The 72089-nt window shown below is 40.3% G+C and overlaps 1 protein-coding gene across 1 annotated transcript; it reads left to right on the plus strand.

Annotated features, from left to right (window-relative positions):
- The first annotated feature begins 11594 nt into the window (after positions 1 to 11594).
- Positions 11595 to 47419, plus strand: Ahr (aryl hydrocarbon receptor). Its single transcript, XM_052185933.1, has 11 exons — positions 11595 to 12086; positions 19808 to 19995; positions 30284 to 30387; positions 32449 to 32538; positions 34215 to 34338; positions 35327 to 35457; positions 37257 to 37459; positions 38078 to 38187; positions 39239 to 39380; positions 40593 to 41895; positions 46020 to 47419. The coding sequence occupies exons 1-11, from the start codon at positions 12025 to 12027 to the stop codon at positions 46155 to 46157; spliced, it is 2595 nt and encodes an 864-aa protein (XP_052041893.1). The 5' UTR covers positions 11595 to 12024; the 3' UTR covers positions 46158 to 47419.
- Positions 47420 to 72089: the final 24670 nt, after the last annotated feature.

Consider the following 72089-nt stretch of genomic DNA (forward strand, 5'->3'; position numbering starts at 1 on the left):
TACATGAATATTATTTGTACTGGCCTCAAACAGAAACTACCCTAATGTCTATCAACTGTTGAATAAGCAGACAAAATGTGTGATATGCACACAACTAAACATTATTATTTGCATATCCCACAATTTTTGTATTTATGAAAAGGTACTGCTACATGCCATAGCGTGGATGAACTTTGAAGCATTAAAGTAAGCAAAAATGCCCTGTCTGTCTGTCTGTCTGTCTGTCTCTGTCTCTGTCTCTGTCTCTGTCTCTGTCTCTGTCTCTCTCTCTCTCTCTAACACACACACACACACCCTGTAAATGTTGTTTTACATATTGTGCTATCACATGAAAATCTTGTGTAACCACAATAACTGTGACAGTTTTTCATATTACCAATAGAGCTTTAACTTACAGCAAAAAACCAAAAGCTTTAAACTGCAAGAATTAAATCATATTGTCCTATAACATCCTGCAGACATAATATGTAGCAAAGAGCCTTTAATTTTAAACAGAACTACAATATGTAGTAAAGATAGCTTATATGTAAGGAGCGTCCCTGACTGTTAATGGTTCTGTGTTCCTGAAAATTGCACACACTGCACTAAGTGTTTAAGTGCCCTTGTCCAAAAGCAAATGCAGTGCTAATTTGTTTTGTGACAAACTGACACCATAATCACATCTGTGACTTGGTGACTCACAGCAGCTCTAGGAAATTCTGCTCTTCAGGTTATGGGATTTCTGAGGAATACATACGTGTCTAGAATATCACTTCAGAAACCATCCATTTCACTCATCCAGAGAAAGGCACAACCGTGAATGGTTTCCAAAGCTTTAACTGAGCAGTCTCCTGATAACCACTCTCTTCTTCATTTAACTTTAGTTCAGCATGCTCAGAAAGTGAGGAGAAGGAGGGCTGCAGGGAGAGAGCAAAGACTCTCGCCTCACACCTCGAGCACAACAACAAATGGATCAACAAACTGATGGAAGAGAACAAGGATGCTTTCATTTCTTCAGAAGAGGCAGAGGTGAAGAACACAGAACAGAGTGTTTCTGCATCTTCTCAATCTCTCTACACATACGTAAGGTGTCAGCTCGCTCCCCACATGCAGTTAGCGACCGTGCTTCTGACTGCCATCATCACAGAAAAGTAGTACAGAAATAGAAAACTATAGCTCTGAGGTAATCTCTCCATTTCAGCTATTAGAAATATGTCAGAGAAGCTCATGACTGTTCTTGGCAAGTGAAGCTTTGTAACATCTGGACACTTTTAAATATGCAATCATTAGCTTTGAACTATTTGTCTAAGAGAAACAATATTCTATGAAATATGTTGATATCTATATTATCTTGTTAAAATTAGTAATAGAAGAATACAATGAGGTATCTGACAGCTGCTGATTGACAGGTGTGACCAGGTTTTCAAGAGTGCATACTTTTTTGGTCTTCTCAAAGACCTTGAATAAGAATAAATTTTTACCTGTCTGTCCATTAGAGTTCAATGGGAAACAGGATAATCTCTGGGCATTTTAAGTAGACAGAGATTATCTATAAGGAATTAAAAGCTTACAAAATAATTAGAAAGGCTAAAGATAGCAACTCTAGGCTGGGCATCAAGAAATGTTTCTAGAATATTCTATAGTTGACTAAAATGATGACTACTGTTTCTGCCTCAATGAGGAAGGTGACAAATTAAGAAATTACTATAAATCATAGTAAAAGGTGCTTCCACAATTAGAATGAAAGGACCACGTGCCACTAGAGCTGTAACTCCACAGCCTCTCAGACTAGTGCATCTCTAACTCAGATGCAGGAGCCTATCTTCTACTAGATCACTTAGAGAGCAAAGATCGTGGCAGGATAATGAGCCCTACCTCTAAATGCCTCCGAATCTGCTGCAATGGCATGGACATCTGGGGAATTCCATTTTCAGCTGTTTGGTCTCCGTAGTGTAGACATGTACTTTACGAAGAAGCAAGAATAGTTAGACTTGGCCACAGCCACCAACCAGAGATTCAAGGACTTGGGAAATTTCTTTTCTGAGGACACAAAGCTGGCGAATGTTACAGCAGCAAGCTTGAACTCTGCGTCTCTGGCCCTTTGCCCAGCACTCTTTCCACTCCATCAGTCTGCGGCTCTGATTACTCTGGAGACATTTGCCAAAGGAGACATATTTTCAAATCTTGTGCTAATTATATTTTTCATTGAAGCATTAATTCAGGCTTCTATGAATATTGTTACCTTTTAGTCTTCTGTCAAATCTAGTTCTGCTTCCAAACTTGGACTTAATCTCATTCTACAGTACTTACAGTTAAACCAACACTGCTAGGGTTTAATACCTCTGAGCATTTTTCTCAGCAGGCTTGCTGTTTAATCCTTTTAATGTCAGCACTACACAAGCCTCCTTATTAAAAGGGGGAAAGGACATTATCACAGGCTGCATCAGTGGCTTTTTTTTCTGCCAGTGAAAGTTACCAAATGGCAATTGTTTTAGCTTTCTCTTTATTTTAATGTGTGCCATCTGCTGACCATACACAGAAAAAAAATGCTCACAAAAGAGCTGAGATATTAAATTCTCTTATATTTTAATCATTTATAATAGGAAAATAATCTGAAAGGTTTCAAACTTAAATTATCTTAGTGTGGTGATTTGAATATGCTTGGCCCAAGAAGTGGCACTATTAGTAGGTGTAGCCTTGTTGGAGTAGGTGTGGCCTTGTTAGAAGAAGTGTGTCACTATGGGGATGGGCTTTAAGTCCCTCCTCCTAACTGCCTGAGCAGTAGGTTTTCTCTGTTTGTCTTTGGAACCAAATGTAGAATTCTCAGCTCCTTCTGTGTCATGCTTGCCGGGAGGCTGTCATATTCCTGCCTTGATGATAATCGGCTGAAGCTCTGAACCTATAATCCAGTTCCAATAAAATACTGTCCTCTTAAGAGTTGCCTTGGTCATGGTGTCTGTTGACAGTAGTAAAAGCCTAACTAAGACACTTAGGTTTACAACAATGTTAAGTATTATGCAATCTACAAATAAAACACCCAGATAAAATGAAAAAAATGAATAGAACTATAAGATTTAACTCATTTTCAATTACAATATTTTCTTTTCAAACATGTCTTAATTTCAGATGTGTGTATATATATTTGCATAAATATACACACATACATGTTTGTGTGTGTGTTTACACTCAATGATGTAAACATTTCCTAATCTACACCTTGAAAGAAAATGTAAATTTATAGTACACTTCTATTTACAGTTATAATCAAGCTGTTTTTGTATAGACAGTTTGATATATCTATAGTTCTTTCTTTTATTAATATTTCATGGAGGCCATGTTCATTTGTAATTGGGAAAGATTCTATTTACACTGAAGTGAAATATTAGATTAAAATTCAAGAGATGATGAAATTTATATAAAGATTCAGCCACTCAAGTTAGTTATAATGTATCAGTTTTCTTTCAAAAATCAAATGGATATTATTGGCTTAAAATCATTGGCAGAAGTTTATCTATTTATTACCTTTGTACTATGGAAACATAGAAGAAGGAATACTCAACTTTTAAAAAAATGTATGTGCCGTTGATGAAATGGCAAGCATCAAGTCATCTTTGTCTAAAGTAGACGAGGTCATTCACTAAATTGGAGTCCCCCCCTCCAAAATAAGCAAATTGTGACTTAGAGATGTGACACTTTGTATATGACAGATTATTAATTTAAAAGTATTTCACTTTCAGCAGTGGTAGATTTTTCTATCTTCTTTTTGAGAATTCTAAAAGACAAGGAGACAGCTATTAGGCAGTAGCTATTACATAATGTTTCCATGTTGCCCTGAGGCTTGCTTCTTTAGAATGATTTATAATGAGGGCTTTGACAATAATGATAGCTTTGTGTCAGTAAAGCACAGCCTACTTCTAATCAATTAGTATACTGAACAAACTGTCTCATATATTACCTGTTTCATTTGAGGCTATTTCCTTTACTGATATAATGTGCAGAACACGTTTATACCTAATTCTATAGGAATGTCAACTTTTTTATACCAACCTCAAAAGACAAATTTGATAAGTGAATCCAAACGGTTAGGGCAATGTGCTGTCTGACACTGACTTCCATTTGCTATGTAGTTCTGTTAGTGCCATTTTCACTAAAGTCAGCCTTTTACTCGAAAGTCTTCCAGAGCACCCCAAAAGAGTCACAGGTTTCACTTTATATCATCCTACAATCAAAGTATTCCAGTGGAATTCAGGAATTCAGGTCAGGTTTTTATAAAAGAGTGTATAGTGACTTTTTCTCCCAGTAGTGATATGCTTTTTAAAAACTGCTGTGAATATTTGGCATAATATAGCCACTAGAAAAATATACTTATATAAGTAAATTTTATACTTATACTTTACTTTAAGTAAATGGGAAAATGGCATACAAATGTTTTAAAGTTAATGTTCAGAAACCTTGATTTCTAGAGTTTAAATATCTTTACATTTCCAAACAATTGGTTTAATGTTTTTTTAATTTATTTTTATTATGAATGTATTGTTACTTAACTATTTGATTTGTATGATTTTCTCTGTAGCACATTTGCTTAACATGAATCTGATTATTTGCTCATCCATTTCTTTTCTGTGGTAGTGGAGTTGAAACCCAAGGTTTGGTGACAAGCGTTCTACTGGGATGAGCCCAAGCTTCTTTAGCATACTCAAGTAGATTCAACTCAAAGCAGAGATGGCTGGGGTCTTAGATTTACCTATGGATTCAGAATGAATTGACTCCTATAAATGATTTCTATTAGAGCTCCTCTATACTTCTGGGAATTCCATCTATGTTTAGGCAGGGAAGTCATTCAGTTCAAATTTAGAGTTTTACAGGGGGAATTTTTACAGCCTTATTTGGAGGAGGGCTGAGAACATGCTGCTCTACATTTGATTAAATGCGTAACTGGATCTTCTTTATTGTTAGACTTACCAATCAGGCAAAGGCAGATTTTTTTGGATACCTTATAGCACCTTCCTAGCATAGCACTCTTCCCAAGAAAATAATTAAACTCTGATTGCATGTATATTATAAAGTCTTGCTAACACATAAGGAAAGCACATAAAAGAGAAATCATCAATAGTTAAGGGCTAATGAGAAAGCATTTCTATGAAATACTATCAGTACTTTAGGATATGTAGGTACACATATATGAGTAATTTGTGCTCAGCCTATTCTTGAATTACACAATCAGCCAGGCATAAGCTCTTTGGCTCTTTCAGGTAAGCACACTACTTAAAACAGAGTATGGATCACTGTCACCAAGACTGATCAGATGCAAGTTAATATATTTCTCAAGAATATATTGCTATGTGATTTACTATGCATAAAAATGTGTTAGCCTTTTTCACTTAGCAAACTTAAAATATATATTTCTAGATATCTTTATTTACATTGCAAAAACTAATATGATATTTTTTTGGATAAATTTACCACATTTTAAGTTTCTTCTATATTCTGTCTTAAATTCCAAAGCATCCATATCATTATTTCAACTTCAGATATAATTATCTCTAAAGTTGAATATCTTTACTGAAGTTTATCTTTATACATGTATTTTAGTAAAATGTTTATTAAATAAGATATGAATCTTAGTATGTGAAACACAAGCTTCTTCATTAACTTTCCCATGACTGAATTTCATATATATATATGAAAATAAGAGGATCAGAATATAAGAGATTAGCATTTAGACTCACAGCATGTTGGGCTAGTGGTTTTGCTGGTGGATAAAGGGTCTCAACACCAAGGCTGATTACCTGAGTCCAGTCCCCAGAACTTGCATGGCAAAAGAAAAGCATTCACTCCCACATGTTAAGCTTTGACCTACACATGTGCTCATATACATAGAGTACCCCTTCTTACATAAATAATCAATAAATAACTGTGAATGAACACCTCTTGATTATTCCTATGGAAAGGAAAATAATTTTGACTGATAACAAATCATCCTTACATTTTTTTTTCACTGTTCAATGTTTATTTGGGTGTTTTCCTTGGCATGACAATTGAGTGGTTAGTTCCATCATCCTTATGAGGATCTTACATTTCACATAAGATTTCAATGTACATCACAAACACATATAATACATAAAGCATCCTGTAGACCATTTATGCACAAGATATGCATAATGGACTTACACGCTGGAGCCAGGTTATCACTCACTGGGAACTCGTTGGCCTGGGCCTGTTTGGTGAGGGTGCTCAGGGCAGCAATGCAGCAGGCTCACAGGGTAATAGAAGCCTGCACACAGTTGGCAGTGTGTCTTGGAGACAGTGGGACTGTCACACTGACCAGGTTACCACAACAAAAGTACTGCATGGCAGCAGGGCAGAGTTGTAGGAACTGATATTTTTTCTCCCAGACCACCAACCACAGCTCAGATGAGAAGTGTGTGGTCTCCATAGAAACCCTGCTGCAGCCTGGACAGTGAGGTGCTAGGATACTGGGAAGGCTTTAGAACTGCAGCTCCTTCTGGATTCCTCAGAGGATATATGCACTCTTCTTCAGGCGGGTCATTTTTCAAGAATAATACCAATTATTGTTGTCAGTCTAACCTATACTCATGAAATCCTTTAACCTCTGTTAATTCTTTGTTTGTTCTTCTGACTATGACATTGTAGTAAAATAGCCAAGCCAGTAGAGAAGAAATTAAGCACTTAGAAATAGCTGGGATCTACAACTGTGTGTTAGAGTCTTCTGTGTTGACAAGTAATGTATAAACTGATTATATTTTGAAATAAATTTAAGCATATTAGAGACAAATAAACTTACATGTTGAGCTGAAATAGGATTGACAAGGCTAGAATCTAAATTTGGCTCCTTGGGACTGATGTTCCTCCTTCTGACTTACTAAGTAAAGAATTTCACTATGTCAGGAACCCCACACCTTCTCTTTCTTGACTTTTTTTTTAATGTATGTGTAAGTTTTCTATGCTTTTCAGGCAAAAGAAATAGCAGTTTCATTTATTAAGTAGTTAGGCTCAAACTTTTATATGGTTAACAACTTGAAGCCTAACACCTTAGAAGCTATTTAAAAATTAATAGGCATACACTATATGCTGTTTCGTTCTTAATGGGACATTCATATATGTGGTGCTTAGCTTATAATCAGCCAGGAAACTTTTTTGTTCCACAATAATTTCCTCATCTTTGCATTTTATGACAGCAAATTATAGAAACTTAGCCTCATAACAATATTGCAAAGGGAATGGAACAGTGAAATGTAGAAATTCGGACTATCTCAAATTAGCAGTGTGCCTGGTTTCCAAGTGATTTGACTCCATTGGGCTTCAAGTTTTGAATAGTCATCACAGTTGATCTTTGTGTTAGTCACTTAGGCCTCCTCAGTACAGTTTGGAAGGCAAGGACTATGATCCCTTTAAAAAAGAGAAGTGTGATGTCAGTAGTTTTGAGGGCAGGTGGTTTATAGCTGCAGAGGTGAAGAAGAGGAAAAAGTAAATATCACAAATGTTGGTCTGTTTGAAATGGCCTGCCTTCCACTCTACACCCACAGAAGCCCATTCCTGTTGCAAGGCTCAGCTAGGCTGCCTCAGAGTGACCTCCCCCACCAGATCCAGCACACCTGGGACACGGCCCACAACACTCATGACAGCAGGAATCCAAGGCTCAGCTAGGCTGCCTCAGAGTGACCTCCCCCACCAGATCCAGCACACCTGGGGCACGGCCCACAACACTCATGACAGCAGGAATCACAAATGCAATTACACATTTACCTATGCAACTGCCTGATTAACTGTTCTCTCTTCTATTGCAATGTAGGCTCTATTAAGGAACCGGTCTGTATCATGACATGTCTGGCTTCTTGTAGAAATTAGATATCTCAGTAAAGGGGATGGATACAAATATAGAGACATAATCAGTTTAGACTTATTTTAATTATTTTTCATTCTATTGAATTTCTATATAGTATTCACAAAACATACTGTTTTCATACTGGGTAAAGTAGTTGAGTGTTAGTGGACTGTTACAAACAAGTTATTGCAAGAAAAAAAATAGCATGTTATTTGATCCCAGAAAACAAAATGTCTTTGTGGATGGTCGTAAGTGACAAGCTGCGGGGTCATGTTCTGCAGTGGTAATTAGAAGCATTGTTTTGTACAAAGTGTCAGCTGTGTCATGTTGTTGTTTGTAATAGTTCACATTAGAGACTGGTTTTATTAATACACTAACTCTTAAGTGAAGTTCTTGCTGCCCTTACTGAAATGAAATGAATTTCTGAAATTTCTTTGTGAACATTAGACTGTTAGTCTTGGGTACATAAAATTTTATTGCCTAAGAATGAATATGAGAATGTAAACGATATGACTCCTAAACAATATTTTACCCAGACACAGAAATTATGATAGAAAAATAGCCATGAATTCACAAAAAAAGATGACTTAAAAAAACAAACCAAACAGCAACCCTCCAAAGTTTAGTTCATTTAGTACACCCTTTACTGTGGAGGAGCTAGGACTTATTCAGTTTGTTCTGATGGACTATTTTGATGTGTATTTTACATTTCTGGTTGCTATGCTAAGAGGAAATTATTCTTTTCCACTTAATGCGTGTTGGGACAGAATGATCATGTGTTCCATCCATCCCGTCTATGCAGAAAAAGAAGTGGAAGAGAAAGAAACATGGAGATGTTTGGCTTGTACACTTGGATTTGCTGATCAGTGTAAATGGTCTTTTTTAGAAATTTACTTTTATTTATTTATTCCTTTAATGTATTTATTTACTGCCTTAAGCAAAAAGGCAACTCTCAGCAGGATTCTAACTTCCTGTAAATTCATCCCATAGTTCTTGGTTACTCTTCAGGGGCTTATATGTTGGAAACAAAGCACTGATGCCCACTTTCCTGTTGCCATTTCCAAGATCACTTCTAATGCATGCATTTCTAAAGTGAAATTAAAGTGAAAACTACCGACCACTGGGCATATGCATTCTTTTACAGCTAAGGCCAGAATGCTCTTTCATTTTATTTCCATTGTAAATTTTGCTAGTCTGCTCAATGTCACTCATTTATCCTTTCTGCCCCCACCTTACAACAACACTCAACCTCAAATTGTTGGATCACCAGGAAGATCTTATTAAAATCAGATTCTGACTCAATAAAGACACGCGATGCAAGTCCCCAGTTAAGAAAAAAAAATCATTAGACTGGACAAAGAAGAGAGCGTGGTAGGTTCTGAAAATCAAAAGACTTCTTAGACTGGCCTTGAACCTGTAGCTGCTTTCCTGCCTCGGCACACTATGTGCTGAGATTACAGCTGTGAACCATGACACCCTATGGAAGCTCTGGAGGACTTCACAGAGCAAAGCACCTCAAGAAGTGAGTGCTCCTGCCGTTAGCAAGGCCATCACAGCCCCGTCTCAACCTCATTTCTGCTTGGGCACTTTCTCTGCTTTCCTATATTGCTCTTTATTGCTTTTGTCTTCATTCACAGAGTTAACATCCCCTTCCTCTTCTGTAAAGCAGAAGCCACTCTCCACCCCCATTAAACTACCGCTACATTATTACTAATTTATAACAGGGCCTCGCAATAGAGTTCAGACTGGCCGTCCAGTCTCTGCTCACTAGTCTCAGCCTTCCATGGCTGAGGTGGGAAATTACAGGGCCATTTTGCATCTTCCACTCCACCAGTGGACCCAGAGCTCATGGGAAGGGCTCTTCAGCGTTTCCGGTTTCAGTCCTGACAGTTCTTCTGCAGAACCTACCACGCTCTCATTTTTGTCCACTAGCAAATGACATCTGCATCGTGGCTTCAACGTCTACCTCTCTGGTTGCCCCATTCACCATTCTTCCCCTCAGATGTCCTAAATCTATTTCAAACCTAAGAAGTATGAGGTCAGATTTATAATTTCTCTCTGGTAGTGCATGCCATTGTTACTCAGCTAGAAACAGTTGAGAAAACTGTTAATTTTAACTCTTAAATGTGTTTCTAATATTAGCATACAAAGCGATGGGCTTAATGGAATGTATGCATTATCAGGCTCCATTCTGCTGAATCCTCCCAATAACTTACCCCACTCCTGCTGCTCCCCACAGGATCCCCTAATCCTTTTGAGTCACTTGTATTCTCTTGCCCTTTCTCTTCTCACCTTCAACCCAAGAGCTCCTTTTTCCACTCTCCTGATCGCCTTCCTAGTTTCAACATGTGTAAAAACCAAAGTCTAGAGCATACACGAGAGAAAACACAAGGTATTTGCCATCTGTGTCTCCCACGTTAACACAGCAATCTCCAGTTCCACTCATTTACCTGCAAATGTCATGATTTTGGTTTTCTTTAGGGTCCCATAAAAATGCCACTGGGTATATGCACCACATTTCATTTATCCATCCATAGGTCGATGTGCATCTAGTCTCGCTCCTCTTGCCACCTGTTACGAATGAAGGGCTATCAGGTATGTGCACAGAAGCAGTATAGCAGGTCATCCTGTGGATCTGTTTTTAGTTTGTTGAGAAACTGCATACAGAGTTCCACAGTGGCTGGACCAGTTTACACAACCGCCCACAGTGATGAAGCGTTCCTCTTTCTCCACAGTCTGGGCACCATTTGTTGTCCTTAGCTTTCTGGATATCCTTTTCCTTGCTGGTGTATAGCCTCTTCTAATCAGACTTTATCTCCATCTCCACCACGTCCAGCAACACCTGACACCCGAAATGCACTTCCTGACTCCCAAAATGCACTTCTCTGCCTCAATTCTTTTTGGCTAACAGCTACCTTCTCCCCTCCTCTATCACCTCTGCTCTCTCTCTCATCCCCACTGCTGTGCCATCGGACATGGATGGCACCTGGACAACTTCTTCAATTTCCCAATGACTCTCTCTTCCATCCGTTTTGCTCCTAAGTAACAGAATTGCCACCTTTGCCCACCGTGTCTTTCCCAAGAAAGCAGGAACATCATCTTCCAAATTAAGCCTTTAAAAGCTTTCTGTTGCCTACAGAATGTGACCCAACTTCTTTATTAAATTTTTATGATTTGTTCTTAGATTTTCTGAATATCCATTCCTTTTTATTTTCCCCCACCATCTCTTCCGGACTACCAACAAAAACTCAGCTCTTTGTTCAAACTCTTAGAACCTACCCTCCAATTTCTCACCTCCTCAGTACTCCTATGCTTGTTTCCTTCTCTTGATAGAGAAAAAGTTATTTTATTGTCTTCTGTAGACATACAGTAAATGTGGGAGGATAAAAAGATTATAAAACTCCTAGCCTTCAAGGCTCAACTTTGCAGGGCATTTCTGAAGCTTTCTCTCTGGAATGCTCTCCAGCGGCAGTATTTATCTTCCAGCTCAATGTAAAATCTTTGTCAAAACTAGATGACTCAATTCTAGGAGGAGCTAAGCTCTTTGCCTGGTAAATCTTGATGTCTGGGTACAAGGAATTTGCCTAGGCATAATGTGGCCTCACACCCTCTTCTAGGCTGGGAAACAGGTACTGGGCAAACACCACCCCACCCCACCCCCAGGACCTCTGGCTGGAAGGACACTACGTCCTGCGTCATCACGTGCTGCGAAGAGGGTGGGGCCCTCCTGGGAACCGTGAGGGGCGGGGCCGAGCAGGTGGGGCGGGGCTGGAGCCCGAGGCGGAGCTTTGCAGGGTCGCAGCTGCAGAGAGCGGTCTCACGGCGGGTAGCAGCGCGTGTGTGCGGTCCTTTCGACGCTCGGTGCCCCACGCGTGTCCCGGAGAGGCTCAGCCCGGAGCGACCCGGAGGAAAGGACTGGTGAACGGATTCGGGGTTGGCAGCCCGACTGGGCTGTAAGCGGCGCGGCGACACATCCCCTGAGCCGGGAAGCCCTTGGGCACCGCGGCTCCTCCTGACCCTCGGGACCGGGCGCGGCTGGCGTGCGGGTTTCTCCAGCCCCGGCAGTCCCGCGTCCCCTCTGTCGCCCGCACCTGCGCGTCGCAGTCGGTCCCGCCCTCGGCGGCGGCAGCTCACCTGGGCGCAGCGCGGGCAGGGCGCCGCCTCCGGGACGCAGGTGGAGCGGGCAGGGCGCGGGCACCATGAGCAGCGGCGCCAACATCACCTATGCCAGCCGCAAGCGGCGCAAGCCGGTGCAGAAAACGTGAGTGACGGAGGGGCAGGCGCGCTCTGCGGGTGCGGGAGGTCCCCACGCGTGCCGCCATCCAGGAGCTGGGTCTCAACCAATGCATTAAAACAAAACAAAACAAAAAGACATCCCTGCTTTCCGGCGCCTGCACCTTGGCAGCTAGGCGACCTCCCCCGGCCCTGATTCGTTGACAGCTCTGACCTACCTAGTGCCGCCCTGGTTTAGTTAGTTAAGCTTACCTGGAAATCCTCCACTTTAGATCTCCACTACTGTGAGCTTTAGGGGACACAGAGGATGAGTAGACAGCTCACCAAGGTGAGACATTGGGCAGAACTAAACACGTGCTGACTTGAAGGAGGGGACCTGTGCCTTTGAAGGAATTTCTTTCTGTTCTTAGCACCTAGTTTCTGTTTTGCTCTCTCCTTTACTTCCAAGGCAGCAATTTTGCAAGGCTCAGTATAGGCGCAGAACTGGTAGCAGGTTGGAGTGTGCATTGCACAGGTGCCCTGGCAGCTTGGTGGCATTCTTAGCCACTCTTTGGTGAAGTTTTCTTCCCCCTTTTGGAGTGCTTTTAGGATGATCTATAACACTTTAAAAAATTACGAAGAGAAAAAGAACTGGACTGACTTATAAGTTATTTTTACTTTCTACCTGTAATTCATTTCCCCTAGCTTAACAAATTTTGCCAATTTTAACAGTGATTACAGACTTTGGTTTTTTTCCATGGGCTATTTGTATGAGATGGGAGATATTTATTTTTTTTCTCAGAAAAGATATCCATGCTTGCGGCAGGATATTGATGCATTCATTCTTAATTATCTTGGAGTTTCCACAACTTACCATTTTTTTTTAATTATTTTAGGAACACTTTCAGGCAATCAGAAGTGTGCATTTTGCTTGAAACCTGACAGCTATCACCAAGTGAACAAAAAAAAAAATAACATCTTAAGATTTATAGACTGTTTACAACTAGATACTAGCTTAGAAGTTGTGCTATTTGTGGATTTTAATTCCCCTTAAGATTTTCAACTGTCCTAGTTCCTTAAATCTTGACTTACAAATTAATATTGAGATGTTCGTGTGTAAATGGTCTGATGAGAATTTGGAAGTTTTATGGTACCCTTTAAAAGACTCAAATATCGTTGACCCAGCAGTTTTCTGCCCCGGCAGAAACTTTGGACCCTGGCTTTTAGTGCTTTGCTACTTTGTAGAATGGTTTCTTTTGATTAAAACATGTTTGCTCAATTTGACTTTGTTCCTGATGGTTAAGGTTTCAGAGGCTTTCAAGTGCTTGTTCCCTGTTTTTATTAAGAGTAATACTCACTCAGTATGAGATGAAAAATCTCAGATGTTATATGTACATGGGCATAAAATCTGACTCTCTGCTTGAGTTTTTAAGTAACTGATTTTCATTGTGTTATTTAAGAACATAAACTACTTTCTATATAAAGTTCACCATCTTAGATGTTATTATGCATTGAATGTTTTTAGTTTCTAGTTAATATAGAGAGCTTCCCTTTTAACACTACAATACTTCCCTTTAGATTAAGATACTCCTTTTAGTATATCGTCTCACTATTTTTATTTGATAATTTCTTACAACTAAATTGTTGTTCCCACTAACTTATATTTTATTTTATTTGGTTCTTGACTTCTGTTTATCAGATCTGTACTGCGCACCCTTAATCAACTCTAACCCTTCAAATGCCTTAAAGGTCACCAATTTGCATTGTCAAAGACTAGTGCTGGCGCTTAGATCCTCTAGTAAAAGGACTTATGTTTCCCCCCCTGAATAGAAAATAGTGAACTTTATAATCACATAATCAAAGTTCACCCTTAACAATTAGGTCATTAAGGCTTCATGAGTCTTTAAGTTAAACTACTTAGCTTGTGTGCAGTGAGGCCCCAAAAACCTCAATTTTAGAAAAAACACAAAGGTATGTTGACTGTGCTTTCTAATTTAATTAACTTGTACCCTTTCAGGTATAGCTCTTTTATAACGGAGCATACACACTGTAATTCTACAGTGTAGAAAAATGTCATATTTAAATATACAGTTCCATGAAAATTTGGAGTAAAGTAGGTGATATGATTTTAACCTGAAGCTTTCAGTCTTCAAATGAGGATCTAGATGCTAAATAGGCTCCCTCTAGTGGCTGGTCTCACCATGACAGTTATCTGTAGTAGGAAGTCGGTTTGAAATGCCTTCAATTCCATCCCAGTACAGTGTTTTGAATACACTGCACTGTGAATAACTGTCTCCGTCTTCTTCAGTGCAATGAAAGTTAGGAGATTAAGAGATCTGAAGCAGCCTTGCATCCAGCCCATATCCTCATCCTCAAAGACAGAATTTCAAAGACCAACCTGGGAATCGAATCTTCTGAGATGTATCTTAGCTAGTGGTCCCACACTTAGTGTCTGTTTTCACTTAAATCTTGTTCTTGCTTACTCTCTTTGGGAAGGAAAATGTTGTGTGTAATTGTTTAGTTATTCTGTCTCATGAAGATGTCTGAGCGAAGTAGAAGATGGAATGATCTATTCTGGTGATGAAAACTTTAAATATATTTTTGAAGCTTTATTAAGACAGAAGAGGTCTTGCTGCAACTGTCGCTTAGGATTGTTAGTAAATAATAGATGTTCAGTCAAAAAAACCTGCAGCTGTGGTGGTATTCAAGGCAGCCATGGCGAGGGTCTCAGGGTCTGGTGCTAAGGTACACACCGATAACAACTCTTACCTTATTAGTATTCTGGAATGCTGAAGAAATATAGAAGTCTTTCATTCTATTAAAACATTGTGAGCCCCTTCTGCATAATAAAACTTACTAAACATTCTGTCACAGTACACAATACTAAGTTTTCTGCAGAGATATAACATGGTACCCCTTGCTAGACAGCACCTGGAATTAAAGGACTTTCAAGATAGGTAGTATTTTTCGATTTCTCTCAAATAGCATTATTGAGAGGGCGTTTCTGCTGCGGCTGTGAATGCGCCTCACATTAACGTATGGATGGGTCTAACACAAGGGCTCACGTCAAACCGAACAAACGAACAAAGCAACAGATCCAAACTGAAGGACGAGGCCTAGTTTCTGCCTGCTGTTAGTCAGGTCTCATATGTTGTTGTCTGTCTGTGTTAAAATGTATTAAAATCCTTTTTTTCCCCATTTTGATCCTATTCTTTCCTCTCCTTCAACTCATCCCAGACCCTTCCCACTTCCCTCACACGCCATTTCCTGTTCTTTTTCCCTTTCCTGGTCAAGTATTTTTTTTTTTTACTAGCAGGACAGTCTCCTCCACTGCTGTTCTTACAACTAAACTAGAAAATCAGAAGGTCAAGTAAGCTGGAAGGCTCTGGAGCCCCAGTGGAGGCCTCCTCTTTAAGTACTGCCGCTATGAGTCCACGCATACAGACTCTTCAGAGTCTTATTTTCCACAGCAGCGAACAGTACAGTCTCCTTCCTACGTTTAGTTAACACCATTACTTAGAAGTGAGCACTATGTGAATCTTTAGCAGTGTTCTTCTACTTCTAAACTTTAAAAAAAAAAAAACTATTTCTTTGGTTTTGCGGTGTCATGTAGCAAAATTTGCTATTTCCCCCCCATATGTTCTGATAGGAGCACTGAACACAGAATTTTTCATACAGAGTTTAATCTCCTTTTCATAGTAGTACTATGGAAATAATGTTATCATTTTTGTCTTATGCCACTGAGACCTAAGGGTCACGTTCAAAGTTGACCCAGATAGTAAGGGAAAAACAAGACTTTGGTTATTGCATCTCTAGTTGTTGGCCCCAAAGCCTAATGTTCTAAATAGTGCAAGGCTGTCTAGATGGAACGGGTTAATCAGAGTGCATGATGGCCCCTGTCCTGGCCATTGTCAGTTGTCCACTGCGTCTTTTTTAATAGCACTGAGGCCGAAAGAGTGGCTCTACCTGCTCATCTCTTGCTTTTGTTCTGATAGGAGCAGTGAACACAGAATTTTCTATACAAAGTATGCATTCATGTCTTTTTTCTCAGAGTCCCCCCACCCCCATTTTCCTGTGCCAGTGCACACATCTCCCTGTGAAGCACTTTGAATAACTGCATGTTATTATATTAAGTAGCTTCAGTATTTTCATTTATAGGGCACATTCTTTCACTTCTAACATTCCATTAATTTAACCGGTGTTTCAGAGAATATGCTGGAGGTTTGTAAACTCTTATATATATGTGTGTGTGTGTGTGTGTGTGTGTGTGTGTGTGTGTGTGTGTGTGTGTGCTGTTTGCATAGGACAAACCTGATTAGGTGGAATTTGGAGGGAGAAGGGTTTATTCACTTCTAAGGATGAATCAAGTGTTACACCCAGATATAGTGCCAAATTAGATTAAAATTTTTTGGTGAATTACATTCCCATTGTTCATCACAGAGGCGTGTCTGTATCCATGTATTTGATTTAAATATATGACCAGTTTTGCAAGCAAGTGATGGAGGTGGTTGAGCATGTGTGTTGGGACTGTGCTTGTGTGATAGTAGGATTTTATGCTTCCTGTATTGACTGACTTTGTCTAAAGTTTTTCAGTGTCTTAGTTTGTTCTTTTTCTAGTTCAGAGATAAATTCCTCTAAAATGTGTACACATTCTAAAAGTCAGTAACATGCACACAGTGCCAGTTTGCACTCAGTGTGCTGGGCATTGTCTTTGGCGCCTTCCATAAGTACATCAGCTTTCCTTTCCATCTCTCCTGAGTTTGCTACATTACTTCCTGGCCTCACCTCAGAGTTTTGGATTAAATATGCTTTCAGCCTGCCTTTCATTGTTTTTGACTGTGTCAAATTCTTTGATGCTGAGCTAAGTAATGCTCTGGGATTGCGTCTTCCTCCCACTCACAGGCATTGGTAGTTTACACCATATTCCATCTTCATAGTCTTTTCGATGTGGGTCTAATGTCTTATGCATGTTAGAGACAGGATTTCTGCCCTTGTTTGTCTTTTTTGTCTTTATTTCTGAGGGAGAATGGTAGCTACAGAAAGAATTATATTGTCATTATGAATCCAGGATGTCTTGCTTATATTTAACACCTGATTTAGAGACCTGCATCTCTAGGAACTCTTGAGTGTTGCTGCTAAACCATCTACATCACTGAGCAATGGATTATACTTGTTTGTCCGTGTTTGCTCCTGGTGAGAGAATCAGAACTTTTATATTTGTCTTTGCAGTGACCAGAGCTTCCTGCATAGTAAGTATTTGAGGCTTACTAAATTACTAGTTGATCATCCCTTAACATTTTTCCGGTCTCATCCTGGTTATTGTGGTATGTTGGATCTGTTATGTGGGCTCAAAGAGTAATACTAAAAAAGAACATGCACATGCTTAAGAAAGAGGAAGAGAAAACATTCATCCTAATATTTTCAGGGCCAGCTACAGAATCATTATTTCTATACCTATTTAATTTTCCTGGCCTTTTAAATATGTGTTTCTTGTGTAAGCACCTGCTATTTACATATCATCTTTCCCTGACTAAAGCCATCAGGACAGTAAAGAATCCATCACAGCTGGAGAGCAGCAACAGGACACTGGCAAGAGAGTCTGACTCAGTGGGGCTTCCAGGTAGAAGTCTCAGAAGGTTCTGCCTTTTGTCTCATATAAGGAAATAAAACATCAAGCTGAACTTAGCTTAGTAATGGGATTCACCTTTATGACATATATCACCCTTATCATTTTAAATCAAGCACATAGTTTATGGTGATTAACATTTGAAATCCTCATTCGGAGATCAATGCCCTTACACCAGAGCTGAGGGAACAAAATGAACACACAGAATTAAGAGTTGGGTGTGCTCTCTGTTCTCTTCATCTTGAAATTATTCCTCCAGGGTGTGTGTGTGTGTGTGTGTGTGTGTGTTATATGTGTTTGCAGATGCATGTGGATGGAGGCCAAGTCAGGTATCTTCTCCACTTGCTTCCCATTTTTAAAAAAGTAATGTTTTTATTCTTTGATTCCCTCCAGATCTTCCTCACCTTTACTCATCCAACACCCCCATTCCTCCCCCTCTCCGTAGGTATATGTTTGTGTGTATACTCAATTTTAATATTTGTAATTTACATCCCAAACACAATTTCCTCTACCTCCACTCCTCCCAACCCCTCCCCACCCCCCTCTTCTCTAGACTCACTCCTCTATTTCCCTACCAAGAAAAAAAGAAAAAAGTAGACCTCCCAAGGATATCAACCCAGTGTGGTGTAAGAAATTGCAATAGGATTAAGCACAAACCATCGTTCATATTAAGACTGAACAAGACAACCCACTAGGAAGAAAAGGATCCCAAGTGCAGACAAAAGAGTCAGAGACAGCCCCTACTCCCACTCTTAGGAGACCCACGAGAACATCAAGGTACACAGCTATAAAGTGTATGCAATGGCCCTATCTCAGACCCATATAGGGAAGATGCTTGTTGCTTCAACCCCTGTGAGCCCTTAATTGATTCTGTGGTAAGCATTCTCATGGTATCTTTGACCCTTCTGACTTCTCCAATCCTCTCAGTTTTCTTCAGGGTCGCCCTGGCTTTATCTAGTGTTTGGCTCATCTAGCTCTTTTGGCCAAGACTCCTGGGTGTGTGCCTTTCCATTGTAGAGAACTCGATTTTCTTTCTCCCAGAAGCAATCAAGTAACAATAGCTTCTGAGCTAGAGGTGGGATTTCATGTTGACCTCCTCTCCTCCCTGCTAGGTAGGGCTCTGTCTGCCTTGATCTTTCATAGGACTTGTACATGTTGTCACAGTCTCTGGGGGTTGATATGTCCTCTGCCTTGTTATGTCTGAAGCCATCCACTGCCTTTGGCTCTTAGGATGTGTCCCGTCTTTCACATAGATCCCTAAGCAATGAGATGAAGGATGTGTTATAAACATCCCAATTAGAGTTGAGCACACTTTTTATTCTTTGTCTTTTTGCCACATGTTTGCCACTTGTGGTGGGTGTGCTTGTTCATGGCTATCTACTACGAAAAGAAGCTTCTGTGGCGAGAGTTGGGCAATCCACTTATCTATGGGTGTAGCTATAAGTCATTAGGAGTCATTTTATTGCAGTGTCCATTTAAGAGCATAATAGTAATACATTTTCCCCTAGGATCCTAGCTAGCCACAGGTTCTCGGGCTTATTCATGGTGTCAGGTACAGGCCATCTCATAGAGCAGGCCTGAAATCCAATCAAAAAGAGATTATCAGTAGTTCTGTATTGAGGTCATAAAATTAACTGTGATAACAGCGTAGTTAATCTTACTCAGTCTGCGTGAGAAGACTAACTAAAATCTTAAAGGAGAATTAAGGAAGTAGAAATTTGAGAATCTGTGCTTACCAATATGTAAATGATTAACTAGGCAAGCCATTAAACATTATACTTTCTAGAGCTAAATGCATGCTTACTAGTAGTTTTTGTAGGTAAAATTTGCTGTAAAAATAATTTTTTACTTAAAGGGTCTTTCAGTATGAAAACACTTCTGTTTTATTTGCACAACTCGGTGGTTTTAGTATATTTTTGCACAAATGCTATGAATTTCTTTGTATTTTTGGCAGTGTTTGGTATTATCTGACACTTATTTCATAATTGTGCTAGTGAGAAAAGTTGGGTAGCAGTATAGTAGAGGGGTTTATTGGGAATTACTTCATGTTTTATGGGTAGAGAAGTCCCTGAGGAGATTTTTTTTTATGTGATAGACATTTTTGCTCTGTTTTCTAAAGGCTTTTCTTCTTCTTTGTTTTTCAGAGTAAAGCCCGTTCCTGCTGAAGGAATTAAGTCAAATCCTTCTAAACGACACAGAGACAGGCTGAACACAGAGTTAGACCGCCTGGCCAGCCTGCTGCCCTTCCCACAAGATGTTATCAATAAGCTGGACAAACTCTCCGTTCTTCGGCTCAGTGTCAGCTACCTGAGGGCCAAGAGCTTCTTTGATGGTATGTCAGCATGGCTGACTGTTACAGCAATAACTCACAGAATACTAATATTGAATATGGTCCTTTTAATTTATTGTCATAGAAAATAATGAAGTGACAAAGCTAAATGTAACTGTTACTACCTCTCCTGTCTCATTCACCAGACAAATAGAGCCTTTTGGATGATACAAGGTATCATTCTTTGAAAGTCATATGTTTAGAAATTGTACTCAGGTTTCACTTTTAAAAAGAAGTAATAAAGTACTTTAAGACTGTGATTGGGACTGGGGCTGAGGCTAGCTAGCTCAGTGGACAAGAGAGGATTTGGTATGTAAACATGGAGATCTAAGTTCAAATCTCCCATACCCACTGAGTGTGTTTGACTTGTATGACTTTAACCTTAGCATTATGGCGAACAGAGACAGAACTCTGGGCATGCTGGCTGCCAGCTTATTTGTAGGTTCAGTGGGAATCTTCCTGTGGCCTGTGCATACAGGCATGCGTGCTTACACCCTTCTCTCTCTCTCTCTCTCTCTCTCTCTCTCTCTCTCTCTCTCTCTCTCTCTCTCTCTCTCTCTCTCTTCCCTCTCCCCGCTCTCCCCCCACCCCCCCGTCTCACACGCACACACACAAATGTACACATACAGTTTCTCTGACACACATACTTTCCTTCTCTCTCCTCCTGTCTCTCTCTCACACATACATACACATACTTCATCTCCCTCTAACACACACACACACACACACACATTTTATGTGACACACACACACTCTCTGACACACATGCACACATACATATATCTACTCTCTCTTTGACATTCTCTCTTCTCTCTCTCTCTCTCTCTCTCTCTCCCCCCCTCTCTCCCTCTCTCTCTCTCTTTCACACACACACACACACACACACACACAAATTAACACACACTCTCTCCTCCACACATACACACACAGCAGATATTAATATATTATTTCTATACTTTTGGATGTGAAATCATTTAGCCTTTCAAAATTATATAGACTTCTATGGCTTTAAATTACTGTATGTTAGCATCAAGAAAATGTAGTTAAAATGGTTTATGGTCAGAAGGAATACTTAAATATGGAATCAGCAGTGTCAGGTTTCATTCTTCACAGTGCCATTGGCCAACTATTTGACTTTAACTGTGCCAGGGAGCACCCTGTTCTTCACCCATGAACTCAGCTGTGAGGGTGGCAGTGGGGGCCCTGGGGGCCGTGGGGGCCGTGGGGGCTGCATGCATGTCAATCATCCGGCATTTCAACACTACAGAAATTCTAAAATGGAGTTCCTATTTGAAATTAACCTTCTAACATATTTTGTCATGCAAAATATTTCCTTATTTATCTTTTACATGCATTCTTGGGATTTGAACTCAAGACATCATGCTTAAATAACAAGGAGTCTTTCTTGCTACGCCATTCCCCAAGAGCCTTATCTTTTTTCTTTTTATGTTCATAAATCAAAAATTAATTTACTAAGGCATATGCTTTTTACAGGATCATATTCTTTTAGCAATTGTAGTGAATGGGTTAATAGGAAGATCTCAGACTGAGGTGTGCTTATCCATCACTAGGCATCATGATGAGACGCAAAAGTTTCCCCCTCTGCAAACTCAGATGATGCTAGTGGCGGCCATCCAGGTCACCAGGCAGCATCTACTCACATCTGTGATGTGCCTTAGAGGACTGCAAAGAAAGTCATTTTACTTCAGATTTATGTTTCTGTGATTTGATGTATTTGATTTAAGCAACTTTTGCTTGCATGGTTATGTATTATAATTTTTTAACAATCGAATTGTCAGTGCACACAGACACCTAGAACAGTGATTTCATGTGGTCTGCAGTGTACATCACACCTCACGGCACTATTTCATTTAGTCTGTAGTGTACTCTGAGCCCTACAGTAGCGATTCCATGTGGTCTGTAATGTACAGAGTCTGACAACAATGATTCCATGTGATCTACAGTATATACAGACTTCTATAGTAGTGACTTCGTGTAGCCTGTAATGTACAGAGTCACACAGTAGTGATTGGCGTGGCCTATACTGTACAGAGTTACATAACAGTGATTCCACATGGCCTGTAGTGTACAGAGTCACACAGTAGTGATTCTGTGTAGTCTGTAGTGTACAGAGTCACACAGTAGTGATTCCATGCGGCCTGTAGTGTACAGAGTCACACAGTAGTGATTCCACATGGCCTGTAGTGTACAGAGTCACACAGTAGTGATATCAGGCATAGTTTAATAGGAGATGATCTGTTTAAAAGGATTCTTATCTTTCTGTTCCATCACACTGAGCCCTTCTTTTGCACCACTGTGCACCATCAGTGCTGTGCCTGGGTATCCTGCTAGAGTCTCCTCCTGGGAGAGTTGTCCCTGAGCCCAGGTTTCGTGATTCCGTTTATTGTTTCTAACTCTGTCTCTTTCCCCCACAAAGGCCTGAGCACTTGCCGAGTGCTGGGATGAAAGGCCTGCTTCACTACCACCCACATTCTCTGGATAAGCAGCTCGGCACTAAGGAGAGCCTGTTAAAGATCCTGGCCCTGCAGGATTGTTCACTGCCTTGCAACTGTGAGCCTCTGCTGGGGACTGCAAACTTGAGCTTGTACCAGCCTTGTAACCTGAAGTTTGCATACAAGCTGTGCTCCCTGCTGTACCAGATCCACTTCACTCTTCCCTGACACAGGAGCTTTCTCTGCCCTAGTGAAAGAATTTCATGTACAGGGCCGGGGCCCTCAGGCTCAACGATGCCAGAGTTTATTGACTTGAATCACCATACATTTCAATTTCTTGTGCCTTTAGGATGAAGGATGTTGATATGTTTGAGGGTATGAAATAGAGTTTATGATGTGTGTGAAAGTAAATACACTGTTCCCTGTTTAGAGGCAGGAGGATGGCACTAAAGCTGCTTAGAATAACTGCTTTGCCATGCAATCACTACATAATTGCTGTATTTAAAACAGATGTGTGTGTGTGTGTGTGTGTGTGTGTGTATACACAGGTTCACACACATGCATGATCAGACATGTGTTATGCGTGTGTGTGTGTGTGTGTGTGTGTGTGTGTAAGGTAGTATGTGTGTGTGTGTATATATATATATATATACAGATTCACACACATGCATGATCAGACATGTGTTATGCATGTGTGTGTGTGTGTAAGGTAGTGTGCGTGTATACACAGGTTCACACACATGCATGATCAGACGTATGTTATACGTGTGAGTGTGTGTGTATGTGTATGTGTGTGTGTGTGTAGTTTAAGACTATATATACACTTTGAGCAGTGCCTCAAGCTGTTCAATATATAAACATGGGGTTTAATGGAAAGTACAGAGGATAAAAATCAGTTAAAACCTAAATGACCACATGTCTTCTCTGGACCATCCGTTGTTCCTGCAGTGTGTCCGAGGACTTAGAAAGAAACTGTCAAGCAGAGTACCTTTATGGACAGAAGCAGGGTGTACAACCCAGGTGACATGGAGGAGCCCTCGCAGTCTCGAGGTGCCTCTCCACACTCCTCACCGTCCCTCTCTTAGGCAAACAGTGTAGTGAAGCGAAGGGAAGCTCACAATGAATAACAGGATGCAAACAGGGGGTGTGAGAATTCCTGCGGAAAGAACAATATAAACGAGTAATCATACAATCTTGCTAGAAAGGAAACTCGAGTTTTACTATAACAATAGATATTTTTCCAAGAAAATACATCTATTTATTGCAAGTTCAAATAATACGGCATGAATCGATCTTTTTAAACTTGGAGCCATGACTGAACTGTCTGAGAAGCAGAAGATGAATGTTAGGTACTACACTGATATTTATACTTTTCTAGTTAACTGAGACATCCCAGAATTTAACTTTTAAGTACTTAATACCCGCTTCATTGTGCTTTAGGGACTGTGAAGTTGGAAGCAGTCTATTTGAAACTATTATCTATTATGTCTGATGTAGAAAGTAGTCAAGAAGTTCAATGACTGTGATCGGTAGGACTGTATTTTGGATACATGGATTTTGGTGGCTGCATCCAGGTCTGGGATTGGCTTATGTTAACAGAAAGGTGGTTTCTCTTGTATCATGTCTGTTGCACAATGGTCAAACTACCTCACATGGGATAAAAAGATAAACCATGTGATTTTAATTAGTTGTTATTTAGTTAGTTTTTTCAAGACATGGTTTCTCTTTGTAGCCCTGCTGTCCTAAAAATCACTCTGTATACCAGACCAGACTTGAACTCAGAGATTCTACCTCTGCCTCTCTTCCTCTGCCTCTGCCTCCTCTGCCCTCTGCCCTCTTCCTTCTGCCTTCTGCCTTCTGCCCTCTGCCTCTGCCCTCTGCCTCAGTGCTGGGGTTAAAGACATGCACCACCATGCTCAGCTAGCAATAGGTTTTTAAGAAGTGTAGTTTTGACATTTATATTTTGAATGTAGGGTTTTTTTTTTCTACCTAGTGAAAATTTCAGGATGAAAATAGTTTCTTCAAATTACTCTGCATTTGGGTGTTGTCTTAGTTAGGATTACTATCTGTGTGATGAAATACCATATCCAAGGAAAACATATAAAAGAAAAAAAATTAACTGAAAAGCATTTAACTGGGGGATTTCTTAGTTTCAGAGGGTGAGTGCATGATCATTACGATGTAGAAGAACAAATAAGTTAGTAGCAGAGAATTCACATCTGATCCACAAGTTGCAGTCAGAGGGAGAGCAAGTCTGGGTCTAGTGTGGGCTTTTGAAACCCCTAGACCAACCTTCAGTGACACACCTACTTCAATAAGGCCACACCTCCTCAAACAGCTCCACTAACGGTGGACGGGGCACTCAAATACATGAGCCTGTGGGCACCACTCTCTGTCATCCCACTCCCTGGCGTCCATGGGCCTGTGGGCATGACAAAGTGCATTCAGTCCAACGTCAAAATTCCCCGTAGTTTTTCACAATCTCAAAACTGTTTAAAAGTCCAAAGTCTCTTCTGAGACTGAAGCCATTATTTTAACTGTAACCCCCCTTGGCTTTAGTCAAAACCAAAAAGGAGACTCTGGACTTCCAACATACAGTGGCACAGACTATACATAACCATTCCAGAGGGAAGAAAAGGAGCAGAGTGAGGAGATTGTGTATGATGAACCTCGGCTGTGAGATGGGGTGCACTTTGTCACGTGACAGAATATTCCATCGATTCCTGGGTCCTTAACGTCTCCTTCCCATGTCATGGAGACAGCACACAGCAGAGGACATGTTCCTTACTATGGGAATGAGCAGGCAGGGGAGGCACAAGTCACTATGGCAAGGGCCACCGCCTGGCTAGTCTGTGTCTTTGAGAGGACCTTTAACCTTCCTGTGCCACACTGCCTTTACCTCCTCAGTGTGAACAGTAACCAGGCATGCCTGTTCTGAGATCTGAAGTGGCTTATTGCTGACAGTAAGAACTCTGTGAGTGGATTCTGTAATGACAATTGTCGTCATATGAATTACACATATTTCTATGGAATACTGACATTTGTAGAGAACGTCCTTGTGATTGGATAGATCTAGGGACCCTTGCACCAGTGTTACTGTCACCTATGAACTCCTGTGTTGAAGTGATGCTGTACTTTAACTCAGATGGGAATTTTCTAATGAGCTCTTATGAGCTCTAGTGGAGTGGATAGGTGCTCCTTGCCCAGGATGTTTTCTCTTGTTGGAAACATTGCTCAAGTCTAGATGTTCTTGGGAGAGAGATCTGTTGCTTCTTTGGAGAGGGTATGAGCCATGGACACAGTGTGTTCACATGCTCACCCTGTGTGTCAGTCGGGTTTAGTGGTGTGCTGCAGATTTTGGTCTTGGTAAAATTGTTAAGAGTTATTCCTTAATGTCACACTCGTAAATGTATTTACTAAGCATACAACAAATGTAGAAAACATAGGAACTCAGAAAATTTCTAAATCATTTCCTGAGTCTAGATCCTCTGCCACTGGTCTTCCGAGAGAGGCATGTGGTGTGTAGTGTTGCCTGGGATTGTTAGTACGACCTGTGGAGTGTGTCATCTTAGAGCCTCCGAGTCAGCAGTTGGCAGGGACCAATCTGTGAATTGACATGCCCTCCAGACGATTCTGATGTCTGTGGAAGTGTCGTAGTAACGAGTACGATTTATTAGTCACACTCTGCATTTCACCTTATACTTGACCTTCACTCTTGTAGGTAAAGGTGACAATGTGCCACAGGCAGATTAAGGGCCCCACCAAAAGCAGCAGACCAGCAGATGTTTCTGCTTCTATTGTGTTAATGCCCAGAGGGACTACGTAGAAGGATTGCATCTAACTGAATGCATAACATAGAGTGAGATGGTGAGGTCTTTCAAAGTGAGTTTTCACTTGAAATTTGGAATAGAACTACCTTTTAAGGCCTTTGCATTTTAAAAATGATCTGTTAAAAAATCAATAACCTTCCAATAATTACAAACACAAATACAATTCCCCCCTTGCCTCCAAGAAACACACTTCAGGGGCTGCAGACATGACTCAGTGACTAACAGGACTTACTGCTTTCCAGAGGACCCAGGTTTGATTCCCATTACCCATATGATAGCTCACAAGTGTCCCAGAGGATCCAATGTCCTCTTCTGGCATCTGAGAGAACTACTGACATGCATGTAGAACACAGACATACATGCAGGAAAATCACCCATACACACAATAACAATTTTTAAAAAGAAAAACACATTTCATATACAGAAGAAAACCTTACAGTGTATTAAAGTAAAATGTATCTTTAATCTCAAAGGGATCTTGTCATTGTCAGTCAGATTTGAATAATCATTAAAATAATGCTATAATATAGTTATCATTCAATAAACACTTGCTAATTGACATCAAAAAAAAAAAAGAAAACTCCCTTTAGGTACATATGATGTATTATTTGGAAATTTATTCATTCATATGAATGAGGTACTCATACTCATACTAATGAATGAGGTATTTGGAGGTATTTTTGTTAAATTAATAAAAACTGTTTCTTAAACCATTCTATTATATATAATATATATTTATATATATTCATGTGTTTTGTTGAATTATCTAAGTAATTCTCTCTTATGCGTACAATAGTTTTGGAACAGAATTCAACTTTCCTAGTCACAATAATAAAGGAAATGATAAGTGTTATAAAATACATTAAATTAATAGCAGTGGTTAAGAATATGCAAAACAACAGTCTCTCCTCTCAAACTGTACCATGCCACATTTCCACTTAAAAGTAAACTTGGAAGAACAAAGAACAAGATGTAGTTTATCAGAATCCTATATTGTCCTCATGAATTTTATTTCTTCAGCAATTCACAATAATACACAAGAGAGAAAAGTCCTGGTTAGAAGATGTAAATTGACTAATATGAATGTCGGTGGAGTTCAGACTGGAGCCATGGGACTGGGGTGTGGCTGCTTGATAGCGATGTCTTTCACACTGAGTACAGTCAGTTCTGTCTGCTATGGAATTGCTTCAGATACTTCCAAAGGAAGACATACTGAACACCATGGCTGCTTTTATATTCCTGTCCCTTCAGAAGGGGGTGTAGAGCCTACTGCACAGATATCTATTACAATTTAACAGTTGCTAACAAATGCTTCTCAGGTAGCAGAACCAATGACATTTTCAGATCTTACATTTCATTTCTTCAGTCTGTCACATGTGGCAGGACTGTTAAGTTTCAAGTATCATAGAGATTGGATTATATACGGGATGTGTAGTTCTTCTTAATGTTTGAAATATCTTAGGCACCATCTGGTCATCATAGTAACTCTGTTGGATGCTCATCAATGGTCTCCATTGAAAGATGAGGGAATGGTTAGAACACAGTGCAGTTTATACGAATTTTGCAGTGCTTCCAGTGTGTGCAACAGGGAAGAGTTTATCATGTCTGCCCTTTACTGCTCATGTGTAAACTGCATGGTATTTTATGCTCACCAGAATTCATCTCAAGTGACAGCATCCCTCTAATGTAAAGGCAGAAAACTGGAGGTGAAAATGGTTAGCTGAGTGGGAGAATTGTGGAATAGGTAGGTCATCCCTACATACTAGGAGCACATCCCTGCACACTGGGAGCACATCATCCACACTAGGAGCACACTCCCGCACACTGGGAGCACATCATCCACACTAGGAGCACACTCCCGCACACTGGGAGCACATCCCTGCACACTGGAAGCAGGCTCCAGGCTGCCTGGTCTTACATCTGGGCTTTACCTCTTAAAGTTTTGCAAATCTGAGGGAGTTTCTTCATCTTCTTTGTCTTAGTTTCATATTATATCAAACAAACAATGCCAGTAACATAAAGTTATTTTGGAAATTAAATGGGACTTAAATTGTAGCCCCAAGACAGTACATTATTACCGAGTGAATAGAGTAATTTTAAAGGTAGGAAGCAGTTGCCTTAATCCACGGGTTTCTTAACAGGTTAAGCATCCTATGTGAGAAGAGAGTATTCATGCAGAGCCTTGCATTTTAAGAAGTTATGATTCTAAAACTTCAAGGGAAAACATTATAAAAGGTTAAAATGATTCAGTCTGGCTTGAAAAGTGGGCATAATGTAAACTTTCTAAGGCAGCACAGACATGTTTTGTGGGGAGACCCTGGGAAGGGAGAGCATGTACTATTTCTGGAGTCATGTTTATACAGTGTTTACTTCAGTCCTTTCCTATGGACTAAACAACAGAAATATTGTCTGGTCTACTTGCACTAGAACCCCTTCAGTGACCATTCTAGGAAATCCATTTATTGTGCACATCAAATATTGTGCTTCCAACATTTAAAACTCTGAGAGTTATTCCTGATGAAGAGCTTGCTCTTACATTTATTGTCTCCACACTTTTGTAAACCTGTTCTGATTCTTGGCTCCTTTTTTTTTTTACATTCTCTTCTAGTTCTTTATTTCTGTAGCTTGCAAATCCTCCCGAAAGGCTGGCTACATCCAATTGCATTGGTTACTAATCTCAATACAAGCCCAGTAGCAAATGGGACAAATATCTTTGGCTTCTTACTAACCGTCTGGTAATAAATAATGAATCTAGATGGTGAGCTGTTTGTTTTTTTTTTTTTTATTGGTCCTGACATGAATTCTGTTATTCAAAAATTAACGTGAAGAGATTCCAACTGATAACTGAGGCCTTTTTTTGTCTGACACTGTATTGGTCCAGTTTTAGACTGGCACTGCTACTTTTATAAGAATGTTCAGGTTTGAGTTTGGCTTTGTTCCCATCTCATCCACAGCTGATCTTACTTGGTAAAACACAAAACTTCTTAGCTTTGTGAAGTAGCAGAGTTCCTATGCACCATTGGTATTATGAGCAGCCACGGCTTACCAGCAAGGTTTCCTATCAAAGCAAACAGCAGCAACCGCTAATAATGTACACAAAGGAAGAGAGGGCCATTCCCTGTGCTGCATTTCAGTGAGAAACATTTAAGTATTTCCTTTTAGTTTTGATGAATAGGAGACCAGTTTACCTCACACTATTTTTTGGCCTGAGGAAGTGTGTTCTCTGGCCTTTTGAAAATTTTACACACAGAGGCCAAACCCTGGCCTCTTTTCTCAGAGAAATATCTTTCGGCTTCTGCACAGGTAGGCGAGAGCTTAGCCCAGGGTCCCGGTGTGACACACACCCTGATGATTTACCAGAAAATGCCAACACGAGAATGGCTCACATGATGCCTGGCTCGCTAAGAAAGCTTTCCCTGAACCAGAGGAACATAGAAATCTAATAAAATAATTCTCAAGGACTGTAGAGTCACTATTTAAATATCACAGGGTAGCAAGGGATCAGGGAAGATAAGAATGCGAGGCAGTTAGGAGATTATTCTTTCTAACAAGGCTATCCTGAAACTCTTGTAAACACTCTAATTATAGTAACTGTTTATTGAGCCGCTGATCTGCTGGGTCAGGAACTGTGTGGACATTTTCACTACTCTTCACAACAGCTTTGCAGGACGGTCCTGTTTTGTTTGTTTATTTTGATTTCCCTTTCACATATCAGTAAGCAGGCTCAAGGAGCTGATATGTTTAATAAATGGCAGAACTAAGATTTGTACCTAACCAGGTCAGATATGTTAGCCATGTGCTTTCAAGTGAGATTTTTTTTTAGTGCACAATAAAAGGCTGAACTAAATGGTAGCCATAACCACTGTGTTCAGTTGTGTTGCCTCTCGCCACACATGCTGCACGCATGGTGTTTCAAATCATCCGTTTGATGGTTTCTGTTCTTTGAATATTGCTTGTTGACTATGTACCTTTTGTGTAATTACTTCTTCCCTTTCCTTCCCCCTATAGTTGCATTAAAATCCACCCCTGCTGACAGAAACGGAGGCCAGGACCACAGTAAAGCACAAATCAGAGCCTGTCCGGATTTGCAAGAAGGAGAGTTCTTGTTACAGGTAACTCTAGTGCCCTCAAGTAGGACGGGAGCACACAGAAGCAGAGATTCATCTATCCTATTTCCTCTAAGTCACTGAAGTCTCTCTGTTCCACGTTCATGTCAACTGCAGCACTGGTCTTCTCTAGTTCCAGGCAGATGAGATTATGAGAAGTCGATTAATCTGGTCTAATCACCCTGGGATATGGGAACTGGATTAATCAGGTCTAGCATCCCTGTTGCTTCTCTTGATGAATCTGTGTGCACTTTCAAAAATGTTGCTCACGTAGAGTTAAAGCATATACTCAATGTGCAAAAAACTGTCCTTAATTGAATTTTATTTTCAGTGTATAATATTATAACTTGCATTTCATTTGAGCAACAATGCATGACTTATGTTATAGATTTTTTTCCAGCAACCATAGGCCTTCATTTTGTACTTTAGTACGAGAGAGTTTCTAATAGGTTTGATGGTGGATAGGTTCTTAAAATTTTGAACTTTATCTTCTTAGAGTAGATACTATGCTTGACTCTCATATCATCGGCAGATACTTAATGATCTTGTCCAACTAAAGCAGAAGGAGGGAGTGCGCATGATAGTGCCGGAGCAGTTCCCTGATTGCCTGCAGTTCTGGCCAGTGAAGTGATTGCACAGCTTGGTGACCATTCCCTGACTTTGTTGCTAGAATGGAGCTGTATCAGGTCCTTCCTATTGCTGTAATAAGACACCATGACTAAGCAGAAGGAAGCATACACTTGGGCTTGCAGTAGCCAAGGGTTAGAGTCCAGCACGGCAGGGCAGGGGAGAAAGGTAGTAAGCACCAGACACAGCAGCAGGAGCAGCAAGCTGAGAACTCACAACTTCACATAGGAGCACAAAATGCCCACGCGTGTGCACGCACACTCACACACACACACACACACACGCACACGCACGCACACGCACACACACGCACACACACTCACACACACGCGCGCACACAGAAGGGTTTGGGGAGAGAATGAACAGGAAATAGGGTGAGCCTACATAATCTCAGAGTGACTGTATGATCCCCTAGTGACTGACTTCCTCCAGCAAGCCCCTTGCTCGTGTCTAGTATTTCTTCCCTATGCTCCATGCCACTCTTTTGAAATGATCACATATATTTTGTGCCATTGTATATTGGAAGTGTGTAACTTGCCTTTTGGTTTTATAGGGTGTTATGATTAAGAGATTGCCTTGCATCTCAGGGGAGACTTTGGCCAAGTTGAGTGGGGGACTTGTGAGAGCTTTTTGATTTAAAGTTTCTAGCAATGGACAGTTGACGTGAGCACACTGTCAACTTTTGTTATCCAAGAGGAAGATAAACCTTTTCTTCACACTGACCTTGAAAAAACATTTAAAAAATAGAAAAAGAAGAACTCGTGAACTAAAAGAAGGAAAGAACACAAAATAATCATGATGATAATATAGGCTTGAGGGAGAATGGAAACAGTGCAGCTCAAACTAATAGAAATAAGAAGGTAGAAGACAGTGCATTTCCATGGCAATGTTATATTTCATATGCATTGTACTTACCAATAAAAGTTTTAATATCTTTATAATTCTTTGAAAGCATCTAAATTTTAAATTCAACCAACGCTGGAAGTATTTTGGGTGGAAACAGTTCTGTCTTCTGATGAGAGCTTCCTCCTCCTCTTAAAGGTCCAACAAGTGGTTTTTCCATCTGTGATCCCTAGAGAAAGGCTTGTAACCATCGTAAATATTTTCTGTGCAGTTTATTTTACGTCAAAAAATTAGATGCAGTGTTTTCAAAGAAATCTGAAATATAAGGAATGGAATGCGAATGGGAAGCCTGATACTCTATTCATGTGCCTGTTTGGACTTTACATTTAGCTGCAAGTTTTTTCTCAGCCAAGTCGGAGGCATGAGTCGATCCACGGCAGTCCACATGCAGTGTGCCTGTGATTGGGGCATGTAAAAAGTTTAGTCATTTTGAAGAGCAGGTGTGAGTGATGAAGAGAAGCAGCCTTTTACCTAAGTGTCAGTATTTCTGAGGGACAGGCTTACACCCCACCTCTAACGACACCTTCCCTTGTGCAGGCGCTGAATGGCTTTGTTCTGGTCGTCACAGCAGACGCCTTGGTCTTCTATGTTTCCTCCACCATCCAAGACTACCTGGGCTTTCAGCAAGTGCGTACATTCCTCTCCATCATTTAAAATGATTATCTTTAGAAAACGAACTTTCTACCGCTTTATCTGTTTTCATAATGTAAGATCAAAGTTGGTCATGTGTAAGTGGAAAGTCTTGATTAAAATGGGTGCTGTAAGAATTGAAAAATGTATTTTAGGCTGTTGATTTTTTTCAAACTCAATAGCATACAACACTGACATTTTGCTTCATGGTTATTGTTTTTAATTTATCAGTAATCTCATAAGAAACTTTTCGGGGCCTGCAGATGTAGCTCTGTGCTATATATAGTACCTGCTATTCTGGGTTGAGTTATTAGCCTGGCAGAACAGGGACAGGGAGAGAAACTTTGAGGCTGGTCAGGTTTTGAAGCAGACAGAACATTTGCCATTGGATAGCATGGGCTACAAAAGATGTAAAACAGTTATGGAGCTAAGGAGATGCTATGCGGCGAAAGCACACGTAAAATACCGTGGTTAACACTTTCAGTTCTGGTGCATTTAGATCATGAGTATTACCTTGAAAAAATGTTTTGACACTGAGATTAAAGCACACAGAGTGCACAGATGGTTGAAGAGGGAGCATAGGGAAGATAGAAGTGCTATGAGCAGCAGACAAGAAAGCCCTGAAAGACACGAGTGCTTGCTGTGGGAGGAGTCTTGAATGGGCGGCATGGGTGGTGGTCAGCAATGGACGAGTCACTAGGACACAGCATTAGGAGGACTGAAACCACTGGTATATTTGAGGGACAGGAACATCTGATGCCACCTGGGAACACACAGGAAGTACACCTGAATGCTTGCCATTCTTCTGTATCTGGTCCTCACATCGTAAGCATCACCTGAAACACCTGATACAATCTCTGCGCTCCATTCCCGGTTAGTCCATTGCAATGGGTCCTAGTGTGACCCCTGAGTTAGCATTTCTCCAGTCTTGCAAGGCTGTGGTCTGCATGCCACAGGCTGTTTACCGCATTTGTAGTTTTTATCATATATACAGTAAATATTTACTTGTACCTTGCATTAGAGAGAAAGTATATGCTTTATCTATATTCCAGATCACCCTGGCAACTACATAACCGATGCATAGAGGTGATTTATTAGTACATTAATGGGAGGTGGCCATTGTCACAGAGCTAAATCTTAGTTTTCTTTGTTTAAAACACTGTTTTGTCAGTAGAGGGATTCATGGATGAGATAGAGTCTAGAGCAGTGGTTCTCTGCCTTCCTAATGCTATGATCCTTTAGTTCAGTTCATGTTGTGGTGCCCACTTATAAACTTTCTTGTTGCTACTTCATAACTAATTTTGCTACCATTACGACTTATGTAAATATCTGATATGCAGGATATCTAATATATAATCCCCCAAGGGGCTGCAACCCACAGGTTGAGAACCGTTGTCCTAGAATGTTATCAGCTGGTGTGAAATAAACAAGGACTCTGAGTAGATCTTAATATGGTACATTTGAGGAACTGGAAGGCGCCTTGTGAGCCAGAGTATTCGCATCAGGAAGTGATGGCAGATGTGAATAGTTAGGGGTCTTTGCGACCATCAATGACATTCAGTTCATCATCGCTGTCAGGTGCCTACTGATCTAGACACCTTTTGAAACTGCTCTGCAAAACCTTATCATTCTTTAAATCGCTATGCTTATTTCCTCCTGCCCCTTTCCTGTAGTCTGATGTCATACATCAGAGCGTGTATGAGCTTATCCATACCGAAGACCGCGCCGAGTTCCAGCGCCAGCTTCACTGGGCTCTAAACCCCTCACAGGGTGCAGACTCTGCAGCAGGAGTGGACGGTAAGAACGTTTACCTGAAGATGATGCGCGTGCTTTCTGAATATTCTAAGAAAGGAGGCTGAGTAGCTGAAAGGCACAGAGCTCCATGCTGAAGATAGGGAACAAGTCAGGCGGGTGTGAGTCCGTAGCTGGAGACCAGAGCCAGACCACAAGAGGATGTTGAGCCAAGGAAACTATAACAGATGCAAGCCATAAGGATGACATAAAGAGGGTTGTGTCTATGACAGTAGTGTGAATATGTGTCTGTGCCCACCTGTGGGTACATGTGTGGAGGCCAAAGGTCACCAGCATCAAATGTCATTCTTTTGCACACCTTCCACCTTATTTTTTGAAACAAGAGTTTGCACTGGCCTGGAAATCAGCAAGAAGGATACGCTGCTGGGAGCCCAGGGAGCCCACTGTCTGTCCCTCCCTAGCACTGGGATTCCAAGCAGGCATCTCCAGGCTTGGCTTTTCTTGACATGGGTTCTAGGGATCAAACTCAATGTCATGGTTTACCACTTGAGCTCTGACCCAAGCCCAAAGCAGTACTGGTTTGTTTTTGTCGTTTTTATTTTTATTTTTGTAGTTTTTAAACCAATACTGGTACCATTGGGAAAGGTGGGAGGAATATACAGGCTTGCAATTGAAGAGTGCAAATCATTCTTATTAAAATATCCTCATAAGAATGTACACTAGCACGTGCAAGAATCAAAACGGTTTTCCTCACGTACGCATTGTTTTAAGATAATCTGTGAAGCCAGTGAGAAAACAAAAGCACTGTCATAGATAGAGACATCGTTGACAGCAATAGCTCAGAGTTACAAATATAAAAGAAGGCAAGTTCTACAGTGTAGAAGTGTTAATGTGTTTGTGGCTTTTCAATTATTTTTGAAATGGTATTTTTAATTCAAAATACATACTCCATTTTAAAGTCTGTCAAAGTTATAACTACTGAACCCCTTGGTTGCACAGCAGATATAAGGTAGACTGCTTTTCCTTCCTACAGAAGCCCATGGCACCCCACAGCCAGCAATCTATTACTCGCCAGAGCAGCTTCCTCCAGAGAACGCTCCTTTCATGGAGAGGTGCTTCAGATGCCGGCTGAGATGCCTGCTGGATAACTCATCTGGCTTTCTGGTGAGCTGCATAATCTTAAAATATCATGAGTTTAGATGACTAAATATAATAAAAGAAAGCAGTCACTAAAAGTTAACATTTTAGGACCAGCAAATTGGCCCAGGTGGTGCAGTGTTTTCCTTGAAGAATAGGGATCTGATTTTGACCCCAAGAACCCATTTAAAGCCCAGCATGGTGATATGCACCTATAACACAGTGAGGGCATGTTGCAAGGAGGAATCTGATGAAGCCTGGGTGTTTATACGTACACACATATGTGCACACACACACATACACACACACACACACACACACACACACAGGTACTCATGCAACATATACACCACCTATACCATATAAACACACACACACATACTCACCCCCACATACACCATATTAACACACACACAACACATATACTACATAAACTCACACACATACAACATATACCAATACATATACTGCATGCTCATATCTCTCTCTCTCTCTCTCTCTCTCTCTCTCTCTCTCTCTCTCTCTCCCCTCCCCTCCCTCCCCTCCCCTCCCCTCCTCTCTCTTCTCCTCTCCTCTCTCTTCTCTCCTCTCCTCTCTCTTCTCTTTCTTTTCCTCTCTCCTCTCTCTAGTATTTTGGTTTTGAGGTCTCCTACAGCTCAGAGAACCCTATCATTTCATTTAAGATGAATTTGTAGCAATTGATATAACATGGAACCTTGTATACTGGGTGTTTTGAAAGAATTTTTAAGACTTAGAATTAAATAGCCAGCCTTCAATAGGATGTCAAGCATTTGTGGGGAGGGGGGAGAAATACTACATGGGAAAAGCATAGATGTATGCATGTCTTGGATAAATGCCAACTAAAACGCTTATATTTATGGTTCCAGAGTTAGCATCTGATAGGAGGCTTCCTGCAGGAAATAACCCAGGGAGCCACCTCACATGGTACTGAGAGTGACAGTGATATTGCAGCCATGGGCAGAGAAGAGTTAGGCCTTGCATTAAGAAGAGAAATAAAAAATATATCAATAAATTTAAAAAAAAAAAAGAAGAGAAGGTCTTATATTAAACCTCACGAATGAGTGCATTTTGTTAGTGTATTATTTTTGACAATTGTTTTTGCTGACATGGATTTAGAGTTGTAATCTGAGATGGCATTCCCAGCACCACTGCCTAAGACTGGTTAATGGGATTAGTGGGATTTCTGGGTGTGCAGGGCTTCTTCTGTCTTGTGCTCTATCAGATGTGTGTCACATAGTCTTTTAGACGTGTAGATCAGCTGAGTTTACCACACCCATGTCTAAACACTCTTTGGCCTCTGTCTTCTAAACTCATTCTTTGATCTCTGCATTCTTTATACAGTCTTACATGTTTCATTTTACTGTTTTAATAAGATTGTACCTTTTTTTCTCAGTAGGAAAGACTATGGTGAGCTATGGTATATAGAGTCTACATGTTTGAAAATTAATGTGTAGTTTGACTTTATCATCACTCTTTTTTCTTAAGCTATGTATTGAGTGCTTGCTGTGCAGAGGGCTGTGGAAGGTGGGAATGGCTGTGTGGCTCGAGGCACAGAAGTGATAGGTTACTCCTGTTATGACACGGGGGCAGAGCAGGTCACTTAGCAGTGCCACGTCCCCAGTCTACTTTTAAATCTGTAATGGACTATCGGGCATTCTGTACAGAGAGAAGTGAACTTAAGTTAGTGGTTCTGAGCCTTGGGAATTGTCCTTAACATAACTTCACCCTCACCCCTAGGAACATGACGGAACCTTTGAAAATGAAACTGTTACACACACTGTTAATTTTAATGACTTTTTTTTAAGGCAATGAACTTCCAAGGGAGGTTAAAGTATCTTCATGGACAGAACAAGAAAGGGAAGGACGGAGCACTACTTCCTCCACAGCTAGCTCTGTTTGCAATAGCTACTCCACTTCAGCCTCCATCCATCCTGGAAATTCGAACCAAAAACTTCATCTTCAGGACCAAACACAAGCTAGACTTCACACCTATTGGTTGTGATGCCAAGTAAGGAAATCTTTTTTCATTCAGAATTCATGGAGTGTGTCTTTTATTTTACCAGGTCTACAATTGTATGAGACATGGTATAGCTCCTATATTACTTACTACTCTAGAATAATTTCATCAATTTGATGAATAATCTCACTATTTTGTATTATTTACTGTCCTTGGTTTATTTTACACTTTGTAAAAATATTTCTTAATTTTTAGCTTTAGAGATTAAATAACTATCTAAAGTTAACTAGTTAACCAAAAAGGATTTATATTAAAGCATTTTAATTTTTTTATCCTTTCATCTGGAAGAATGCAATGTAATGACTTAGCAGGCCCTGTCTCGGAAGTACAGTCTGAGCCATCCAGGTTTTTAATTTAGCTTTTGAGTTATTTTTTCTTTCATAGTTAATTAATTCATGTTTGACCATCTTAATGTTAATGGCCTTACTCAAAGGAAGAAAACAAGCTGAAAATGAACATTCATAGCCATAAGCAAGAAAATTTTTAAAAATTAAAATTAAAAGGATGTTTTCTATGTAATAATGTGAAAATTTTGACTGTTGTAGAAATCACATACCACGAATGAAGGTACCTTGATTATTTTACAATGTGATTCTTTTATTTGGACAGAGGGCAGCTTATTCTGGGCTATACAGAAGTAGAGCTGTGCACGAGAGGATCGGGGTATCAGTTCATCCATGCTGCTGACATCCTACACTGTGCAGAGTCCCACATCCGCAGTGAGTTGGAATTCCTGTGACCTACCTGACAAACGGCACTCGTACTACAGCATACTGAGCTTTTAAAATTTCTATTGATTCTTTTGTGTGCACATGTGGTGGTTAGGGGCCAACTCGTAGGAGATAATTCTCTTTCACATTGTGGATCCCTTGGATCAAGCTCAAACAGTCAGGTGTGGTGGCAAGCACCTTTAGCTGCGGAGGAGGCATCTCCCAGCACTGTGATACGCATTTCAATTTGTTGTGTGTAATAGCATCTTCTTAGAACTACGTGGATTAATCCCGTTGGTGCCAGGCTAGTTTGGTTAACCAGTTTTGTTTTTTACTTCCTAATTCCTCTACAGCTGTTATGCAGTAATGGTGTGGTATGATTATTCTGGAAGTAACTATTTTGGCTAATGAAGCTTTGCTCTGGGATCTTTAATGGCACCCTACATATATGTTAATATAAAGTCAGGGAATACTAAAAATATATATGTATATAATATGTATAAAATATAAAGTCAGGGAATACTAAAAATATTCCTCATTTAACATAAAAATGTTTACTTTTCCGCCAAGCTAAGCTCTTCTTATGCCTGATGTGTTCTCAATATTCCTCTTAACCTTTTACATATTAAGCTTTATCTAAAATGGGAAAGCACAGATTCTGGGGGACCATTTCTATGCCTTTCAGTGTGTTTACTGTATTTAAAAGTTTTCAAGATATTGTCATAACTGATGGTTAATGGAATTCATCTGGAAATGTACCTGGGTGTCTTTTTAAAAGATACATGTTTTATGTTTTAATTGTGTATGTACGTTTGTCTGTGTGGGAGTTTGTACAGGTGAACTGGGGTACCGGGAGAGGACATGAGGTTCCCTGGGACTTGTTTACTGGAGGTCATGAGTTACCCAGTGTGCCTGTTGGGAAACAAACTCAAGTCTTCTGCAAGAGCAGCAAGTTCTCACAGCCAGTGAGCAAGCCTCACTTCAGCCCCACAGAGGGGCTTGGCTGCAGGGATGTACTGGACTGACTGTAGTGACCTTTGTTGTAAATGTTTACTTTTAGTGATTAAGACTGGAGAAAGTGGCATGACAGTTTTCCGGCTTCTGGCAAAACACAGTCGATGGAGGTGGGTCCAGTCCAATGCACGCTTGATTTACAGAAATGGAAGACCAGATTACATCATCGCGACTCAGAGACCACTAACGTAAGCATAAGGAAAAGAATATGTCTTGTGTTTCTTTTTCATAAGTCTTCTTAAATGAAAATTTAAAAATAATTTTAAGGCAGTGTAACTTGTAACTAAAATTTGGAAAGTTGAAATACTTTATCTAGAAAGAGCAGGGCAAAGATGAGAAATGTTGAAAAATAAAAAATAAAAGACAAAAGTGATCAGATTCATTGAACAGCTAAGTAGATGAAGCTAAAAATCCCCAACTCCTCCTCCAGTTGAGATAATGTCATCTCAAAAATAAAAGGAAAACTATGAAACTTGGTTACAGTAGATCCATAGTGATTTGAAAGTTTTTCACAGATTCCAGAAAGGAATCTTTGGTGAAATTGCTTTTCAGGAGTTGGGTAGAGGTAAGCCTTCTGACTGATTTTCTCCTTCTTTCTGAGTATCAAGTTAACCAACAGAATTTGTTAAGGAGACAAACTCTTGACAGAGTCTTCCCGCACTGTAGTGCCTGTCAGGCTTCTGTGTGTGGTCCTGTTTCTAGAGCTGCTGGCTGGTCCACTGCCGTTGCTTTCTTTGTAATCCTGCAGCCCTAATTGTGCTATCTTTATGTTGTGCATACATGTCTTTTGTTGTTGTTATTTTGGGGTACATTTTGTTCTCATTCATAATTATCTTGGTTCTTCTTTACTTGTTATGTTTCCAAATGTACTTTAGAACTCATTTATTAAAGAGTAAATTCCCAACAATAACAACAACAACAACAACAAAAACTGTTGGGATTTTGAGGACATAACTCTTTCAAGTAAGAATTAACATTTGTACAGAACTGAGTCATTAACCTATAACCATAGTGAATGTTTATATTACCCATAGGGGTACGTGGATATCTGCTTCATAAAACCATTGATTATTACAGCTTACAGGCCTCTGACATCATTAGTCTCTTCCAGGCATAAACATTTCAATACTGATTTGCTGTTGTCCATTTATGTCTCCTAGTTATTATTTTATCTAGATATATTTCCTTTTCAGTGTTTATATATTTTTCTATATAGTTTTAGCTCTATTTGCATAACACTAGTCATGAGAATAATTTAGTTCGAAATAAAATCCAGGTTCATTGCTATCAAGCTCAGCTTTAGTTCCTTTTATTTTTTTCCCCTCCTTTTAGAAATATCTCACTTAAGTCATGTATGATCAAACTCTAACGTATTCAGACCTTCTTGCCTACCCTGTTAGGGATGAAGAAGGACAGGAGCACTTGCAGAAGCGAAGTATGGCACTGCCCTTCATGTTTGCTACCGGAGAGGCTGTATTGTACGAGTTCTCCAGCCCTTTCTCTCCCATAATGGATCCCTTACCCATACGTACCAAAGGCAACACTAGCAGGAAAGACTGGGCTCCCCAGTCAGCCCCAAGTAAGGATTCTTTCCACCCCAGTTCTCTTATGAGTGCCATGATCCAACAGGATGAGTCCATCTATCTGTGCCCTCCTTCGAGCCCTGCACCGCTAGACAGCCATTTTCTCATGGACTCTGTGGGCGAGCCCAGTAGTTGGCAAAACAGCCTGGCGGCCACAGGAAGTCAAACTGTGCTGAAACATGAGCAGGTTGGACATGCTCAGGACGTGAACCTTGCACTCTCTGGCGGCCCCTCAGAGCTCTTCCCAGATAATAAAAATAATGACTTGTACAACATCATGAGGAACTTAGGGATTGATTTTGAAGATATCAGAAGCATGCAGAACGAGGAGTTCTTCAGAACTGACTCCTCTGCTGAGGTTGACTTTAAAGACATCGACATCACGGATGAAATCCTGACCTACGTGCAGGATTCTCTGAACAATTCAACTTTGCTGAGCTCAGCTTGCCAGCAGCAGGAGCAGCAGCAGCAGCAGCAGCAGGAGCAGCAGCAGCAGCCAGTGACTCAGCACCTCAGCTGTATGCTGCAGGAGCGCCTGCAGCTAGAGCAACAGCAGCAGCTTCAGCAGCACCCAACTCAGGCCCTGGAGCCCCAGCGTCAGCTCTGTCAGATGGCGCGCCCCCAGCAAGATCTGGGACAGAGAACGAAGCACATGCAGGTCAACGGCATGTTCGCCAGTTGGAGCCCCACCCCTCCCGTGTCTTTCAGCTGTCCCCAGCAGGAGCTAAAGCACTATGGTCTCTTTTCCACCTTACAGGGGACTACTCAGGAATTTCCCTACAAGTCAGAGGTGGACAGTATGCCTTACACACAGAACTTTGCTCCCTGCAATCAGTCTCTGTTACCAGAATGTTCCAAGGGTGCGCAGTTGGACTTCACTAGAAGGGATTTTGAACCGTCCCTGCATCCCACTACTTCGAATTTAGATTTTGTCAGTTGTTTACAAGTTCCTGAAAACCAAAGGCATCGGATAAACTCACAGTCAGCCATGGTCAGTCCGCAGGCGTACTATGCTGGGGCCATGTCCCTGTATCAGTGCCAGCCTGGGCCTCAGCTCGCCCCCGTGGACCAGATGCAGTACGGCCCTGAAATCCCAGGCTCCCAGGCCTTTCTAAGTGAGGTAAGGGCTTTCTACAGCTGAATAAACCTGTAGGCCCAAGCATCTCCACGTCATCTATCTCATTTAAACATATTGTCAGAACCCTTTCAGATAGCAGGCAACTTCAGAACTGCTTTTATTATATTTATGGACACATAATTAACTTCATTATAATAAACTTAAAATAGTATGAGTAATACATTATTTTAAATAATTTTCTTAAAAACAAGTTGATGTTAACATAATCTTTAAAAGCTGTTCTTTGTTACCACTCAGGAGGATATCATGCATACGCCAATAAATTTCTGTTAGCAAATATTAGTTTATTTGAAAATATATTGGTTTAGTGTCTAAGAATATCTTGACTAACATGAAGTTCACTGCCCTGTTTGCTGTTTGAGTATAGACATTTACAAGTGTGGTTTGAGTCACAGTCCTGGTTCTTTTATATAGTGAACACATCTGCTGTATCTGATCGTATGGGATTTTTATTTTTAATGGAGTATAAAAATGATGGTTTCTCCCAATCTTTTTCCTGATAGCCCAATTATATTAGTCAGGGTACTCTAGAGTCACAGAACGTATGGGTAGTCTCTATATAGTAAGGGGATTTATTGATCTTACAGGCTATAGTCTAACTCCCCAACAATGATTAGCAGCAGCTGTAGATGGATCCAAGGATCTAGTATTTGCTCAGTCCCATGAGGCAAGCAGTCAAAGAAGGTAGAGAGAGAGTCTTCCTTCTTCCAGTGTCTTTATGTAGATCTCAAGCAGAGAGTGTGGCCTAGATTAAAGGCGTGTGTCACCATACCTTTAATCCCAGATGACCTTGAACTCAGAGATCTTTTTTGTCTTAATCCTCTGGAATTCATAGCCACTATGCCTCAAGATCTCCATGCCAAGATCCAGGTTAGAAACTTGTATCTCTCAGCCTCCAGATTAGGATCACAGGTGAGCCTTGCAATTCTGAATTGTAGTTTATTCCAGATATAGTCAAGTTGACAACCAGGAATAGCCACTATACCAACTTAATATTCATTATAAACAAAATGTATTGAGCATGCATTGGATATAATGTATCCATAAAAGAATGTAATATTAGTATTTTCCTCAAAGTGGTGCATCTAGAGGATATTTTAGAGTACAGAGAGCAAAACTGCTTATCACATCCTAGTTTGGAAACTTTCAAGGCTGATGCCTCTGATACAGGAAATGGCAACAGAGCAGGACTGGCTAATGGGTACTAACAGACAGATAACAGGAGTAACTTTGGGTCTTCTACAACATAGTAGGATGACAGTAGTTAACAACGATTCATTATATGATTCAAAATCACTAGAAAAAAGGAATCCAAATGTTCTTAATGCAAATAGTAGATGAGTGTTCACCGTGAAAGATAATTGTGATTTGCTTACACATTATAAAGATGAATTCAAATGTCACATTGTAACCTGTACATAAGAGTAATTGTGTGACACTGACAAAAAAAAAAAAAGAACCTAACAACCTTTTGAGCCTGGAGAGATGGCTCAGCAGTTAACCCTTGCTTGCACTTCTAAAAGACCTACCTGTATTTGATCCCCAGCACCCAGGTGGGAATTCATTCCTATGCATAATTTCCAGTTCCAGGGATTCTGCCCCCTGGATCACTGCATACTTGTGTTGCACACACACACACACATACATCATGCAGGCAAAACATCCATACACATAACATTTTATTCTTTTAAATAATTTATTTTATTTTTTGAAATGAAAATATAATTACATTCCTTTCCCCTTTCCCTTTCTTTTCTACAACCCTTTCCATCTACCACCCACCTCTTGCTCTCTTTCAAATTCCTGGCTGCTTTTCTTTCATTGATGTGTGTGTGTGTGTGTGTGTGTGTGTGTGTGTGTGTGTGTATTCTTAAATATATGAATATAACCTGCACAGTCTGTATGTTACTTGTAGGTATAGGGCAACCCTGAGCAGCAACTCAAAAGGATGCTTCTCATGCCTGATATTGGGGCTGTAGAGTGAGTTCAAAGACAGTCTGGAAAATGGTGAGACACAGAACAAGCTTATAAAAAGGTCAAGAGTGTAGATAGCCCAGTGGTAGATGTGGGTTAGCATGCCCAAGGCCCTTCGCTGGGCCTCCAGCACTGCAAAATAAATGAGTAATTCCAGGCAACTAAAGGAATAATTTTATGGTTTTTATTTTAATCTTAGTTTATTTCATCAACTATCTACCACAATGTGAAGGTTCTGGAGACTATAACTGTTAAATTCATTCTTCACTTCTTTAGCAGTTCTGACTGAGACTGGTCTAAGAAGGCCAGGTGTCTTAGTTAGGGTGTGATGAAACACCATGACCAAGAGCAGCTTGAGAAGAAAAGAGTTTCAGTCACTCACAGTTCCACATTACAGGTCATCCATCCTCAAAAGCAGTAGTGGCAGGATCTCAAGCAGGACAGGAACCTGGAGGCAGAACTCACACAGGGGGCATGGAGGAGTACTTTCTACTCGATTGCTTACCATAGCTGGCTCAGCCTGCTTTCTTACAGAGCCACACAATAGCCTCGGTCTGCAGCAATCACTAATTAAGAAAATGCCCTTCCAGGATCAGGGCCCCCTTCTTCCTTCTTCATGGGAATCATTTGATATGCTAATTGTATGCTCAGTATTCAGAGCTTCAGGGCTAATTAGTATCTACTTATCAATGATTGCATTCCATGTGTATTCTTTTGTGATTGCGTTACCTTGCTTAGGATGATATTTTCCAGTTCCAACCATTTGTCTAAAAAAATTCATGAATTCATTGTTTTTAATTGCTGAATAGTACTCCATTGTGCATATATACCACATTTTCTGTATCCATTCCTCCATTGAGGGACATCTGGGTTCTTTCCAGCTTCTGGTTAGTCTAAATAAGGCTGCTATGAACATAGTGGAGCATGTGTCCTTAGTGCAAGCTGGGGATGATTCCCATGAAGAAGGAAGAAGAGGGCCCTAATCCTGGAAAGGCTTGATCAAGCATTGTAGGGGAGTACCAGGACAGAGAAAAGGGAAGGGGAAAGATAGGAGAATGGATGAAGAGAAGAGGACTTATGGGACATATGGGGAGGGGAGGACTTGGAAAGGGGAAAGCTTTTGGAATGTAAACAAAGAATATAGAAAATTAAAATAAGGAGAAAAAATAAAGATAACAAGAGAAAAGAAGAAAAAAGAGAGAGAAAATGCCCTTCAGGCGTGCCTGCCTACAGCCGGGTTGGTGGAGGCACTTTCTCAGCAGCAGCTGCTCTCCCCTTCGACTTCAGCTGAGCCAAGCTGACATAAAACGAGCCAGAGCAACTGACCCCTTGTCCACTTGACACACAAAACATCATTTTTCAGCCAGAACCTTTCCTTCTCACTTATTCCCCAAGACATCACATTAAGATTACTACCACAATATAATACATAAATGATTTTGAAAGTCCCCAGGTCTTTACAAATGCAAGCACATAAAAAGTTCAGTCTCTTTTGAAATATCCATTCTCTTTAAAAAGTTTTTGTTAAAAAAAAAAATCAGCCCCTGTTGAAGCTACAGTTTGATCTTTTCCCAACTGAGAGATTCCTCTCTGAGGCAACTAGCCAGGACAGCAGCCAAGCATCTTTTTGATTTGGTAACTTGCAGAGCAATGTATTAAACACATTATTACCAATAAATTGGATTAGGATACCTGTAGTATACCATTTCATGCATAGCAAGAAACATTTGAAATCCAGATCTGGGTAGAAGTGCTGGTATCTGAAATGCTATGTAGGAGTTTGGATAGAATTAGTTCACTGCCTCCAGGTTTTTGATTGGTGGTGGCAGGACTGAATAACCCTGTGTCACATAATTTCCCACTGGGCCCCAGGGCAGATGAAGTGAGATAGTTATAGCATTCTCTGTACCATCTTTAAATGATCTTATAGGATTAATGGTAAAACCTGGTCTTCCAAAAGAAATCAGTATGTGAGTGTTTCTCGGTGTGATTTGAATGATGAAAGATTTACCCCTGAGCATAGTCAGTGAAGGACTGTGAGACGGAACAACTCGGAGGTCAAAAGGACTTAAAATGTGGTTTTAAGGTGTTCCGTAGATCTTAACAAGCTGCTGTGCTGTGCTTTATTTCAGTTTCAGAGTCAGGGTGTTTTAAATGAAACCTATTCGCCCGATTTGAGCAACGTCGGCCACGCTCAGACTGCTGCCCATCTCCATCACATGACCGAAGCCCGCCCTCTTCCTGATATCACACCCAGTGGATTCCTGTAGCTCCGAGGCCCGGATGAAATTCATTCAGGAACAGGATACCCGAACTGTGAGGGCTGGACATCTTTCTCCAAAGCAGATTTCAATCCTTGTGTTTAGAAAAGGAGTTTAGAACCATACCTGAAATGTAGGTATAGATGTTACCTATGAGATGGGAGGCTCCGTGCCAGCACCGGGAGAGGCTGTATTGCATGCGCATGCGTGGAGTTTCAGCACCTTGGAGTGCATAATGCTTACTGTGGAGAACTCTCTTCCCTGCCCAGTAACTTCAGCCAGGGGAAGAAACAGTGAAGTATCTTGAGCTTTGAACTTCTGGATTCTTGTTAGTATACCAAATACGGAGTTACAGGACTAATCCATTTCCTATATTTTTAACCTCTGTTTTTGTCCCAGATATTAAAAAAAAAAATGGTTTGGTGCTTTTATCAAAAGAAAATCTCAATGTTTTCCTTCTGCACTATTAATATAAGTGCCTCACATTTTTATTTTTTCCTATCTACCTGTAACACAATAGGGTATGTATTTTATATGAAATATTTTTTATCGTTTCTGAATTAATATTCTTTCTGAACACAGAAAGTTTCCCAAAACCCAACATTTTTTATGAACCCAGGTGTGTTTTACTGCACTACTCACCCTTTTCTTAAGATAAAGGGCAAATGATAACTGAAAGGTAACTATTTATTGTGTAATATACTTGTTTCTGTGCGTTAGATGTTCCTCTGTGCCTTATGTTGAAAAATTTGAAAATAACATGTTGCCAAAATTATTTAATTATTATATCCTGTTAGAGAGTAGCACTTGTATTTTAAGGTGTTTTCTGAGAAGTGTGATAACACCACTACTGGCTTTTCTTTAAACCCCCAGGATGAGACCAGAAGGCCACCATAGGAAATGCTAATGGTGACTGTGTCCTTCAGGCCGCAGTGGAGGGAGGTGGAGTTTGTGGAACTAGTTAGCTAAATTAAGCAGAGCACTCATTTTATTTGGTCTAAATTATCTTTAAAAAAGAAAAAAAAACTGTCTTGGGTCTGTAGTCCTGTTCATGATATTGACTCTATAAATTCCACTTCTTATACTAGTGGAAGCTATCCGGTTTTTCTCCTATCTGAGGAGTGTTAAGATGGAAGGCGCCATGTTTGGTGCAAGGTATTTTAATGACTGAAGTAAATGGTGCGTTGTATAAATGGAACGAACAAAATAATCTGTAAAATATTTTCAGTTTTCATTTAAGAATAGTTCTTACCTCATGCTTTTTTTTTTTTCAGTGTGTCTTGTAAGGAAATCAAATAACGAATTGAGGCTTTTGAGCTGGCATTAAGATAATGATAAATACAATTTGTTCGCCTCCAATCATTAAATTATTTGTGTGATGCAACCTTTGCTACCAATATGGCAAATCTGAAACTCTGCCAAATGCACTGTTCTCAAATGGCTTAAAGAAACAATGCTGCTGTCTGTCATCGTCTCTGTCACTGCTTAGATATAATATATGAAGGACGTGGGCCTGGATCTGTTTTTCATATATTGTATAAAAATTTGATGAGATCCCAAACCAAGATGTATTCAAATACAGCAGTGATTCTCAACCTGTAATTTGTGACTCCCTTTAGAGACAGAACGACCCTTTCACTGGGGTCGCCTAAGACCATTGGAAAACACAGATATTTACATCACAATTTATAACAGTCGTGAAGTTACAGTTTTAAAGCAGCAATGAAAATAATTTTATGGTTGGGATCACAACCGGGAGAAGCTGTATAAAAGGGTCACAGAATTAGAAAGGTTGAGAGCCACTGAATGCAGGTTCTTTTTTTTTCTTTTAGAAAATTAATGTATGTAAGCATGCCTTTGGGTAAAAAGGTCTCTGACTTCTACGCATTTTCAGTCAAAATTCTGAACCTTGAGGATTAAGCATTGAAAAAAAAAACTGTCTAAAACATTTCACAATTTGCTTCCAGCATGAGGTATCACCAAGGATTTAGACTGGTGGTCTGAATTAGTATCCCACTTTTCTATGTAAACTTTTCATTAAAAGTTGTCATAGAAACCATTTTGTCAGTCTCTTCTGCATGTTAACAAATGTTCAGTTAAAAGAAAACAAAAAACTAAAAAACTTTGGACACTGTGAGTATGGTGGCATTTAATTACACACTTATCAAACTGAAAGTTTTAAAAGCAATATTGTATGTTCTTATCTATATAAAAATAGCTAAAACATCTAAGAATAATAAAGATCACATTAAGCTGTATATTTGTTTGTCTATATTGCCAAGTGCCAAATGAAAAGACCCCTTAAAGCACCACTAGACTGAGGGATTAATGTCTAGATGAAATTCTAAGACTCCTATGTACGTCTGACTGAAGTTCTTCTTTTATAGATGTTTCTGACAGCACCTGAACACTTAACCAATATGCCAGTGTATCAGCCTTTCAATTGTAACTATGCACAAACTGGTTTGTTTCAATAGATCTTAGGTTTACATAGCTTCTTGCTGTTCCTCAAACTGTTAATTGCTTATATATGCCATGCATAGATTTTTGTTAAAGTATGATTTACAATGTCCTTAAATATCAAAGGAAATGTAAACCGTGATATATGATAATAAACTAACCACCAAATATGAATAATGTTTTCATGCAAATTTTTCTGTCTCTATAGAGAATACAGAGCCCTGTAGCATCATATGATTGCTAGGTAAAGGTAGTCTTTATAGGAAAGCAAACACAACAAGTTGTTCATGAAAGAGTCCCTTAAATTCTCTGTTTGAATTATTTGATCTGAGCAAACTCAAGCTTACAAGTGATCTGTAGTCCCCAACCACTAGTGTGTTTATGTTGGCAATCACATATGACAGCAAAGTTCTACAGTGTACCATGCCACTGATGTTCACTCTGTGATGTGATATGTGCACATCAGAAGAGTCTACATCTCATCTCTTAATATATATCACTGTATAATGATACATGGCTACAATCTTTCTGATTTCTGTGTGTACGGAGTCCAATGGCTTCCTTAATTACCAATGATTCCAGTTTGCCACATCTTACCAAGACTGCTGACCGAAGGGTGTTGGCCACTCCAAGGAAGTGGGTGGTAATTTTGATTTCTGTCTTAACACTCTGCAGATGACCTTGCTTCCTGTTTTACTAATAAAATCAGCAGCTTCACCTAGTGCTTCTCTGCACCTTTATCTCTGCAGTTCTCCCATTCTTAAGCTTCACCTTTCCTGGAGTATATAGGAGGAGAGGTTCCCAGACCTTGAGGTGGACAGCCATCTTTTTTTTTTAATACTTCAGAGTTAAAGATAAGCATTTATGTTTTCTGTCTTTAACCTCCCTACTTCTATAGAACTCTCTGTGGCCAGGTTGCCATCAAATCTTGGAAGGCCTGGTCCTCCATCACCTTAACTTAATCCTCTCTTTTCCCATTTGCTCAGAGATTGTTTTTGTCCCCTCAAATCTACTGTATCCATTGCTCTCCCTTTCTGTGCTGTGGTGTGGTCTTTTGTACTTGTTCCCTCAGTCAGCTTCTTTCTTCCCCCCCCCCCCCGACTCCCATGGCTTTAGCTTACCTTCAGTCTCCTAACAGTCTCTCTTTTTTATCCCCTCACACCCTCTCCTCAGCCCCTTCAGCTTTCCATCCTCCACTCACGCCCTCCCATCTTGTTCCGTCTTGGTTTAGTTTTGGTTCTTTACATGCTCATCCATTCCACGGCTCTTGCCTTGAGAGAAATACTCTCAAATTTTATCTCACTGTGAATGGTTTTCGACATCCCTGGAGTGTGTGGTAAGTGACTTCCAAATAACAGCACAGAAAGGTGGAAAATAATTCGTAAAAAAAAAAACGTATTACACACTTAGAGATGAAGAAACTAAGGCCAAAGATGTAAAGTGTCCTCCCATCGTTCAGGTGATACGGAAGGAACTATGTATAGTTCCTGTATGTATAGTTCATGTATGTATACCTCCTGATGTGGGGCAGAGCAGCTGGCTGTTCCTGCACAACCACTTTGCTCTCGCTTTCCATTCCACCTGATGCTTATGTTACTTCCTCTCATTTACATCCTCCTGAGGTCAATTTAATTATTCCATTTTTATAAAGGACTAAACTATACTTTTCAAAAGCAACTGAAATCTTCAAATGGTCACACACAGAATGATTTGTATTTTTTAGAATCCATGAATATGTTAATTTGATGGCAAGGGACATTCTGTAGATGTTACTGTAGAGTACAGGATCTAGGACTGAGAAAATGCTATGGATTGGACCTAAAATGTCTTCTCTATCTCTTGTTGGAGGCTTGGCCACTAGATTATGGTCTATTGAGAGGGGATGGAGCCTTTAAAAAAATAGGATACCATGGGAGGCTACTAGACACCAAGTTTGTGTCCTGAAGGGGGATTTTGAGACCAAACCCTTCACCTCTTTTTCTATATTTTCTGAGTCCAGTAAAGTAAACAAGACTCTTCTACCTTATCTCCTTCAAGTAGTAACATAGCCAAGAAACCATGGATGAAAATCTTGGAAACCACAACGTTTTCCTTCTCTCTTAAGAGCAGACCAACATGCAGGTTGTCCTGGATTGCCTGGGAAGAGTCAATGTAATCATCAAAAGTTCTTGCAAGAGGAAGGTTGGAGAGTCAAAAGGGAGGGAGAACAGAAAGGAGGACAGAAGTATTTGAAGACTCACTGCTAATACTATTGAAGATGTAAGACCACACCCCTAAAATGCAAGAAGGTCCAAGAATCTAGAAAAAGGAAGAAAGTGACTCCGCCTTACTGACACCTTGATTCCAGAGCAGGCATCCTCTAGTTTAGTAGCTTTCAACCTGTGGATTGTGATCCCTTTGAGGGTGAAATGACTCTTTCAGGGGAGATCACGTCTTGCATATTAAATATTTACATTACGATTCATAACAATAAAGAAAGTTATAAAATATTAATGAAAATCTGGTTGAGGGACACTCACCGCATGAGGAACGGGATTAAAGGGTCACAACATTAGGAAGGTTGAGAAGTGCTGGTCTGGTTTTATTAAGAAGATATATGTATTGTCCTATGCCAATTAAATGCAACAGTTCACTAGAGTAGCCATTAGAAATTAGCACAAATGTTTCTGACTTTAAGGAATGATGCCTCTGGAATGGAAATATCTCCGTTTCCACATCTTTCAATACAAAGTGTCCTTCTGTGCATTCTCCCAGGCCGCAGCTCAGAGAACAGCCAGGAGGGCTTGGCATGCTTCCTATTGCTCCTCCCCACCTTTAAGTCCCTTTGGACCAAGAAAAGAGACTCTACTTTATGAGCGACACAGTGGTGCCTGGCTGGCTCCACACTTGCCTCAGTGCAAGGACATGTGGAAGAGTGCGCTGCTGTCTTGCTTTCTCCAGATGTTTGCCTCTCAGGAAATGTGCGCGTTGCTCACAGCCTCACATATGTTTCTAAGGAAGGGGCTTAATAATGTGTCTGCTGGTTGCAAATCACCATACAAATTGGCCTGATTCCGAGAAGAAAAACGGCTTCCCTGAAGTGGGCTAGACATTATACCAGCACTGCCATGTATACATCGTCAAGTAGTTCTCTACGTTTAAAATTAATACAACATCGCTTCTCCGCCTTTTGGCTGAGATCAAGTATAAAATTAACACAACTATTTTGAGGGTAGAAAAAAAAATCGTTGTTTTTGTTTTTGTTTTCCTTTTTAAACTTCTGTCGGGATATTATCACTTTATAGGGTTCAAGGGAAGCCTGTTAAATGAGAAAAAGTCATAAAGCTGCTGAAATACTGTCCATTACAAACACCTTGCCGGATATTTGTGCATTGCCTTCTGTGCACAAAATTTTTGACTCATTGGATCTTGTTTGATTATTATACAATAAGGAGAGTTGATAGTTCTGCAGTTTTTCCATTTAGTGTCTTGAAGCTATGGTTGACTGTGGGTAACAGAGCCACAAAATACAAACTTTTAGTGGGGTGCTGCTTGATTTCAGGGTGCGTGTCTGTCATAGGACACAGTGAGATTTGAACCACTGCATCACATGTATGCCTAACTAAAGCATTTACAGTTTCCCTCAAAGATTTTACACTGGATCCAGCTCAGGTTATTCTTGGGTATATCATGGAATTAGTGCTCTATCTGGTGGACAAGGGGCGAAAATGTAAGCTAATGTTTAACTGAAGTGCTCTTTTTTAATAGAGAAAGGTGTTAGAAACATATTTTAGAATGAATGACTTGGCTACCTGGCCAAGTTTCAGGTTTCTCTCCTTGGTTCAAAGAAAGTGTGAGATTAAGGATAACCCACTGGGCACCTAAATCAAGCATATTCTTTCTTGTATTCATCCAGAAACCAATCTGTGCCTCTGCATAAAGAACACTCGGAAATTTCCTGAGCATTATCAACAAAAAGACCTTAATTGCAGAATGACTGAAAGAGACAGGGATTTCTCAGTTTAAAACAGGAGTGTTAGAACATTTGGGTAATAAATTCTTGATGTCCCTTGAATTAGCAAAAGGCATGCATGAGCCTTCCCTTCTCCAGGGTTCAGGGAAGATGCCAAATGGAGGACAGAAGGGATGGGGAGCTGGAAGATGGGAAGGGGTGGTGTGGTGCTGTCTGCTGAACATGCAGGACCACTGCATGCTTGAACACACAGCATCTGTGGTCACCTTGTACAAGATCAAGCCACTCAGCACTGCAGCATGCATGGGGGTGGGGGCAAGGGTGGGGCTCAAGTTTTACCTCTGGCTGAGTAGCTATTGGTGGGTACTAATGGAGAAGCAGTCGTTCTTCTTTAGGGATATGGTTGTTGGGAGGTTGGCCATGGCCATTGTACTACTAACCAGACTCAGTGGGTTAGTAAATTATAAAACAGACTTAAATGTGAGAGGAGGGACTATTAAAGGGTCCTGGGGAAAGTGAGAGAGAAGATTGACCTTGGCTGTGAACGTGGTACATTATACTGAGACATGAAGTTATCAAACAATAAATCAAAATATTCAAAGATATAAAAATAAAAATTATTTCAAACAGAAGGTTACTTACAGATTTCATAGTTTAGAAAGAAGTGCCCACATCCATCAGAGCAATGCTGTTGCTTTCAGTGTGTAAACTTTCAGTATGTTTTGGGGATCTTGGGGGCTCTTTCCTTCTATTTAACATTTGTCGGTGGTAAATCTGAAAGAATACTATTTAGGCTGAAGAGTATGCAAGATCTTTGTGTTAATGTCCACTGTTTTCCTTGTCCTAACATTCTTCACAATGACATGTCTTGGTAACTTTAATCTCAATCACATGTTGAGTCACTGTCTTCAGAATCTATCTACAAAGTGGTTTCTAATGTTCTGTTTCTAAACATAAGTCATGTGAGATATCCACAGGGACATCTTGTGATTAAACAAAACCTGGGCAAAAAGAAGTTAATCAGTTTCCTTTGCTATTGTAGCTTGTATATGCTTGGCCCAGAGAGTGGCACTATTAGAACGTGTGGCCCTGCTGGAGTAGGTGTGGCCCTGCTGGAGTAAGTGCGTCAATGTGGGCATGAGTTTTAAGACCCTCATCCCAGCTGCCTGAAAGCCAGCATTCTGCTAGCAGCCTTCAGATGAAGATGTAGAACCCTCAGCTCCTCCTGTACCAGGCCTGCCTGGATGTTGCCATGTTCCCACCTTGATCATAATGGACCTCAGAACCTGTAAGCCAGCTCCAATTAAATTTTGTCCTTTTAAGAATTACCTTGGACATGGTATCTGTTCACAGCAGTAAAACCCTAACTAAGACATCGACTAAACATCTTAATGTATATAGTAATTTATGTATACTAAAACCCTAACTAAGACATTGACTAAACATCTTAATGTATATAGTAATTTCCAAAACAATTGGTGTGTAGTATATTTCAAACTTGACACCAGAACTGTTTTCACAAAACCTTTCTCATTTTGCTAGTGTCACAAAGAAAGCACATTAACAAAGTCTGGCTTGTGGGGAGAGATCACAGGCTCATTTCTTTTGTTACCTTGTGATTCAGAGTCCGCATCTTCAGATATGATTTATTACAGATTAGATGTATCTTCATATCTTTCAGGAATGCACCATGTGCACACCAGCACTCACATGCATAAGAATTTGCTCCCCTCTGCTTCTATTTCCAAAAACATTTTTTTCTTGTGAAGATCTTAACATTCTCTCCACACCTGAAGTATTTGCTATGGCCTGTGCTCAGGATCTTTGGAAAATATATCCCCAAGGTTTCTTTTTATTTTTAAAACTTGATTATCAAAATACTCCTTGTCATTCAGCTATGCTATTTTGGCCATCTGCAGAAAATTTCATTAACTTTGTTTTTATACATTTTAAACCTTAGTTTTCAGAGAGTTAGTGTGAAAAGCAATTTGGGACATGTGACTCTATTTACTGTTGTGATCACACTTAAACCTTTTAGATAGGACCCATATGGTTTTGTTTTTACTGTTAGGACTAGGAAAAGAACATGTTTTCTCTTCATCAAAATACAAGTAGCTTTCTCTTTTATTTGGAAAATGAGAAGGCTTAAAACCAGATCAGGGCACAAGGAGAACAACACTTGTGACATACGACATACACACGTGTCATACTCTCTCTCTCTCTCTCTCTCTCTCTCTCTCTCTCTCTCTCTCTCTCTCTCTCATGAACCCATTCTATTTCATCCCATTTTTGAGTGCATATTATATTACTTTAATACTTATTGTTAATATCAAATTTAAGTCTCCCTTTATTACCAGCTGTCTTTGGAATAATCTGGCCAAAATAAAATAAAACAGAGAAAAATAAGGAATGTACTGAACATCATCCTGTCCACAACTCCTGAGAGCAGGCATCACTCCTGCTAGGACAGGCTGGCTATAGTCATGGTTCTACTTGTAATTTGTGTTCACAAAGTTCCTGGTCGCTGCCCCTCCTCCCCACCTCCGTTATTTCCGCACTGCCACTATAAATACTTGAGAACCCAGATGCTTCATCACCTCTTAAAATGCTTCAGTTTAAAAAAAATTATTGAGGGGCTGGGGGGCATGGACTTGACAGAAATTATCAAAATCATTATGAATTTTGCCAGCTGCCCCCACGAGGCAAGCACAGAGATTCTCTACAGCTTAAAAGGATTGAGTAACCAGCGTGGCTTGAAGCAGTCTGCACAGAGTCCCAGGGGCCAGGTGAGAGGCTGAATACAGACAGGACTGTGATGTCAAGCCGGCACCAGAGCCTACGGGGAGTCTACCTTAGTAAGCAGTTAGGACACCTCCTCCAGGTGCCCAGGGCCCTCAGTGCAACTCGGATGTCTTCAATGACTCAGGACAGACTTGCTGCTCTTGATGGACGGCAGCTGAGCTCCAGCCTAACACACTTTGCGCATGTCAGAGCGCATAACTCCCAAATCCAGAGCCCAGGGAATGCTCACTGGCTATCTAGTAATAAGCATGCCTAGTTAATGACACAGAGATGTTTTATTTTTGCACTTTTGTGAGTGAAACAATGCTGAGCACCCCTCGAAGACATCACAGGAATAGAGTGCAGTGGCAGCTGTCATTTGACTTCCTCCTATAATCTGAAGTCTCTGTCCTTTCTACTCTGTCTTTCTCAACCTCCCTCCCTTCCAATCTTCATCCTTCTCTCACCTTACCCCCTTTCTTTTGTTACTGTTGTTGTTCAAAACAGAAGTTAATACTGCCTCTTGCATGATTCAGCATCTTTCCATTTCCATATATAGTTTATGCCATGTAGCCTTGGATACCCTAGAAATCACTATGTAGATCAGGCTGTCCTGGATCTTACAGATATCCACCTGCCTCTGCCTCCTGACTGGTGGGACGAAGGTGGCTGTTCAATACCACACTCAGGCAGGTCATAGCCTTATTGAAGAATGATTGACAGATACAATTACAGCCACTTAAAGTTCACAGTTCAGCATTTTGCTGTGTGTGTACTTCATGACACAATCTAAGGCAGTTTAGCTGAGGCACAGGTCAGCAGGTTCCTTTCTTGCCAGTTTGGAGGTTGAATTACAAAAGAATTCAATAACAAATTGACATAGATTAGCTAGCAAATGTGATTAGCGTACATTGATTAATATATCTGCTGGCCAGAGACTCTCTGCTTCTCATGGTGATACTCACTAGGACAACCCTGACACTCATGGGTTAACAGAGGAAGCAATCAGGAGTGTCATGGGGCTAGGAAAGAACTTGGCACTCACCCCATCCTCACAGTTTGCTTGTTTGCTTTTGCAAATGAGAAGAAGTCTAATTCCCAAGAGGTAAACCAGCTTTCTTAGCACAACATGGTGACTCTCACAAATGCCCACATAGAAATGAGGTCCTCATGACCAGGAACAAGAAGTGCCAGCAAAGCTTCCTGATCTTTCTCACTCAAGAACCCCATGGGAGCCTATTGTCATCCAGATTGACTCAGCAAGTGGCACAGGTCCCAAGAGTTTGCATTTCTACCTCGCCCTTCCATGCTGGGCACCCAGCAGGGGCTGGCACATTGAATGTTGGGTTTTCATTTCATAGGCAATAGGGACTCACTCTCCCAGTGTGCATTCTATCTTCAGCAAAAGAGGGAGAGAGAGAGAAAGAGAGAGAGAGAGAGAGAGAGAGAGAGAGAGAGAGAGAAATCATGACTTTCCACTGTAAATTAATTACTTCCGGATACAGAGAGAATTCCCATTAGTGAATGTGAATGTTTCTGTGCAGGGCAAGTATGATTCCTTTCAGTAATAGAATAAGACCAAGAAGATGGAGCATCTAAATCTGTTTGTGTAGGCACAGGGATACTTCTGCGCATCCTTGGTGAGGGAGCCCCCATGGGTTCACATCTTCATCTCCCACTCAGCAGGCGCATGCTCTCCTTTCTCTGGAGTAATCAGCAACATTGCAACACTGCAAGTAGGCGACTGGCAGGATGTGGTTGTGTTAACAAAAGTGCTTGCCTGTCTCACAGCATGTCTCCTAGCCAGGCTCTCACCATGCCCTCATCTGAGGTCTAGCAACCTTAGAGCCATCACCTCTTCAGAATGTGTCATTCCTTGCTGTGCTGGGCTGGGCTGGGCTGTCATGGACACAGCAGGGTACTTCACCTTACCAGTGCTAACAGCATTTCTGTCATGGCTCCTGACATGGTAAAATGACCCCAGTGAGAAATGATGTTCTAAGACCTAATTCACAGGGTGTTCAGGACAGGTAGTTGCAAACTCAGCAAGAAAATGTGCAGCTCCAATGAAGTTGGGGGGATAGGGGTCACCTAAGTTAGAATGACTTCTATATTGCAAGTCTTTGTTTCACCAGTTCTAGGCACTATCGGTGCTCTATTTCTGAGTGGCATGGATTTCAACAAGTTCCAAGTGATATGCCTAGCTGGAGTTTTTGTAGATGTACTTCTCCTCACTGTCTTCAGGGCAAGCCTGAACTATGAGATCACTGCTGAGCTCTGTTCCCAAAGATCCTGCTGGAGAGGGAGATGTGTTCAATATTATACAAAATGGAAGCATGTCAAAGTCACTCTAAGATGAGTGAGTATGCATTCCCTGCTCCGGGCTTGTCAGCTACCTGCCAGCTACACTTTGGCATAGCTTGTCTTGGCAACTAGTTAGAGTAGGCCCACTGGTATATGTTTGCTGTTGTTTTCAGGAAAGTTTTCTTCCTGCAGTATTAGTGGAAACCATTCTCCTGATAGGCGATTGACAAAAATGAAGAGATAAAGAAAACCTTCAGGCATTTGGCATAAAATATAGATTAAAGTGACTTACCAAAATAGCCACCTGTCCCTTATATATGCTATCTCGTTTTAAAAGAGAACTCTGAAGGAAAATGCATACATATAGCATCCATGTCTTCTGTTCATAGATTCTCTAATATCAGTAAGATGCTTTGGCCGTAGAGGCTATGCTGAAGATATGAGCTCTTTATAGAGGCCTAGGTACTAGGCCGGAGGCAAGGGCCTATTTCCCTGCTGTCCCACTGAGAGAGAGGGAAGGTAGGCTACAGTCTACTAGCCTAATCTGGGGACAGCATCCATCATGCTCCAAAAAACACTCTGTTCACTGCCAGCTAACACTTCAGCTAACCTGTCAGGTGTGACCTTCCAATTCAGCCACCACAATTTGGTATACTTGGGAAGAAATTAGGAATCTGAAGTAAAGTGGGTGGTCCATGATCACCCATTTCAGAGATTTTTATGCTCAAAGCAGTAAAGAGTTGAACAAACTTGAAGTTTCCAGGTTAGCCATGTCAGTCTGAAGAGTGGATGCGTGCATGGATTCTCAGACTCACTCCTTACTTCTCTGCTTGCTCCAGCATGAAATAGATGCATCCCCAGAATTTGCAAGCAATTTCAGTAGTTGACTTACTTTTGGAATGCATGGTTCTGCATATATAGAACTCAGATATGGGGATTGGGGATTATTTATTTTTATTTTAAGTGTTGAAAGAAGCCACAGACTAAATTTAGTACAGACATAGCAGAGAGGTGGGGAGGTGTCTCACTTGGGGGGACGGGCTTGCTGCACAAGCATGATTATATGAGTTCAGATTTCCATGTAAAAGTGGTGTGGGTCAGCAGAGTCGCAAACCCCAGCAGTGGCAGAATGGTAGGGACAGGAAGTCCAGGTAGACTAGCAAATTAGTGAGCCTCATGTTCAGTGAGAGAGCCTTTCTAAATAATAAGGTGGGATCAATAGAGGCATCAAGTTGGACCTCCATGTTCATTTGCATGTGTGTGTCATGCGAGCATGCTCATACACTTAAAAAATGAATTAGTAGTGGACCTAATCAATTACCTAAATCAGTTTAAGTAAGAAAGAAATGGATCTCAAAATTGAAGGTTGTGTTAGAACTGGCACACCATCTTACACACAGGTCTTTCAGCAACACCAACTCCCACCCTCCATTGTCCATCACTAAAGACAATGCATTTGAGAAACTATTGTGACTTCTCCAGCATCACTATACAACAGAGATGCTGGCTCTGTCTACACAGGCCATAAACCCAGAAATCTACTAACATAGGCCTTCAGCCAAGACTTGAAACAGAACCTTTGTGGGTGGAGCAAAAGTGATTTTTAAACAGCTTCCCAGGTGACTCTAATATACAGCCAGGCTATCAAGCAGCTGGAGAAGAAAGCAGCTCAGAGAGGCTGGGCAAAGGAGATCCAACAGTAGGATGGAAATACTGTGAGAAGGGACCCTAGCCTGATGCTGAAGAGAGGGAGCAACTAGAGTTAGGAGTGGGCTCTGCGATCTTACAATGGATATTTCTCATTGTTAGAAAATCTGTACCTGACACACCTACTTTGTCTTCAAGTCTTTCCATATTAATTTGGAAGTTCTGAGTTCTACCATCTTTTTGTCTCATTGATTTGGAAATAGAAAATGAAATATCCCAAATCTCATAACTGAAACAAACTGGCTTTGTAATTCTTTCTCCCTCACTTTTCCTTGAGATGACTCAGTACCATGTGGATCAGGACCAGTGAGGAAGAATTAAAGAGACTTGATGATGATTTCTGTGGTAAGATAGAGTAATCTGCTATTGATTAGTTGGAAAACTCAATTACAGCAAGGGCATCCCTGAAACAGGTTTCTTATATACTACAGCATCATTTCTCAAAATATATGATACCTCTTTTTGTTTCACTTCTGATGCAGAATCAAGTCTTTGTCTTTAGAGACTCACCAGGTGATGAAATGTGTTACTCTGGCTGGTGCCCACCATGCCTGTGATCCATCAGCATTGCACAGTTTCTCATGGAAAGAGAACTCCAAGACACCTGTGAAAGGTACAGTATAACTATTGAGATCTCCCATCCTAATCTTTTAATAGTTTCCTTGTCTACAGCTAGCACTAAAGTGCTTTTGTAAGAATTTAGAGTCCTCTTTATTTTAAAATATCTATCCAAATTTACAGGGACAAAGAAAGTAGCTTCCACATTGTGTTTATTTCTTTTCTAATGTTTCTAATCACAGATTAGCAGATGGAAGTCAAAACTTGTGAGGGCACTGTGATGGTGCTGTGCATGGATCAGTTTGTATCCTATAAACAATAGGGAGTTCACTAGAAACAAACACACACACACACACACACACAAAGGCTAAGTGGAGGAGGTGTGGTGGTACACTCACAGCACTAGGGGGACAGAGACAAGTGGGTCTCTGAGAGTTCTAGATAGCCAGCCCTACAGAGTGAGACCTTGACTCCAATATTATACATAGAGCTGAGGTAATATATGTATATTTGATCAACTATAAAATATTTTATAAAAATAATTTATAAGATTTATTATAAAATTTACATTTAAAATTAAAATTAAATTATAAAATGTTCAGTATAAAATTAAATATTATTAAATAATTTAATAAATTTAAAATATATGTAAAATACAGTTAAAACGTCAGCACGTGGTAATGTCTCAGTGTGGCTCTCCTCAGCTTTCTTGTGGCTAACTAGAATTGTCCTCTTCCTCTCCGGGTATTACCACACAATCCAAGAACTAGGATTGCTCTCCAGTGAATTGTTTACAGAGTTGAGGCAATATCAGCTCTTACATTGATACCATTTAGTCCAAATGTATTTTCTAAGCTAATGTTTTCTGTTTTAAATATTTTGGGGGCTCTTTTAGATTTATTCTCAAATTAAGAAAGTTATGAACAGTATGCTTAATAGAAACAGTCCCTTAAAAAAAAACTTTTTGAGCACACTACTCAATTTCTAGGAAAAGAGTCTTTTGTTTAGAGATTTTACTTAATCAAATAGTGGAAGTCCTTAAGTTAGTAGTGTCCCCGGTTAGTGTCTCCCAAGGCTTCACAGGACTCAACACAAAGGGAATTCATTGTTGCCATGGTGAGAGGATGACAAGTCCTGGTGATGGATAAAATCCTTTTGAGGGGCATTCATTACCAGAACAAAAAACCAGGAAAACCCCACAGCTGTGGCATCACCAGGACTGTCTACACAACAAAGTTCATCACACTAGCCAAGGATAGCCACTTGCCCACTTGATATGTAAAGTATTCTGTTTAGGAAAGGCAATTTAGTCAAGTATGATGGCTGGATCCTTCAACACTCTGGAATTAAAAGGCTGCCACAGATGGTCCACTTGAACACAGGGTGAGACCAGCCTGGCCAACATAGACCTCATCTCAACAATAAAAAGTTATTTAGAGGAAAGGAGGTTTTCCAAGTTTACCAAATAATGAAGCTCAGAGTTGCTTTTTCTCTACCAAATACTAACCCATGTGTACTGTCTAGGTCCCACTGTGAACCCCCACCTCTGTATCTGAATGATTACCATAGCAAACTGAAAGGGGAATTTGTGATTTGTAGATTTAGAATTGGTTTAACCACAGTAAGGTTTGGTAGCACAGGCCACTGTCAGGTTGAGTTCTGCTGCATGGAGTCACAGAGCTCTCAGGAATCAAAAGCACTCTGGGCTTGAGCTCACTGCTCAGTATGTGGAGGTTCACATTGTTGTGAACCATGGAGGCTCCCAGTGCAGTGCAGAAGACAAGTTACACCACCTGGGAGGTGTGCTGGAACAGGGGTCTCTGTGCAGAGTGGGCAGGCCATGGTATGCCAAGTCCTGGGCCACCTTTCACCACCTAGAAACTCACTGTGCTGCAGGTGTGATAGATTTTTTTATTTGAGTTTCTTCTATACTTTAAACAATTGGGTTGGTTTTCCTACTAGATTTTACTCATTTTGTTTTTATATACCCACATCTATATTTCCAATTAGTTCTTCAAAAATCAAAAATGAAGAAAGCTCAATAAATGAACATGTGGTTATGGGTTTTTTGTAATGTTTTCTTTGAGATGTTCCAAAATATATTTACAACTTGCAGTTTTAAATGATTTATTTGAACTGTGTCTGTTTTAAAAATAAATGCTATGTGTTAAGAGATTCTCACCTATGTCATTTCAAGACATTATTTACCATCTATTACAGAATAACAGGTTATACTGTAGGTAGCTATCTCATTAAATGCAGATTATTTTTTTCTCTAAGGAACATCAGATGAGATATGTGTTTTAAATACTGCATCCACAGGACGAACCCAAGAAGACAATGTAAATAGGGCATTATTAAAAACAGCCCACTTCGGATATTAATTAGCCCAGAAGCCCTGAATACCTAAGACACAAATCGCATAACAAATGACTCCCATGAAGAAGTATGGAGAGGGTCCTGATCCTGGAAAGGATTGATCTAGCATTGGAAGGGAATATAAGGACAGAGAAAAAGGAGGGAGGTGATTGGAGAAGGGATGGAGAGAAGAAGGTTTATGGGAAATATGGGGAGGGGGGATCCGGGAAAGGGGAAATCATTTGGAATGTAAACAAAGAATATAGAAAATAAAAATACTAAAAAAAATAAAAAATAGCCCACTTCATATGGTTTGACAAATGGACCATAGCATATGGAATTCAGGGAAGCAGCTACATGACTGACATGATGTGTACTTCTCAATGCATTTAGAATGGTGCTGTCTCATCTTTTATCATAGCTATGCCATCAAAAGATTGACCTCCAATGCCAGCTATGCAAAGACATGGTACTACTGCCCAAGGCCTTCTTGTTGAGCAAAGTCACAGATAGATGGTCTCCATTTGGCAAAACAGATTAGAAATTTCAGCTGGCATGCTCATTTTAACAGCTGTGCACAATGACCATGACAGTGATACTGATGGCTGGCCCAGAGCCAAGTCTGTTGTAATGAACTCAGAAATACTTATTTCTTGTTATGTCTGAATTTGAAGAATGTCTCCAACTGTTTGTTGTTAACTATGTGTCCTCAAAGGGTGGAACTTTGGGAAAATGAGACCTACTGGAAGGCCTTTAGGTCATGAGAAGCATGTTCCCAGGAACACTGGAATCCCAGTCCACCTTATCTCTGCGTGACGTTGCAGGACACCTGCTCCTGGCCTTGCTGCTCAGCACTCTCAGCAGAGGCTTAAAGCAATATGGCTCCTTAGTTTTGTTCTGGAACCTTCATAGTGCAAGCTTTCTCTCTTTTTTTCAATTAATTGATTCAGCTATTTTATTGCAACATGAAACTGATTAAAACAGTTTCATGTTGGCTTAGTGGTTAAGAGCACTGGCTGTTCTTCCAGAGGTCCTGAATTCAATTCCCAGCAACCACATTGTGGCTCACAATCATCTATATCCTCTTCTGCCTTGTAGGCATACATGCAGACAGAATACTGTATAATAAATAAATAAATAAATAAATCTTTACAGTTTCATTAAATTCATGTTTTCTAGTTTCTGCAATTAATTCCTATAAATTGTCATGGATTAATTAATTAAAAATGATTTTTGAAGGTGATGTTTTACTAGAAACTTTTGTGAAAGTAGACCCAAATCAGCAACTTGTTTGAAATAGTATCATTTCCTTTATATTTCCATTATTTATTGAATTTTGTACATTTTCTATGTCCTTCAAAGGACATACTTTTCCATACACAAATGTAATAATTGTAAGTAACTAATAGTGTATTTGATCTCCATGAAATCCAACCAAGAGCATTATTCTTTAACATTAGTCCCAAGACTTTCATTATTTCCTTTGGTTTGTAAGAAATAAGCAGGTATGTCTGCCTTATACATTGTTCAAACCATAAATTTACCGTAGCATTAGAGACATTTCATTTTTTAAAACAATAAATGCTTCTAAAAGACAATAGACTAAAATATTTAAGGAAGTATTGTGCATGCTTTTAGGTTTTAACTAATGTTTCTATGCAGCAAATCCCTTTTGATGCTAAACCTATTCTGTTTTTTATTAAAAAGTAATGTCTAGTAGAATTTTAGAGATAGATACATGCAAAAAGTCTCATAGGCACAGACAAACTAAAGTCAAATTATGTGGAAAATTATGTGGAAATTACCCCAGTTGGTCTTCTTTCAAAGCAACAATCCTTCCTTGTTCTATATCCTCAAAGGTATAATTTATCCAAACCTCACACATATTTTATTTCAATTTTATGATGCAATGGCTCATAAAAATTTAGTACAATAGAGGTCAAAGCTCCTCCCTTCTTTTCTCAGTGAACGTTTGCATTGCTAACTTCATCTTATTATTTGCAAAGAAATGGACCTTTTGTGTCTTTAGAGAGCTAACCAGCTTAGCCACCAAAAAGAATCACATTCCTTTCTTTTGCCATGAAAAACAAGCCTTGTTTGGAGGTCAGGTCAAATTGATATAAATGAAAAGACATGAGAAAACACTGTGTCTGGTTTCAAATGAGGGCTTTCCCTCTGATCACTTGTTAATCTTTTATCAGAAATATACTGAAATCCAAAGATTTATTTCATTGAAAAGAAATTTGGTGATTCAACAGCCCCTATGGAATCAACAGATAGCAGATGTCTTATTGGCCCTCCACCCATCCCTAACCACTGCCCAGAAAGTAGTGCTGGTATGGGAGGTACCATTTGTAAGATCAAATAGAGGAGGCCTGTCTGTATTTGTGCATATGTGTTACTGGAAGTCATGTGCAAAGGTTGGTTGCTTCATGTTAATTTCATTTTCTAATTTAAATTGAAACATACGTATCACACTGCATAGAGTTTCATGATGATTCACATATTCTTTGTGTGTGTAATGTTCATGACAGGGTAAACATCATAAAACTGGATGTAAAGTGGCTTGGAACATAGGTTAGCTGCAGACAGAGGCTTGGAAATGTAGGCAGGATGGTGATGGGCAGGAAACACTAAGTTACCAACAGAGAAAGAGGCTACTGAAATCATATACTAAATATATCAAAGAGGCTAGCAAAATATCTTGAATGTTTTCATCGTAAAGAAACAATAAACAAGAGCTGAGCAACTGAATGTAGTCTGTTTTCCCAGGGGACTTAAGTTCTAGTCCAAATATCCATGCTAGAAGGCACTGAGGGTTCTAAAACCCTCTTCTGGTCTCTACATGCGCTTGCATTCACCTGTGCATAGCCTCTCACACATAACATTTAACAATAAAAATGTAATATGAAGAGTTGAAGATGAACAAGTATTTTAGATAACAGATGCGCTTACTTGATTTTAACAGTAAAAAACTACACTGCATCTTATTACTTTGAATTTCTCCATGAAAAGGCCATTGTGCTAGACTGAGCTAATTTCTTTAGTGAATGTGTAGCTTTAGACAAACATTTATTAAAGTGAACCAACATAAGAACTGCCAGTGGTAGAGACTGTTGGAACAATGGATAGCAGAATGAGTCCCAGTACCTGTCCTTACTGAGATATTGCCTTTGTTACTGCAAGCAAGCATTAGGGGAAACTACCCCCTGGTGCATATCAATGAAGTGATACTTAATTATTTTTTCAAATCCATATAAATTATAAAAAATATAATTTTATATTATATAAGAAAACATCAATCTGAACTCCTATAGTAGGAGTAGCATGCCCAGTATCTCCACCAGCATAGAGACAGCCTAAACTCCTTCCTGCTCCAAGCTTCTTGCATTTTTATTTTTGCTTAAATATGAACTTCTGGGTGTGGTGGTGCACACTTTTAATCCCAGCACTTTGGGGATAGAGGTGAACCAATCAATCTCTCTGTGACATTGTGGCCAGCCTGGTGAGTGCTAGGTTAGCCAGAGCTGCATAGTAGGACCATATTGAAAAACAATCTTTCTCGGACCTATGCATGGCTATTTATTTAAAATGTCAGCTCTAAGGATCAGTCCAGAAGAGGAATCAGAACTACCACATCCCTCCATTCTCTACCAGTTTCCTGTTTCAGCCTTAGCATAAATTGAGCTGCATCCCTGGGTAGTTGTAGCATGATTCCTACCACTTCTGTGCTATCTGTCATCTCCAGAGATCACTATAGAGTAAGGGACAACTTATTTGTGTGTTGCTGGAGGTATTTGGTAGCCTTTTGACTGCCACTTATACTGTGAACCTTCCTCTATGTTAGTAATTATCTACCCAGAACATCAAGCACTGATTATCTCTGGCCATGATTAAACAGAGGTATGTATACCATCAACTATTTAAATCAACTCGTCTATGGCTGCAGGGCATTTTGGTGCTTCACAATTTTCTACAACAGCGATTGTGTTGCATGAAATATATATTAGGGCCCACCCCATGCTAACGCTGGCTGCTCTCTGGCCCCGACAGTCTCACCGCCGCCATGGCTAGCCCCAAGCAGCTCATCTGAAGGTTCTCTTGCTGTGGATTCTGCACGCATTCCCTGCCATCAGCCCCCTGTGGCTAGCTGCTACAAATCCCCATAACCAGGCAAAATCAAGACTCTAGAGGCTTGTAATTTATCAGTCAGATTAATATTAGTAAATTCTCAACCCACAAAACGCCTGTACAATGAACTCAAAACTCAGTTTCTATAAACACAAGCTACACACCTAGACGGGGCAGATATACCCTAATTATTTACTCATCTATCTAAGAAATCCCCAATACTTATGGCTCTCAGGACTGTGTGGTTCTGACTCCTCTTCTTCTCCTCTTGTCTGGGTTCCATCTTGTCTCTCCTCCCTGTCTCCTCTGCCCCTCGGTACTCAGCTCTAGAATTCTCAGTCCGCCTTCCTTTTCCACTGCACCAATCACAGGTTCTCACCTTTTCTTGTGCCTGCCCTGGTGCTGTTTGTATTTTGATTCTAATTCTACTTCCCCAAGAGGGGCTCCCTGGGACAAGGACTGAATCAGGAGTACTCAGGTGGCATTAGGGGAAAAGTCCCCTAATGAATAAAGATTTCAGGAGACCAATCACTGGGCAAGGTAGTAGGCGGGACTTCCGGGTTGGAGAGCAGCAGAGGAGAGGCAGGAAAAGGAGACAGGCTTTTGGACAGGAGACAGGTGGAAACCAAAATGTCGGTAGCTGGTTCACGTGGCTGATCTGTTGGGATCTCCTACCAAAGGACTTAACTTGATATGGTTTATACATTAGGATGATAGCTGCTGCGCCCAGTGATTGTGTTACCTGTTAATTCTAAACTAAGATTGTGTGTTGTTTTCCTTCACGTGGCAACTCAACTGGATTCCAGAGAGAAAGGTACAGCAGCAAAGCATGGGTCTGTGAGAAGTGCACCCCAAAAGGCTATGGGAATTTGGAAGCGTGGGGATGATGTGGCAGAAACCCACCACGGGAAATTAGCCAGTCAGGTGGAGAGATTTTGGAGCTCTGGGTCAGAGTCTGCAGAGACGAGAACAGGCTGGCCTGCCTACGGGTGACCTGATTATATAGGGATTATATAGATAAGCACTCCAACCACCTGACAGAGATGCGCTGCCAGGAAAAGTCTCTGAGAAGTCCTAGAACGTTTAAGGGCCTTTGGTGATAACTATTAAATTCTGCAAAAATATGGAACTGATTAACATTCCACTGGCAATAAAAGGGGTGATCACACAACACAGCCTTGCCAGTCCCTGAGGACTGTTGTTTAAAAATGTTTGCAAGTGTTACTTTTCCTGTGAAAACGGGATTGGAATGACAAATACTTCATGGATATGTTGCATCAAGCTGGAGTTGAGGAAATGTGGCTGAGACAGCTCCTCAGCATTGGCCATGGCATGCCTTTTAACCGAGCTAGCCATGCCTTTTAACCAGGACTGAAGCCTCTTATGGTTTTCATGCACCTTTCCTTATGAGTTGCAAATCTGATAATGAATGTAACTGTCTCCAAATGGGCTGCTCTAAACTGTAAATAATACCCAGTACATTTAGGTCCAGTATGTTCTAAATTTAGATCTTGTCGTTTCTGGTTACATCTAAAAATCTTCAAAGAGAAACAAATCTTGGTTCAGAAGCCAATTTGGTTTGGCTCTGGCGCTAGGAAATTATTGCTAAATAGCTAAAACTCTTCATAACAATTTTGGTAATGCTAATGACATCTTAAAGGTACATGGGTTTAGCGAGAAATTAAGTCTCTGGCTGACAATTCTGAGCTGAAGCAAAATGCTGTAGACTGACTTTCTGTCCATCCAGGGTATATTCACATTCATTTCCTCAGTAGGCAATTGACTTGGTCAAAATATTGGCCTGAGTCTTGGCTGCTGTGAAATGCACAACTGTTGTGACACAGAGGACCTACCCACTTCTGAAACCCATGCTCTCTTAAACTCTTGAAAAGAAAAACAAAGGCAAAAAGCATTTTAAGACAAGGATCCTGACAGCCTGAAGGCAACCTACAGAGGGTGGAATCTTACTTGTCTTAGTGGAACGCAAACACAGAAGGGCCCAGAAGGTTGAGCATTAGAACTGAGTTGGGCATAGGATTCGGGCTGATACACATATAGAGCCTTGGAAGTCTTGGCTATTAGTAATGAGCAAGCTCACTGAGAATCCCTATTCTTTTTTTTTTTTCTGTACAAAACAGTTTCAATACATAAGACTCAGAGAACATCAGGAAACAAAGGGAAAACAATTGTATGAGCCAGAGGATCAGGGAGTTTGCTGTGAGATTGTGTCTTCCAGGAATGTTAGAAGATAAATCATAAAGTCTTACCAGCATGCCTGCCTAAGATGAGCTGGTTAAGTACAGCTATAAAAAATATGCAACAATAAGTGGGTAAAAGCCCAGAAGGGCTCAACCTTGTACAAAAATATTATAGAAAACTGAAGGATGCTGAGAGTCGGTGAAGTGGCCTTCTTCAGGGAAAACACGTCAATTGGTTATATGGTACTAAATGTCAGGCCTGCAAACAAGTAACATATAAACTGAGGGGCTGCATTTATGTATTTAGGAATATATGTGTACATACGTATATGCATACACACATATATGCATCTAACAACACTATTAAAGAAGCCATAAATTTGAAAGAAAACAAGGAGACATGGATGGGAGAGTTCAGAGAAAATAAAGGGAAGTGGTATATAATGGAAATAATCTCAAAATATTAAAGGAAATAACTTTTTAAAACATATGTTGCCCTGAGTGCCTCCAAAAAGAAAATGGAGACAGCATACACTACCAGCTTAATGATACACCTGAAAACCCTGGAACAAAAAGAAGCTATTTCACCCAGGAGGAGTAGAAGGCAGGAACTCATCAAACTCAGGGCCGAAATCAATCAAGTAGAAACAAAGAGAACCATACAAAGAATCAACAAAACCAGGAGCTGGTTCTTTGAGAAAATCAACAAGATAAATAAACCCTTAGCTAGACTAACCAAAGGGCACAGAGACAGTATCCAGATTAACAAACTTAGAAATGAAAAGGGAGATATAACAACAGAAACTGAGGAAATTCAAAAAATCATTAGATCCTACTACAAAAGCCTATACTCAATACAACTGGAGAATCTGGAGGAAATGGACAGTTTCCTAGACAGATATCCGACCCCAAAACTAAATCAGGATCAAATAGATCAACTAAACAGTCCCATAACACCTGAAGAAATAAAAAGGATCATAGAAAGTCTCCCAACCAGAAAGTTTCTGAACAGAACACCAATAGCGTATGCCCTAAGAGCAAGAATTGACAAATGGGACCTCATAAGGTTACAGAGTTTCTGTAAGGCAAAGGACACCATCAAGAGGACAGATCGGCAACCAACAAATTGGGAAAAGATCTTCACCAATCCTACATCAGATAGAAGGCTAATATCCAATATATATAAAGAACTCAAGAAGTTAGACTCCAGAAAACCGAACAACCCTATTAAAAAATGGGGTACAGAGTTAAACAAAGAATTCTCACCTGAAGAACTTCGGATGGCGGAGAAGCATCTTAAAAAATGCTCAACTTCATTAGTCATTAGGGAAATGCAAATCAAAACAACCCTAAGATTTCATCTTACACCAGTCAGAATGGCTAAGATTAAAAATTCAGGAGACAGCAGGTGTTGGAGAGGGTGCGGAGAAAGAGGAACACTCCTCCACTGCTGGTGGGGTTGCAAATTGGTACAACCACTCTGGAAAGCAGTCTGGCGGTTCCTCCGAAAACTGGGCACCTCACTTCCAGAAGATCCTGCTATACCACTCCTGGGCATATACCCAGAGGATTCCCCACCATGTAATAAGGATACATGCTCTACTATGTTCATAGCAGCCCTATTTATAATTGCCAGATGCTGGAAAGAACCCAGGTATCCCTCAACAGAAGAGTGGATACAAAAAATGTGGTATATCTACACAATGGAGTACTATTCAGCCATTAGAAACAATGAATTCATGAAATTCTTAGGCAAATGGATGGAGCTAGAGAACATCATACTAATTGAGGTAACCCAGACTCAAAAGGTGAATCATGGTATGCACTCACTAATAAGTGGTTATTAACCTAGAAAACTGGAATACCCAAAACATAATCCACACATCAAATGAGATACAAGAAGAAAGCAGGAGTGGTCCCTGGTTCTGGAAAGACTCAGTGAAACAGTATTTGGCAAAACCAGAACGGGGAACTGGGAAGGGGTGGGAGGGAGGACAGGGGAAGAGAAGGGGGCTTACGGGACTTTCGGGGAGTGGGGGGGGGCTAGAAAAGGGGAAATCATTTGAAATGTAAATAAATTATATCGAATAAAAAAAAATAAAGGATCTTAAAAAAAAAAAAAAAAAAAAAGAAAGTCTCCCAACCAAAAAAAGCACGGGACCAGATGGCTTCAGTGCAGAGTTCTATCAGACCTTCATAGAAGACCTAACACCAATACTCTTCAAACTATTTCACAAAATAGAAACAGAAGGAACTCTACCCAACTCGTTCTATGAAGCCACAATTATGCTGATACCAAAACCACACAAAGATCCAACAAAGAAAGAGAACTTCTGGCCAATTTCTCTTACGAATATTGATGCAAAAATACTTAATAAAATTCTTGCCAACCGAATCCAAGAACACATCAAAACGATCATCCACCATGATCAAGTAGGCTTCATCCCAGGGATTCAGGGATGGTTCAATATAAGGAAATCCATCAATGCTATCCACTACATAAACAAACTCAAAGAGAATCCCTATTCTTTGAGAAAAAGCAAATGCTTGCAGTAAGTTTTCTTGTCTTGCAATTGAGGTAGAAGACTACCTCAATAAGAGTGGAAAACCTCATCCATTAACAATAATTTGATAGAATCAATTACCATAAGACTTAGTTCAAATTTGTGGGTGTGATTTCAGACCTTTCATCATGGATCCTATAAGCCTTAGGTGTCAAATGTTCCAACTAATGCCAACAACAACATACTGCATCAGCGAACATCCCTTCCCAACTATACCCTTTCTGTCACTGCCTTCTCAGCCTGAAAGTGTAGATATCCTCATAGGCTGAATGATAACTGTCAAGGTATTCATGCCTTGGCCAATCTATACTTTTGAGTATTTCTCCTCTGCTTCATGCTGCACTGTTGAGGATCCCTCCTCCGTGATACTAACCTCTTCTGAACATCTATTCCCCAAATTCCCCAAAGAAAGAGCACTTACATTTGTTAAAAAAACACACACATTGAACCTCACACAATAATAGTGGGAGACTTCAACATCACATTCTCACTAATGGACAAGTCATTGAAACAGAAACTAAGCAGAGACCCAGTGAAACTAACAAGTTATGAACCAAGTGTATTTAATAGATATCCACAGAACATTTCACGCTAAAACAAAAGAATAAACCGTCTCAGCTCCTCGTGCTACCTTTTCCAAAATCGGCCTTATAATTGGACACAAAACAAGCCTGAACAGATACAAGATTTAAAAAAAATCTCATGCTTTCAATCTGATCACCATGGACCAAGGCTGGTCTTCAATAACAACAAAAACAATAGAATGCCCACATACTCATAGAAACTGAACAACTCTCCTCTCAGTGACAACTTGGTTAGGGAAGAAATAAAGAAAAAATTAAAAACTTCTGGAATTTAATGAAAATGAAGGCACAGCATACCAAAACTCATGGGACACATTGAAAAGAGTGCTAAGAAGAATATTCAT

This window comes from Apodemus sylvaticus, chromosome 6 (genome assembly GCF_947179515.1).
Source record: "Apodemus sylvaticus chromosome 6, mApoSyl1.1, whole genome shotgun sequence".
Lineage (NCBI taxonomy): Eukaryota > Metazoa > Chordata > Mammalia > Rodentia > Muridae > Apodemus > Apodemus sylvaticus.

Bases quoted from the DNA above. Each gene is read 5' to 3' on its own strand.
- Ahr (XM_052185933.1), top strand. From the start codon at position 12,025: ATGAGCAGCGGCGCCAACATCACCTATGCCAGCCGCAAGCGGCGCAAG. The intron at 34,339-35,326 runs GTAAGAACGTTT...TCCTTCCTACAG, and splicing joins CTCTGCAGCAGGAGTGGACG to AAGCCCATGGCACCCCACAG. The intron at 41,896-46,019 runs GTAAGGGCTTTC...GCTTTATTTCAG, and splicing joins CCCAGGCCTTTCTAAGTGAG to TTTCAGAGTCAGGGTGTTTT.